Source organism: Macaca nemestrina, chromosome 3, assembly GCF_043159975.1.
Source record: "Macaca nemestrina isolate mMacNem1 chromosome 3, mMacNem.hap1, whole genome shotgun sequence".
Lineage (NCBI taxonomy): Eukaryota > Metazoa > Chordata > Mammalia > Primates > Cercopithecidae > Macaca > Macaca nemestrina.
The window spans coordinates 29,291,038-29,363,126 of record NC_092127.1 but is presented as its reverse complement, the minus strand read 5'-3'; the positions used below and the strand labels follow the sequence as shown (position 1 = coordinate 29,363,126).

Genomic DNA, 72,089 nt, shown 5'->3' with positions numbered 1-72,089 from the left:
AAAATACAGTTAGAAGAAAACAGTTCTAGTGTTGGATGGCACAGTAGAGTGACTATGGTTAATAAAATATACTGTATGTTTCAGAATAGCTAGAAGAGAAAATTTGAAATGTTCCCAAAAATAGAAATGACAAAATTTTGAGGTGATGGATATCCTAAATACTGTAATTTGATTATTACACATTGTCTGCTTGTATCAAAAGTTCACATGTATCCCATAAATTGCTATAAATATTATGCATCAATAAAAATTAGAAAGAGGTTAGTAACCCTACTATGATAGCAAATATATATAAAAATACAGAAAAAGCAGGAAGTGTGAAAAATGTTTCTTGATAAAAAAGAATAATTGTGTTAATATTATCTTAACTACATTACTCAACTTTTAATACTTATGCTTCATTAAATCTCTGAAAAATCAATATCTTAATTTATCAAGTATTTATTGCTCTAATACTATGTAACACACTCTGATAGGCAATATTACTAGAAAGATAACTTTAAAAATTCTTCTCTTGAGAAGCTTATAATCTAAAGAGTTAAAGAAATAGATTATTGTAACCTAATGTCATAATTCTATGATACGTTCTTATGTAGCATGCCTTATGAAAATATAAGAAAAGTGAGTCTTCCATTCAGTTAGGAATTAGGAAATTCAGTGTTATTATATCAATTAAAATTGGAACAAGTGTATTATATTTCAGAATCTATATACAGGGTAGATGTAAGTCACATTTAGAGAGTGTGAAAGAGAGAAACATTAAAATTCAGATGTCCCAATATTTTTTTCCTTTGAGATACATTTTAATCCAACTTCTGAAGTGTTGAAGAAAATAGGTCTCTATTAACAGGGAAGTGGAAAAACCAAAACTTCCTGATATAGTCACCTCCATCCCTCCCGTCATCACCATTTCTCCATCTTCAGGCTAAGACATCTACAAAAGGCATTTAGAATACGCCTTAGCTCCTTCGTGTTCAACTGCTACTGCAATACATGACTCTACATAGCAACAACTGGTACCAGAAATCGTGCACTCAGAATATGAAACATAAAGTTGGTCCAGTTGGGACCAAAAATTATTATCCAATGATTAGGGAAAGAGCATGTTCTGTAGTAGACCGCAGGTTAACAATCATACATAGTCCAACATAGGGGTAAATAAACCTTAGAAAAATTCATTAAGTTTTATTATCTCACAGGAAAATGTCATTTATTTCCTATTGTTTCCTAGATCACAGATAATTCTATGCTCTTTTTTTTTTTTTTTTTTTTTTTTTTTTTTTTTTTTTTGTCTGCTAGGCCTCTATTTTCAAAGCCCTAGTGAAGAAAAAAAATGATTAGGTTGGTATTCTATTTGATACTCTTAAATCCATCTATGAACTTTAATTTTTTCTTAAAATTCACATGTTGGGCTTAATTACAAGGTTTTTATTTTATTTATTTATTTATTTATTTATTGAGACGGAGTCTCGCTCTGTCGCCCAGGCTGGAGTGCAGTGGCGCGATCTCGGCTCACTGCAAGCTCCGCCTCCCGGGTTCACGCCATTCTCCTGCCTCGGCCTCCAGAGTAGCTGGGACTACAGGAGCCCACGACCATGCCCGGCTAATTTTTTGTACTTTCAGTAGAGACGGGGTTTCACCGTGTTAGCCAGGATGGTCTCGATCTCCTGACCTCGTGATCCGCCCGCCTCAGCCTCCCAAAGTGCTGGGATTACAGGCGTGAGCCACTGCGCCCGGCCTAATTACAAGGTTTTTAATAAAAAATCCAAATCACAAAACTTTAGAATGCGAATTTAAACAAATAATTATACTCTCATGTGAGGAAAAAAGATTTCTCAACACATCTGAGTATCTAATGACGAAATAAATGCCTGTTTATAAATAAAATATTTATTTTGAAGAAAAATTTCTAAGGGCATTTTTATTCAGGAAAGTAAAATGTTACAAATTAATTTATCAAATAATGGGCCTCATATATGAGATGAGAAACACTTCTCCCAATTGTATTATGGAGCAGCATTTTGAATGTTCACTAGGAATATTTATTTTATTATATTTTGTTGTATTTTTATTAACAGTCTTTATAACCAAGGCTAATGTTTCTTTCATTTAGCTACTCCAACAGTTCCATTTCTAATTTGAAATTTGAAATTACGTAAAAGCATAATTTTGGAATTTTAAAAAAGTCTGTGAAAAACCAGAACAGGCGTTTATTTAGTGTACATTCTTGGGAAAATATTCAAATATTTGTATTGCCACACGGCAGTTCTGAACACAGAAGCATAGAGTAACTACCCACCTTCTTCCCCCACCCCTGCCAAATTATCTTTGCTAAAACAGATGAATTCTAGCTCTATTTTTGTTTTGGGGAAACACTCCAAGTAGTCTGTAGAACATGTTTCACAGGCTTTAGCGCACCTGAACCAGGTCTTCAAACATGGGAACACAGCCAGGAACAAGCCTCAGAGGAAAACTGATGAGAGACTGTGCTGTTGGTTTATGGAAAACGGAGCTTAGTGCCAGAAGTTGATGTTTCCTTTTTATAGGTATACATTAGAAACCTAAATTTATGAGAGAAAATGCTGGCTTACAGAGAGAAAAGAGATCACATTTATTCCAATATTTAGGTCTCACTGTTTCTTCTTCAGCATTGCTGTTTTCTTATTTCAAGTTGTGCTCATTGAAAATCTGCAGCAGATCAGAATTTCTTCTTTTAATAAATGGCAAATACATCAATTATCATTCACTCTTCTTATCTGCTTGCTTTCGAAACACACAGTAATATAGAGAATGTTAATATATCATATTCTGATGTTAGAAAAGCACTAATTCAGACTTGAAGATAAAAAATTTTGATAAATTGTTATTGTAGTGTCTACCAGTAATAGGATAAGTAAAACTCAGAAAACTGAATGAATATAAGCTTGTTTTCATTTTGCATAATAGCACTGTCTTATTTATCATAACACTTATAAATGTACACACATATTTATTATGGAAATACTGAAAATGTAAAACATATACAAATAAAAATTAAACTGAGATGGCATTTCATATGGAGTTAATCACCATTATCCATTCATTGTATTCATTTTTAGAACTTTTCCTATGTTTCTGTGTAGAACTCTGAGGCTATATGTGTTTATTTTGTGTGATTGTGGCATGTAAGAATTCTCTATGCCTTATCAGCTTATAGATACAAACAAAATTTACAAATGGCAATAACCATAATTTGATGAATTTTTTTCTCACTTGCTACTGCTGTAACTCCAAGTCTTCTCAGTTATTTCTTTTCATGTTGTCTAACAACATCTTCAGAAGTATTTCTCATGTGGTTGACAATATGTCTAGAGAAATTCTTTCATACACTACTGGATATATCTGTGTATTAGGTTTTCTTCACCTACTCAGCTTGCTATTATTCATTAGTATAGCTCAATTAGTTCCAATTGTTCATATTAAATCTTCTTTACAGGCATTGGCTGCATGCTGTTGTCAATGTTTCCATTTTCCATTCAAGTTTTCAAGGGTATGGCTTCTGTTTTGACTGAGTATTGAATTGCTTTCACGTCATTCTGTCTTTGATATGAAGGTGAGATGAGTGGCCTTCTCACATTGCATCACACATTTCATCTGGCACCAAAGAAGTGTTATTTTTTTTTTTTTCAGTCTCACAGAATCTCTTCCAAAAAGCAGGTTTTTTGGATTTCCTCTTTTGTCAGTATAATCTGGTCTTGGATGTCAGTGGCTTGCCAATTTATCCATTAATTTTGCCACAGTGTACATTGATATACATACCTTTGCCTTCATTGAAACCTCCAGTGCATTTCCACCATGCAAGTGGAATTGGGGTATTCACATATATGCCTAACGTATCAAGAAATGTCTGCATTCCAGTGGTGGGCGCAGATTATGCCTGTCCTGATTATCTACCAGATTGTACCGTGTAAGTCTATACAATCCTAGGAAATAATAAACCCTTTCATCAAAATGTTTTGAAAGAACCTATTGCAAGAGTCTTCCTATCATTGCAATATTTTAACAATTTGAGATTTGTTTATTAGTTTACCTCAGAATATTTGCCTCATACTTATTTTAACTTTATAAGAATTAAAATTTATTGATACGTGTTTATAACTTTTTAAAATTTTATTTTATGGCAATGCACTCTTAAACTGAAGTTTATTAAATGCTTATTTTTTTGATTGCATATTTTGTATTTCTCTCTCTTATCCATATGCTCATCTGTACTTTTATTTGCTGTCTGTTGTAAAGTGGAAATACAGCTTAGTATTCTTTCTCTACATTAAAATTGAAATGGAGAATTCTTGTAAAGATACTGTGATAGAAATTAGGAACTCAGAAGTCAATTTCAAAAGATTTTCTTCAATGAACTTGAAGCTTCTTGAGCAAAACACAGATAAAATATAAATTTACATGAATAGTTAATGGATGCCAAATGTCATAATTTCTGTTATTACTATTTTAAATAGTTAATATTTACTGAGGGCTTCCTGTGAAAATTTATTATATCTTTTATTAATCAGACCTAAAGGCTAGAAGAAAGACACAAGTATGCCATAGTTTTCCAGCTTGAGAAACTGGCTATATAATATAGCACAATTAAGGAATTCTATATGATGGACTGTTACAGGGAGAAAAAAATTATGAGTTCAATTTTGGAAAGATTGGTTAATATGTCTGTAAGACTTCTAAGAAGAGGTGTCCTGGAGAAGTGTCTTGGAGATCTTAGAAAAGGCAGTGCCACTGGAATGACAAGTCAGAATTCAGATTAAATTGAATTGAGGAGTGAGATAAAAATTAGGAATAAGAGCAGCAAGTACAAACAAAGGTTCATAAAAAATTAAAGTGTGAAATAAACGAAAGCTATAGTATGACCTGGATAAAAACAGAGAGTCAAAGAAGTGTCTCTTTTGTGTGTGTGTTGAGAAAGAATTTAACATATAACAGCAATGAAAGGAAGAGTACAGTGTAAAAGGACACGTGTATCCAGGGCCTCTGAAGGAATACATAAACAGGCAGCTGAGACGAAGAAGAGGATGTGATAAAGGCAGAAGATAAGAGTCATTCATCCATTGAAATAATGAAGACAGAGGTCCAGATAAATACACATTTATTAATTTGCTGGTACAAAATTGAAGACCTTTTAACAAGATGACTTACTCTCTTTAATGTGGCTCTGAGTTTATCTGCTAAGGAGCTTGAAGAAAAGTCACGAAGGTTGAAAATAGTGATTGAGAAGAATTAGAGAGTAAATTCACAAGGGAAATGGTAATATTGCTGATCAAACCCAAGAAGGCACTATGCTTAGTGAGTAGAAATTTACGTTGGTGCTACTCTTCTAGGCCATGTGATTACTTCTGGCATGACAGCTAGTTTGGATAGGCAGGAGAAAGACACTTCATTTCAATCAAAGTTGAAGTCTTTAGGGAAGGCGAAATGAAATAGCTGGGGGTTTAAAACTTTGTCAAGAGAATATCAAAAATGATGTCAAGGGGTGTGGGTGATAGATAGGAGAGCTTAGCCTGGACCCTGGAATAGCTTTTAACATTTATTTTTTAAAAATACACAAGTTACAGTTTATGAAGAAAAGATTTTTAAAAAGACTTGGCAAATTGAAATAGTTAAAAAACACAAGAGAGTTGCAAAGATAATCTTGTTCAAGATATCCACCGATGAACAAAGTCAGCCAAAATGTCCAGACTCTTAGGAGAAACTGGAAGTGTTTCCCTTTTCTTTAAAAGTTTGTTAAAAACCAGAACAGGCATTTATTTAGTGTACATTCTTGTACACTAAGGCTTGTGGATAGTTAACTTTGTTGTGAGTACTGCTCATCTTTTATAACATGCTCTAACCTTTCTTTTGAGAGAATCTTAAAATAGGGAGCAGCGAAAATAGTGCTTTAATTACACTATCTCTTCTTTGCATCTTATCTCATGTTTGATTATATTCTGTGGAAAATCAGCTGCACTATAAGAAGTATTTGGAATCTTCCCTTACCACACTTCTCTGAAATACACATACACACACACACACACACATACATGTACACTATATATACATATATATACACACACATATATACAGATATATACTACATATACATATATATGTATATATAGCGGAACAATAATTTACCTCCACATTATAGCAGAAAATTCTGACTTTAATGCTTATCACATTTGTATCAACCACCATAAAAATAATGTTGGCATTATTAACAAAGTACCAATAAAATAACTCATATGGTGAAGTGTGTGTATGTATGGGGGTGAGATTACTTATGTAAATTCACACAGATGACAGAAGTGGGTGTCCTTAGTTCAGCAATGTACAATTCCAGTAGCAGACTAAGTATGATGGTTGTGAGTTAAATAGCTGGAGACACCCAAAATGTAAATTTTGAGAGAGCAATAGCAGATGATTTACATGTGAATAAAGAAATGACTAAATACTTTAAACTTTCAAGCCCTGCAAGAATGTTACACACTGTGATTTTTTTCTGACCCTGGCACTGTAGGAAGAAATGTTACTCTTGCCTTGTCAGATGTAGTGTGAATAGTTGGGAGGCGGAGCATCCGTCTTGGTTAAGTGCTGTCCAATTACTGTCGGTGATTCCCACTGCTCGCCAGAAAGTGTTGCGTTAATTGTGTTCATTTTAGCAATGCTAAAAATACATTTCTTGTGCTATAAAAATGCAGACATTTTTTTCCATCAGTAATTTTGGATAATAATGTTTATCGCAAATGCAAGATGAGGGTAGAAAATTTGCTAAAAGCCAAGAATCTATAACCAAATTTTGCCTGCCTAATACCCCATATAAATAAACATAGAACAAGTTGCAAAATAGTGACAAAATTGTTTTAATTGAATTAAGACATTTTATTTTATAGTGTTTCAAAAAATAAATAACTGACAACATAAAGATTATTGCAGGAGGACAATGTCTTCTTTAAAAAAAAATAGCAGCAAATATATTTTTGCCTGATGTCTGTGGGGGAAAAAATCAACTTCCCATATCCTAGTAAACAGGAAAATAATTCAAGGTAAAGCAAAAAGTAGTGCAAATGAAAACCAAAACAAGAATGTATTGTGAGATGAGAACTTTGTACGGTTTTATGAGATATAAAACAGACTGAATAAAACAAATGAAACATCACACCTGTCTGGTACACTGTCTAAAGAAACAAAAGAACAGTAGAGAAAAATGTCACCAAATGTCAAAACTAGAACTCCTACAAAATAAAGCAGAACGTTTTCCTAGAGATAAAGACTGCTACGCAAACCTAACAGAACTCTATAAATCAAATTCACGAAAAAGGGAGACCTCAATAGACTAGAATGTCAACATTAATAAAAACAGTCAAATAGAACTACCACATTAGAGTAGTAATGCAAAAAGGAAGAGAAGTGAAACTATTATTTCCAGTTGTCAGGCTTTGCAGCAATATGTTTGTGTGAGTTCTAGAAGGTGATAGTGGTGAAGAATAGTACAAGGAGGAAAAGGGGAGATATTAGGAAAGTAAGTGGTGCATCAAGAGGAATAGAAAAGGAATCACTGATCTGCAGGTGTTGCAATTTTGTTTTTAACATAAGCATAATGTTAACAGCTACTAGAGATGGAGCCTGATAATATGCTAGCAACTCTGCTTGCTGCTTATAAGACTATTTTATCCTCACAATAACTGTTATAGGAATGTATTGCTATTTTCTTTTAGAGATGAGAGTAGTGAATCAAAAGGCATATATTAATTGATCAGCATCACATGGTAACTGAGTACCTGGAGTATGATTCAAGCCAATGCACATTATTTTGAAATGTAATGTGTTCATTCATTCTCTTGTATTGTACCTATTCTGCTTTCCATGTTAAATGCTTAGCAGATAAATCCACATTGCAATTGTGAAAATATGAGTGTGATACTGGGATTCTTATCAGATAATTAACTATAGAAGGTTAAAACTTTCCAACTGGACAGTTTTACCCCAATTGGAACCTATTTGGGTCTCTGAAGCATAACTGACAATTTAGTCATAAATAATTTGACCTCTGGGTGAGGCTGTAAAATATTAGCCAGTGAAACTTTAGAAAATATTTACCAAACATTAGGGTTTTGTTTCAGCTCAGCTGCTGCTAAGCTATTATCCTGACAATAATTAGTGAAAGGTTCAATAGCTTAAGGCTGGTTCATAATGAAACCATGTCATCTGCACAGAGAGGGATGATTATCTTCTAATTTGTGGAGTTAGAAAGGACTGCATTCAAATTATCTAAATCAGTAGCTAAGTTATCCAACTTATTTTCTGCCTCACACGGATCATATGTACAACATGGTCTCATGGGTGACATCACTCATTACATAAAATAATTCTAAAATGAGAAAGAAGTAGAAGGGCATATCTCCCTAAGGTAATCGTGCTTAGTTCAAGCTGTTCATTATAGTTGCTTGCAAACTTAATAAAAACACAGTTTCAGATTTATGTTCCTACAATTTTGATTCTGCACAGCTGAGAGGGACCTGGGCATGTCTATGTTTGCAAAACGACTTGATTTTGAGGCATAGACAGGATGGAAAACTATTAGTAAAGGGGCATATAGAATCTTATGTGTGTTAGATTCCAAGATGCTGTTGAAATAAACAAACAAATATTCAACAACAACAAAACCCCAAAGAGAATCCGGATATACTACCTGAACTGTGTTTCTAGAATGGAATCAATCAAAATGCTGATTGTTGAGCACATTTATAGACTGAATTCAAGATTTGTGCACGAATGTGCACATTTTTTACCTATATCTTTTTGAAATAGCAGAAAAATATAAAATGTAAATAATTCCACAAAAGTCTTGAAATACACACTTGAAATCCTGCTAAGCAAAAGAGAAGACCTTTGAGTGAATTTCCCCAAAAGAAGTCTGGCGAGTGGCAGGAAGGACTACAATCTCAGAAATTGGGAGCAGGGCATGGTGATTCAGAAAAGAATTTAGTGAGTGATATGTATGGAACAGTTGTACCAGGCCCTCTCAGAAAGAGGCTGATTGCAGCTTATGTTCCCTCACTAAAGCCAAGACTATTTTTACACTGTGAAAGCCCATAACTATTCTAATGAAGTGGAACATCTGTAATGGTTGTGCTGCGCCATGCAAGTGTTTGAGAGGCAATGCCTGGAAAGTGCCCAGATATCTTCCGGTTGATACAAAGAACAAAGGAGCTTGAATAGACAAAATGCAAGCTGCTCACATTCACAGCTTCTCAGGCCAAAAATCTGGATATCAGATTTGATCTATCATGTTTTTTTACCCTCTACTCAATTTATCAGACAGTTTTGTTAGGTCTAAATGCAAACTTTACATCACATTTATATACTTCTTTCAATTTCCACGGCTACCATTCATTCCATTCTGTACCAGCATCATCTTCACTTTCCTTACTGTAGTACCTTCCTAGCTGGCCTCTCCGTTTGCACTCTTCTTTCATCCAAATCTAATCTCCACACAGCTCCTATAATGATGTTTTCAAAACACAAATCAGGCCATACTCTTCATTAGCTTAAAGCCCTGCCATAGTTCCTGAATCTTAAAACCACATTTCTTGCAGTGGGCTGAGACATTGCCTTTCAGTCCTTCCCATTTCTCCTAGCTCCTGTCCTCCCTTGCAGGGGAGCATTCTTGAATTTTGTCCTTTTCTATTGTTCCTAGGTATATGACTTTTATTATAAATGTGAATAAATGTAAATTGGTATGAAAATATATACACCTGTAAGTAAATATAATAATGTACACAATACTGTTGATGTTCCTTTGCTTGAGAGAAAAGGGTTCTCTTTTTAAAAATTATGGATGAATATTGCAGGATTACTTAGACCACAGTAAGTTATTATGGAATGAAACACTTTATTTTTTTTCCTTTTATTTTTCTAGTCTCCACGTTTTATTGATTATGGTCTCTAGAGGAAAAGCAATATTGAAAACAAAAACAATTTTCTCAACTTGTTCTAAAATATCTATCACTGAAATAAAGGTTAGCAAAGAAAAAAGAAAACAAAATGTAATGCCTTAATTAGAAATGTAAAAGTACTAACTCGAGAAATGTCACAACATTTCCAATGAGTATAGTTATCTGGTATTTTAAATTAGCTCAAACAAATATATTTTTTCTCATATTGAAAAAATATTTATGAGAAATACATATCTGCTGTGAATTATGTTTTGACAAAACAATATAATTATTTGTGTTTGGCTCTTCTAAAATTTAAAATTCAGGTGATAGGTACTCTATAGATGGACATTATAGTTCTAGACATACCTGAACAACTGCCATATGCAACGGCAAAAGTAAATACATATATATACTTTCTGAGGCATACCAAAGGCATCATAGAAATTGTGTTCAAGACTGAAGGAAACAAATGATTACTTTATATACCAGGCAGACAAGAAGTTGACACATACAAAGTAAAATAAATTGTCTAATATAACCATCTTTACCAAATTTACTTTAGTTGAAATCTGAATAAAGAATGGCATAAAACATTAAATAAAGGGAGGCTTCCTTAAAAATAGCCAAGTGGCTATATACAAATGAAGTTAAAGACTGAAAAAGGGCCGGGCGCGGTGGCTCATGCCTGTAATCCCAGCACTTTGGGAGGCCGAGGTGGGTGGATCACGAGGTCAGGAGTTCAAGATCGTCCTGGCCGAGATGGTGAAACCCCGCCTCTACTAAAAATACAAAAACTTAGCCAGGCAAGGTGGTGGGTGCCTGTAATCCCAGCTACTCAGAAGGCTGAGGCAGAGAATTGCTTGAACCTGGGAGGCAGAGGTTGCAGTGAGCCAAGATCGTGCCACTGCACTCCAGCCTGGGCAACAGAGCGAGACTCCATCTCAAAAAAGAAAGACTGAAAAAGGTCAAATGGTCAACCTAATTTTATTGTTTTTCTTCAAGTTATTATATTGAAAACAGATATCTCAAATATTTGGAAGAGTATTTGAAAATTATCATTATTGCCAGAAAAGTGCCACATTTACTAGTGGGACTTAGCCATTTTATTACTCTGTAGTAACTAAATTGTTAACACCCCTGAAATTCAATATATTTGACTAGTCTGACTTAAACATTAGAATAGAAAATCGTTTTTTTCCTTTGGATGTGGCAATTATAGAATACTTAGTTGGTATATCAGCTAAGAAGAAAGGCTAATTAACAAACTAAGCATAAATTAATACTTATGTTGTATTCATTGAATGTAGTTTGGTTGTGAAAATAGTCACCCTGAAGAACAATGATAGATGATATTTTTAGCCAAGGTGTACCTGATTTGGGAAGCTTTCATGAGTAGGTCAAAATTACTACTTTGTGAAGAATCAGGCAGGTTAAAAAGTGTGTCGTGGAGGAATATATGTGTGTGTGTGTGTATATATATATATAAAAATTAAGAGTGTATATATGTGTGTATATATATGTATATGTGTGTGTGTGTGTATATATGTGTGTGCGTATATATGTGTGTATATACATACACACATACCAAATAGAAACTACGGGTTTTGACTATGACAGAATAGCCTGTAACAAACTCAACACTCACTGAAAATAGCTGTCCAAATTGAACTAAATGCATGAAACCTCTACTTAAAGGCACTGGATGGGATAGGTCAATACAGCCGGGATTGGAAAGAATAAAATTTCTGGGAAAAGGCAGGCACTAGGAGGAGAGCTACATATGCACCATGCTTTGTTTTTCCCTGAGGACATTTGTCAGTTCACAGAGGTATAGGGAATAGAACCCTAAGATTAGGAAAGGAGTAATACTAGGTTAAAGATACAGGGATTTGTCTTTAGAGTGCCAAAGCTCATGAGATTTGAGAAGCAAAATCTCAGGGATGAAGAAACGCCATGGAACTGAGCTCTGTGTATTACCCTGGAAGCTCCATAGGGGAGACAGAATCAAATGGAAGGATCTATTTTCTTGAGAGTAATTTTGAGACTCTGTGTCAAGAAGGAGAGCTAGCACCTGACATAATTCAGTGAGGTGAGTTGTTTGATACAGCTAGAGCTGTGTTGGGAAACACTACATGTGGCATATATTACGGGGTACATTGAGTTTACTGCATCTGTGCACAGGACAACAACATTCTGGTAACCTAAGAGCTAAGCACCTTTGGCATGCATATTAACTTTGATCAATGGACAATTTCGGCATGTTAGAGGTAAGCTTTCTTCAAGTAGCTACAATAAAAGGGGCCATCACAACATGGAACCTGAGTAGTAGAAGACAAAGAGCCCCACAAAATCCCCATGCTGCCAGATCTCCAATTATATGCATGTACACATTTGGAGATCCCCAGTTATTACTGGGGAAGCTACTTTGAAAGAAGCTACTTTGTGTGATGTGAGTTTATGTACGGATGTATACAAATAGCTAGGTTGGAATTCATCCTATTTTGTTTTTATTATTCATTATTTAAAAATTATTAGTAAAAGTTACTGATTTCAACTCTGGTCATATGATAACACACAGGCATTCTGACCAGATTACAAACATGAAAACTTAAAAACCTCAGATTTCTTCAGAAGTAAAAATAATATAATAAAATAGTCAAACAAATGCAGGCAATGCCTATTGCTATTGTTCCCACTGAAATTTCCACTAATTTTAAACAAGGAGACATGTGGTTGTGACCAAAACCAATAATGGTCATCTGTAATACAAGCAGCATAAGAAAAAACTGACCTGGTTTGATTCCTCATGGGCAACTATAACACAAAATCAAAACATAAATAGATCTGGAAATAATGACAACAAAAATTACTTCTAATCATAAAATTGTGGAGAAATTCAGATGCCTAAAATTATAGAAAGCACTGGACATGCATACATTTTCCCAGTGAAAATGTCATTAGTTTCATCACCAAATTCTTTGATTGATCCTTGCCACCAAAAGACTAAGAATAATTGATAAAAATGCAATAGTCCTCAACTGGGATTCAGGAAACAAACCTTCTGATATGAGCAAATCAATTAACCTATATGGTCCTTTGCTCTCAAGTAAAGAACAAGGAAATTGAGCCATATGGTCTCTATGGAAATTTTTATCTTGGATAGTCTGATTTTCTTTATGTTGTTTAAGGATGATTGATTATTCTTGGCAACATCTTCACTCAGAATAGGAAAATGACAAAGTCCTTGTTCTACTAAACAGCACTGGCTTCTTTGTAGCTTCATTGATTTCTCAAAGAATGGATTAATAGCTAACCTTGTGGAATGAAGATTTAGCATGACTTCTGGTGGTTAGGTATGCTTTTTCAGTCATCTATTCTTTTTTTTCCTGTGTTTGTGACCTTCCAGGTAATATCTTGAACATTTTGTAAAGATACTGGCTCTTTCAAAGCTTTTGGGTACCATTGCACTATTCTAGAGGTCTACTAAATAGAGTAACCTTTCATTAACTGGCATGGTTGAGAATTAGCTTGATCCACATGAGTGAAATTAGTTCCGAGTGCACACACTTTAAGTTTGATGGTGTGAGTTTATGCAATCGAGCTCTGATTCCCTGGTTTAGGGTTGTCTTCTGGATAATGAAGTTTGGTTTAAAGTGTTCTAAACTAACTAGTATCATTGTTTGGAACATTTTACTTGCCTTAAATGAACAAACAAGGCATAATTTCAAAAGTGACTTTGACTGAAGAAACATAGACAGAATGTCACTTAATACAAACAAAAGAGCTTCATGATTTTGAGAAGATTTGCCTTTCGGAGACCTAGATGCTCATTACTATTATTAGTTCAGCAGAAATCCCATGTATAAGAATCCAGATATGGGGAATTTGTTTCCTTTAAGAAATTTTTTTCCCTTTAAAATAATATAAAAGAGCAATTTGGTCTAGGTCCAGAAAGTAATATGGGAATTACCCTTGAATAGCTGGTAGTAGGCAGCATAACTTTACAATCTGTTCGCTTTAAATTTCGCATGTAATTGCAGCAGTGGGAGTTGGAACACAGGTTTAAGGCATAATGAAATTACCATGGAGAGGGGCCACCTAACTAACAAAAGTCCAGCTAGAAGTGATAGTTACACTTCTACCATCCAAAAAGCATGTAAATAATGGCTCTTAAAAAGAGAATTTAACCATACATTTTATACAGATTTGTATCTTAATGTAAAGGGATGGCATAAAGTAGAACTTTCAGTAGTATTACCTGCTGAAACAAATTCTTTCATTTTTTCATATGCATATAAACTCTAGCCCATTTTTAAAACTATGAAACTATTATCTATCTAGGAAATCTACCTGAGATAGAATCATTTTTAAACTGAGCTGATAATCTCATTATGTTAGAAAGATTATATAACAGAAAATCAACATTCAAAAATTGAATTTATAGTAAATTATCACTGATATCTTTAACAAGAACTGCATCTGTACTAAATGAATCTATAGTAGAAACTTTTAAATTTAACTTTACTAAAATTTTATGAGAATATGTCAAAATATCACATATTCAAACCATACTTCAAAACTGTTATAAAAATATATAAATGCATTTTTGAATGTGCAGGAATTCTTGTATTTTCAGATACAACTCTATCTGATGTATGATTTTTGTATAAAACCTTTAACCTTTACGCAGAAATGAGAAGATTTCTTAGAAATTTTTAAATTCCCATGTTTCCTTCTATACTAATGCATTTTTCAGTAGATAAAATTTACAATAGAAATAGAATATCAGTTGACTATAATAGTTCAAGGTAGAGTTAGTTAGATTATTATAGATTGGTGTTTTCACAGAAAATTTAGTGGAGAAAAGAGTGAAGCTCACCTTAAGGGAAGGAGTTCATTAGAACCGAGCACTGTGTCCTGAGATAGAGAGGCTGGTTACCACATAAGCGGGAACTGGCCTCGCATATGCAGGAGCAACAGGGACTTAGGGTGGACAAAACAAGGATTGACATAGAAAGGATTAGTGGCAAACAGTGAACAGACTCTGCCAGTCAATAGAGAAAGAAAATTATTTAGACTTAATGTAGAAGAAAATAGGAAGTCATTGTGTCTACTTTTTAATGCTGGATGGGGACATGATGCCGCTATTATTTCAGGAAAATTAATCTTGGACTAATATTTTTAGACTATATCTGAAAAAGAAAAATATCACCAGATAATACTAAAAAAAAAATGTAATAATTCTGTTGTAAAAATACAAACACCTGGTCTCCATACAGATGACATAAAATAGTGGCAAATGTTAGTCTTCAGACCTGGTCAGAGGCAATAGGGAGGTGCATTGTAGAGAATTTGAAAAGAAACTAAGTGAAAATGTGTCTGTTTCTAAACAATGTCCGTGATAAAATATTATTTTCCTGTAAAACTAAAATCTTACTTTTTGGTCTGAGTACTAACCAATTGCTGTTGTTACTGATGGATTTATTCATATATATGAAATATTTAAATTAACATATTTTATTTACATTTCCTTAATAAGCATTATTTCTGCAAGAATGTTAATTCAAAGAACTTCCAGTTATAAAGTCATCTCCCACTACTTGGGGCCTCAGCTACAAGAGCTTATTTTACGAGACAATAAGAATTTGGAACCCTTTGAGCTTGCTTCAGGTAGAGTTTGTATTGCAAATTCCTCCACTGAAAAGCAGCAAGTTTGAAATATGCAGAGGGGTTTCAGTAATTTTAAAGATGATGAAACATGATTTGAATTATTTTATTTTTATAATATTTACTTAAATTGTATTATTAATTTGTATATTTAGAGAAATGATTATGAGATTCAGTAAGACACAATTTTCAGTTTCCTTTCTGACCATTGGTTTTCTTTTTCTTTTCTTTTTTTTTTGAGACAGAGTTTTGTTCTTGTTGCCCAGGCTTAAGTGCTGTGGCATGATCTTAGCTCACTTCAACCTCTGCCTCCTGGGTTCAAGCAATTCTTTTGCCTCAACCTCCTGAGTAGCTGGGATTAAAGGCACCCTCCACCATGCCCAGCTAATTTGTGTGTTTTTAGTAGAGACAGAGTTTCACCATGTTGGCCAGGCTGGCATTGAACTCCTGACCTCAGGTGATCCACCCACCTTGGCCTCTCAAAGTGTTGGGAGTACAGGCATGAGCCACCTCACCCAGCTGTTTCATCACTGGTTTTCTTTCCAGATTATTACTGGAAATAATTTTTTGAATAGAAGAAGGTGTTAGAAAATAATTCATTTCTGATATGATCTATACCAGGCAACCACTAAAATAAATAGTAGACACATTTGTAGGTTATTTATGAGATAAATGGAGCAGAATCATCAAACGACTTTCACGTGTTTTGTTTATAGATTGGGAATATAAAACATAATAAGTAATTTGGAATTAGAAATCCATTAACTATTTATGAGAAAAGGAATAGGTATAAAGGATAGTGAGTTTCAGTTTTTGCACACTGATTTGATGTGGTTGTATTAGTCTGTTCTCACACTGCTAATAAAAACATACTTGAGACTGGGTAATTTACAAAGGAAAGAGGTTTGATTGATTCACAGTTCCACATGGCTGGGGAAGCCTCACAATCATGGTGGAAGGTGAAGAAGGAGAAAAAGAATGTCACATGGCAGCAGACAAGAGGGCATGTGCACATGTCCAGGGAAACTCCAATTTATAAAACAATCAGATATCATGAGACCCATTCACTATCACAAGAAAAGCATGGGAAAAAACCGCCCCCATGATTTAATTACCTCCCACCAGGTCCCTCCCACTATATATTGGGGTTATTACAATCCAAGATGAGATTTGGGTGGGGACACAGAGCCAAAATGTATCATTCCACTGTTGTCCCATCCCAAATCTCATGTCCTCACATTTCAAAAATCAATCATGCTTTCCCAACAGTGCCCCAAAGTCTTAACTCATTTCTGCATTAACTCAAAAGTCCAAAGTCTCATCTGAGACAAGGCAAATCCCTTCCGCCTATGAGCCTGTAAAATCAAAAATAAGTTAGTGCTTCCTAGATACAATGTGGGTACAGTCATTGGGTAAATACACCCATTCCAAATGGGAGAAATTGGCCAAAATAAAGGGGCTACAGGCCCCATGCAAGGCCAAAATCCAGCAGGGCAGACAAATCTTAAAGCTCCAAAATGATCTCCTTTGACTCCATGTCTCATTTCCAGGTCATGATTATGCAAGAGGTAAGTTCCCATTGCCTCAGGAAGTTCTGTCCCTGTGACTTTGCAGATACAGCTCCCCTCCTAGCTGCTTTCATGGGCTGGTATTTTCTGTAGGTTTGCCAGCTGCATGGTGCAAGCTGTTGGTAGATCTCCCATTCTGGGTCTGAAGGATGGTGACCCTCTTCTCACAGCTCCACCAGGCAGTGTCCCAGTGGGGACTCTGTGTGGGGGCTCCCACTCCACATTTCCCTTCCACACTGCCCTAGCACTTTCTCCATGAGGGTTCCACCCCTGCAGCACAAGTCTGCCTGGACATCCAGGCATTTCTGTGCATTGTCTAAAATCTAGACGGAGGTTCCCAAACCTAAATTCTTGACTTCTGTGCACCCACAGGCTCAACATCACATGGAAGCTGCCAAGCCTTAGGGTTTGTAACCTCTGAAGCCATGGGCTGAGCTGTAACTTGCCACTTTTAGCCATGGCTGGAAGGCTAGGACTCAGCGCACCCAGTCCCTAGGCTGCACAGAGCCAGGAAGCCCTGGACCCAGCCCATGAATTCATTTTTTATTCCTAGGCCTCTGAGCCTTTGATGGGACGGCCTGCCAGGAAAGTCTCTGACATGCCCTGGAGCCATTTTCCTCATTGTCTTGGCAATTAGCATTTGGCTCCTCATTACTTATGCAACTTTCTGCCGCAAGCTTGAATTTCTCCTCAGAAAATGGGCTTTTCTTTTCTACTGCATTGTCAGGCTGCAAATTTTCTGAACTTTTATGCTCTGCTGCCCTTTTCAAAATAAGTTCTCATTTCAAACCATATCTTTGTGAATATATAAAGTTGAATACTTTTAACAGCATCCAAATCACCTCTTGAACACTTTGCTGCTTAGAAATTTCTTCCGCCAGATACCCTAAATCATCTCAAGTTAAAAGTTCCACAGAACTCTAGGGCAGGGGCAAAATGCCACCAGTCTCTTTGCTAAAATAAGGCAAGAGTCACCTTTGCTCCAATTCCCGACAAGTTTCTCATCTCCATCTGAGATGAGCAGAATTTGGTCAAAGCCATTCAACAAGTCTGTAGGAAGTTTCAAACTTTCCTACATTTTCATGTCTTCTTCTGAGCTCTGAAAACTGTTCCAAACTCTGCTGTTCCCCAGTTTCAAGTCACTTCCAATTTTCAGGTGTCTTCACAGCAGCACCACACTCTACTGGTACCAATTTACTCTATTAGTCTAATACTGCTAATAAAGACATACCTGACACTAGGTAATTTGTAAAAAAAGAGATGTACTTGACTCACAGTTCCATGTGGCTAGGGAGGCATCACAGTCATGGTGGAAGGTGAATGAGAAGCTAAGTCACGTCTTGCATAGCACTAGGCAAGAGAGAGCATATGCAGGGGAGCCCCACTTTATAAAAAACTGTCAGATCTCATGAGAATTATCTACTCTCATGAGAACAGCAGAGGAAAAACCTGCTTTTATGATTCAATAACCTCCCAACCAGTTCCTCCCACATCTCATGGGGATTATTACAATTTAAAATGAGATTTTGGTGGGGACACAGAGCCAAACTCTATCAGTAGTGTTGGCTACTTTAAGCTGAGCTAGAGTTTCACATATCCATACGTATGAACTTTTGCAGGTATGAATCTGTGTATACATATATATTATAGCATATATATGTATACATATATATTATTGTTGGTAAAATGTTGATTTTTCTTTAAATATTGTGAGTCCCTGGTACCTAACTCAGAACATGGTACATAGCAGATACCCAAAGGCACTGGAAGATTGAGCACATGTGCATGTGTTCCTCAGTTCAGACCTGAGAACAGATGGACTGTTAGGGACAGAAATGTGTATTTTGAAATCAGATTGCTCCTTTCTCATGATAGTTGACCAAGAGTGCCTTAACTGATTGACCAAACTTTAGACAGGTTTCTTCTTTTCTCTAAGCTCTCACCATCCCTTCCCTTAGATCATTTACTTTAGAAATTTTTTTATTGAAAATTATTTATCTGTCTTTTTGAGATGTTAATCTTTTGTGAAAGACTTGTCAGTTTTATATCCCAATACTATCTATTCCAAGGACTTGGATGTCATTCTTTTGAAAGGTAAGCATTAAGGAAAATAGCATCCCTTTCTCGCAGTCATGGGAGGATAGAAGTCTAATTTAGGTGGTTTTCTTTAAAAAAGTTATAAAACTACCACCTGTCATGAAAATAAGAGGAAGTTTACTTTTATTTGGATAAGGGTAATTAGCAACACAGATGGTCTTTGATCCTCCCAACTCCAGCTCTTAAAATCTCTGTAGCTATTTCTTTTGAAGGAACTTAGTTCAGACTCTGTTGTTTCTTCTTCCTTATTGCAATAGCCTTGAATAAATGTTTCCTTACCTTTTAATTTTGCCCACTGTAATTTGCACTTTGACAGTCTTCACATGTATTCTCGCTTCTTTTTTTTCTGCTATCCTCCACATTCTCTCCGTGGTTAGACTCATCCTAGTACTCATCTTCAGCTTGGATTTTACTTCCTTAAGGATATTCTCTGGCTATCTCACTAAAGACTTTCCCAATTAGTACCTATCTTATTACCTGGTTTCCTTTCTCTATTTATATAAAGATATAGTGCTAGTTTTTTATGCAGTTAAGTTTGTGTGTGTGTGTGTGTGTGTGTGTGTGTGAGAGAGAGAGAGAGAGAGAGAGACAGCATGTGTGTTTGTGTGTACATCACTGACACTATTTAAGAACACATAGTACAAACAGCACATCTTTGAGTGTTGATGCTTGGTTACTTGGTTCACTTAGACTATCTCTGTTATGTGATGACTTTTATAAAATTTTTATAAAAGGAAAACTCATGATCATTGCTGCTTCTCAGAAAGAAAATATGTCTTTTCTAGATATATATTCGGTATACACATACTATTTCTCTGTACTGAATATCTCACTATAGAGCATGGCTTGATATTGACGGAAGAATGAAAAAATTTCTGAGGAGGATAAAATACAAAAGCCTCTCATTGAATTCTCCCACATTTATTTTCAGTATTTACTTACATCATATGCACATTGACTCTACAGATACTGTTCTATAACAACACCTATAACAATAAGAGTCTTAGAGATGACCAGACTGAGCTACATAAACATTAATCTATATGTATGGTAACTAGAATCAGAACCAAGATTTTTCTGAGTTTCAGACAGAACTATCATGCAAATGTGGCTTCATTATCAGGCAAATATTGTGAATTATAATACTCATCTACCATTCAACCTCTTGCCTTCCCTTTAGCTTTTCTATTCCGTCAGTAGCTCAAGTAAAAAACAAAACATGTCTCTTTTCAATTTCCCTTTCAGTCAATTCTGTTGAACTGAGAAGAGAGGGGAAAAAAACAACAACAAAAATGATAGGTCTCCTTAGAATGAACATGGCACCTGTCTAATTGTAAGATATTGAAAAATAAGAAAATCTTTAAACAGACATCTGCCCCATCTGCCCTTGTCAACCATCTTCAGTCTTTTCTGTTGTGCTGAGAATAAAGTAAAACTTCATGAATGTGACCTTAATGGATTTGGAATTTGTAAGATTAAGGCATAAGCGCAGCTACTTTAAATTGTTGCATGATTTGAAGTATATAGGATCTTATATGAATATGAATAAATAGAATGTAGTTAATGATTTACATTTTAAAATAAAGGACTTTTTTGTATATCATTATTGTTACTTTTGGTCAATAATATTGTTATTTTAGGTTAAAAGAGAGACATATTTAAACAACCTATTAAATGAAGGGCTCTTTTAATAAAATATATGTCTAATACTAAATATATATTTTATCCCATGTTTAGTATTTTTGTATATTTAATTACATATTCATGTACTATAGCTTAGTGGAGTATTTTCCACTAATAAATATAAATTATATATTTATATTGTATAAATTAAATATTCAAATCTTTAAGGTTTTTCTATGTGTACTTTACCAATTTTTTGGTCATATTTTTGCTTGCAATAACTTAAAATATGTAGTAAAAAGCAAATACATGAATAAACAAATAGTTTCAAAATGAAAGTGAGTAAAAAATTACACTCAAATTCATTTCTCTAATCCTTATATATTAAGAACAAAATATTATTATCACCAATGTTAGTTGAGTTTCTCTAATCTCAAGTCCATTTAACACCAAATAAATTCACATTTATTACAAAGAGTTTCTGTTATCAACTTTTTAAAAAAATACAGGCAATTCTTTGCAGCTTGAGAACATAATTGGAGGGCACAACTTAGAAAAGACAGAATCATTACTCTCAAGAAATTTACTGTGAAATTACAAGTATTAATCAAAAGCCCAGACTATCCTATCATTTGTTTGAATGATCCAACTAAGATACACAATAATTAGGTCTGTTACACAAACAGAATATTACATTATTCTACTTTGACAATAGGAATTTTATTACTTCATGCGATACAACTACAGTATAAATGTTCTTCTTCATTATAGAACAGTACTTCTTTTTAATCTTATTGCAAACATGTCTTAATGTTCATCTTATCTGATCTTGTTTCTTCCATTTGCATTTGTTCACACCAGAAACTTGAGTCTCACAAGTCTTCTACTTCTTTATTACTTCTCTACTTTTAATTTTTTTTCAAATATTTTTCTCCTCATTGCAGTCTCTTTAGTCTAAAATAGTGTAATCTCTTACAAAGCCTTCTGCCAAATCCTCCTATCTTGCCTCTCTATACCTATTTTTTCCATTCTACTTTCTTAACCAAATTAGAGTGTGTATGTATATATTTGAAGGATAAATGAATCAACAAATGTGGTATATATATGCAGTGAAATATTATTCAACTTTAAATAGGAATAAAATTCTGTTACATGCTATAATATGGATGCATCTGAAAGACATTGTGCTAAGTAGAATAAACCAGAAGCAAAAGGACAAATATTGTATGATTTCACTTACATAAGATACCTAGAATAGTTTAATTTATAGAAAAAAAAGTAGAATAATGGTTACCACGAGCTGGAAGGAGAAGAGAATGAGGAATTATTGTTTAATGGATATAGAGTTTGAGTTTGGGTTGATGAAAAAGTTATAGAAATGAATGGTGGTGATAGTGGCACAAATATGAATGTATTTAATGCCACTGAATGGTACACTCAAAGTGGTTAAAATACTAAATTGTTTGTTATGTGTATTTAACAAAAAAGTGATGTAAATGTAATTTTAATAGAAAGACATTCTTCTTGTCATCTCAATAAATATCTATGCCTATTTTTATGTTTGCTCATAGCAACCTTGGAAATTTTTATGCTCTCCTCCTCACCTGCATGAATCCCACATAAAAAATCCTGACTTTCATCATAATTGTCCAACATCCAATTTTCCATGACACACTTCCATGATGCAAGGTATTCCAAAATATGTGCATTAAATGTTGGTTAATATTTTCAAAGTCATGCTTACATATCTAAGGTATTATATAATACTATTTAACCCAGGATACAAATAATATCAGCCACAGTACACATTTAAGACTGAATTTCTTTCAGTAATTCTTTCTATCTCTAAATTATTTTAATTGGCAAATCATAATTATATTTATGGAATACAATATGATGTTTTGATATATGTATATGATGTTGAGTGATTAAATCAAGCTAATTAACCTATTCATTACCTCACTTGATATCTTGGTGGTGATACATTTGAAGGTTACTCTCTTAGTTATTTTGAAATAAACATTATGAACTATTATTGAGTATTGCTGTGCAATAGATCTCAAAAGTACACAATCGAATACCATTCTGCCTTTAAAAATAACAAAATTCTATCGTCTGGGACAACATGATGAATTTAAAAGACATTATGCCAAGTGAAATAAGCCTCATACAGAAAAACAGATACTGCATGATCTCACTTACATGAAAATCTAAAAAAAAAAAATTGAATTCATAGAAATAGAAAGTAGAACCATCTTTCTGAGCAAACTATTGCAAGGACAGAAAACCAAACACCGCATGTTCTCACTTATAGGTGGGAATTGAACAATGAGAACACTTGAACACAGGGTGGGGAACATCACACACCGGGGCCTGTTGTGGGGTGGGGGAGAGAGGAGGGATAGCATTAGGAGATACACCTAATGTAAATGAGTTAACGGGTGCAGCATACCAACATGGCACATTTATACCGATGTAACAAACCTTCAAGTTGTGCACATGTACCCTAGAAATTAAAGTAAATCAAAAAAAAAGAAAGTAGAATGATGGTTACCAGCAGATGGGAGTGGGGGGAGCAAGGGAATGAGGAGTTATTGGTCAAAGAGTAAAAAGTGTTGCCTGGACAGTAGAAGTAAGTTATGAGATATATTTCCAATAATTCTTGAATATCTTAGGAGATTTTAAAATTTTCAGGGGAAAATAAGATATGAGAAAAGAACATAAATTTAAATAGGAATGGATGTTGACATTGTCCTAACTGTGGGACATATTGAATCAAGCAAATTGTATGTACCAGAGGACTAGAACAGGAAAACAAAAACTTCATTTAAAAACAAAAGCTTAAGGACATTAGCCTGGTATACAGAAGAGAAGTAACTTCTTGCTTCCCCGGTTTTTCCTTCATTTGTCCTGTGAATCTGTTTGTTTTTACTGTGTAACAAACTGCCTCAACAGTTAGTGACTTGAAACAACAATCATTCACTTAGCTTCCAATTCTGTGAGTCAACAATTTGGGTTTGACTTCCGTGGTAATTCTTCTCAGTGAGTCTCAGCTGGATCCATTCATGCATCTATAGTTAGTGATTGGTGTAGCTGGGGGATGTCTGGTGTTTATAACCTCAGATGTGATAGCTTTCCTTTACTTCACGTGGTCAGTTATCCTCCAGCAGGTTTTGTATTTGCCCACAAGGTGGTGGCAAAATTTAAGCATACTGAGATTCTTGAGACCCAGGTTATCGCTGGCACAAGACCATTTCCATCACATCTTACTGTGGGAAAAAATGTTTTAAAGAATCGCATAGAGAGATAGCCTCTACATTTTAATGGAAAGAGCTTCCAAGTCTCATTGGAAGAAAGATGGTAAAGCATGTGGACATTTTTGCAATTTGTCATATTCTGTAAGAAGTATTAAAGTTTGATTTATGTGAAGCTAAATAAGATGTGGTCTTTGCATTCCAGAAGCCCTATAATATGATTAGAAAATGGTATATGTCTTAGAAACTGGGGTGACAAAGATGCAATAAGAATGTATATAAAACAAAATATTGTCACAGCATTAAAGGCTATCTTCTGGAGTACATATAATTTTATCTAGGGCCTTGACTTATGAGGATTGCTGTAGAAATGCTGTACTGATCTGAAATAATTTCTACTATTTTGTCAATTCTAAAACATACTCAGAGAGTGGCTTCATTGCTGAAAAGAATGGTCTACAGTCATAGCTTTGTGACAATAACAATAATAAAAAAGTATGAGTATTAGTCCATTCTCACACTGCTAATAAAGACATACTCAAGACTTGGTAATTTATAAAGGAAAGAGGTTTAAATGACTCACAGTTCAGCATGACTAGGGAGGCCTCTGGAAACTTATAATCATGGTGCAAGGGGAGACAAACATGTCCTTCTTCACATGGCAGCAGGAAGAAGAAGAATGAGTGCCCAGTGAAGCGGGGAGTCCCTTATAAAACCATCAGATCTTGTAAGAACTAACTAACTCACTCTGATGAGAACAGGATGGGGGAAACCACCCCTAATGATTCAATGATCTCCACCTGGTCCCTCCCACAACACTTGGGGATTATAGGAACTAAAATTCAAGATGGGATTTTGGTGGGGACACAGCCAAACCATATCAGTATGTTTCTAAAAAATGATTAAAGCTGTTTCAAAATTACACCTGCACAATTATTCACTTCTATACATATTGTGAACATAAAAAATTTCAAGGTGAGAAAGCAGTTCATTGAATTAAAGAAAAAACGGGAAAGGTTAAATGAGCTCCTGTTTTGCCATTGAATATGTTGTGTGGGGAAAAGATTATGCTGAATAGCTATCATTAGACTTTAACAGAATGAATAAGCAATAGAAATGACTTCTGAAATATTTTGAATACTCCTCATAGTTTAAAATTGCAGCTTCAAAATTAAGAATGAATTAATGACATAAACTGTAATATTCTTGTAGCAGGTGTTGAGATTTTCCCTGGGTGAAAATTTGAAAAAAAAAAAAAATGTCTTTGGAATACCAAGTTCCTTATCACATACCTTGCTTAACTTCAAGAATGCAATGGCTGTTACTGAGAAATTCTTATTTCAATCAAAACCTGCAGTTTAAAATAGTCTATTATTGGTTAGCAATTTGTTACTCCATAGCTTTGTTATGTGTTTGCTTCCTTGTTTAGTTTCTGAAGATATATAATAAAATATATCTTGCTTGCAAAATAAACTTTAGATATAAAATAAATTATTAGGGAGTTGTAGTCTTTTCACTGAGGAATAAGATGGCACAGCTGAGGGATCCATGGATTTTTCAATTCATGTTGTAGAGTTAAATAATCTTCAAAATTGGAAATATATTATTGAGAGTTCATAAAGTTTTTAAGGGCTAGGTGCATGCAGCCAGCTAGTTTTGAAGGAACTAATTTCCACAGTCTTAACCTCAATATGTTTTTTCTTAATTGAGAAACTCCCTCAGAATTTCTTGGGCTCAAAATATCCTCTATCTAATTATATCAAAACAGGAGTATTAGTCAATGTTTGCCAACTTATGTGGTAACAAAAGACAACTCCCAAATTTAGCTACCTTACAACAAAACTGTATTTGGTACTCAAGTCGCACATTGGTTGCTGGATAGCTGTGGTTCAGTTCCAGGCTACATGTCAGTTTCAAATCTTCTAAGAAAAGTCTCTTCTTATTTTTGAGATGCAGGCTAAAGAGCAGTAACCTATTTGGGACCTAAGAGCGGGAGAAAGTAAGCAAGTTAGTGGAATTGTACTAAATGTTTCTCAAAGTACCAGTGTGGTCCTGTCACCTACAGTAATATTTCCTTGGCCAAAAAGGAAATATTTTTAAGCCTTAAAATAAGGAAAATAGGTAGGCTTGTATATAAATACCATGATTCACGTGCAAACAGGAAAGGATGTCTCATCCTCTCATTGGAGACAAGAATAGAATATGAAACACGTCAAACTCCAATTTTACCATGGTTCATGCCCCAGAACATAAAAACCTCTCAGGAACAAAATAAGCAAGTATTTTAGAGTATGATATTTGCATGTGGAAGCATCCTTAATTAATTAATGAAGCCATTTAGATTCCACAGGACTGTCAGTTTTCTCTGTCTTATTCCTTTTCCTATTCTTATTCTTCTTATTGGCTCATATTGAAATATTACGAATTTGAAACAAAAAATATAGTTGAGGTATTGAGCCTGATTTTTAAAAAATAATAACTAGAATATTTTTCAGATACAGACATTTTTATAAGATTTGTACATAAAAACTTTCAAATTCATTGTGAGATATGCAATAAGATCATTCAACCTTATTTTCATAAATCATATTGTGGTATGGGTCACAATATATAAATTGTATTGTGCACAGTTATAACTAAATCTTCATCTTATTTCATCTTATAAAATATTTAGTATGTCTAAATCATAGTAACATAAAGCTAAATATACTTCAACTTACGTTAAAAATTTCAAATATCCGCTCAATAATATGTAAGGTGGTATATAATTTAAAATTATTGCAAGGAGGTGTGCCATTAAACGATCATCTCCATTTCCATGCCCTCTCTTTTATACCTTCTTTTGTAATGCAGAAACCGAGGTACCACACCTGCATTTCTTCTTGGTTGAGATCTGCCAAAAAGAAATGCAAGAAAATGACTGCAAGGCAGGAAGCTGTAAAAGATACTTGCTTCTTGTTTTGTGCCACCTTAGCAATTGTTTTTCCCTTCCCAGCAGTGATTGGTTTTAGTCTCCAGATTCCAAATATATTGATACAGATGCACTTACCACAGACTGCGGGTTTAATGAGTTAGCTCAACCACCTGAAACTGCCTATAGCACTTTACTTGTTTAATTGTTTTAAACTTGAATTTACAATAATGGAAATAGTATAAGAGATTCAAAGGCTTAGGAAGAAAGAATTATTGAAGTTCATTTATCATGTATGACCTGCAGGCCATCCTCCATTACATCACTAATAGGGTCTAGAAAATACTACACTCACTCGAAGACATTGATAAATACATTAGTAAAGGGAACACCAGAATACGTGAAAAGCTCTGAAGTGGCAGTACTCTGTAGTCTGAGTATGACTAGGGAATGCTGCCATTAAGATGGTTTCTTTAATTTAGTAGGGATGATATAATTTCAGAGCAGTGATGTTTAAGTTTTAGAATTTAACCATTATAGACAAGGTATCACATTTCCACAGTGTGCAGCAAGCACACAATAGTGTCAGAATATTTTGATATACTGGGATTTTTGCTAGTGGTGAATTGCTTATGCTGTCCCTAGAAACAAAACAGATAGCCTACTCAAATATTTCTTGATTTCTGTAACAGGGAAAACTGAAGGCCCAGTGGCCAGACACTCAACTCGAGCCATCAAAGGAGTTGTCAAATGTCAAAGGAGAGTCATAATCCCTCACCATGTCTCAGTTCATAGATTTGAGCTTTTTTTCTTGAAGAAGAAATCAAATCCCCTTAATATTCAGGTTCCATTACATGATGCAGTCTTTTCTTTGGACAACTGATTATGCGTGCTGTTGTGTTTGTTTGTTTGTTTGTTTTCCTCACCAAATGCATGGGTACAGGAAACCAGAAATGGAAGGTGAATTGGCAGCTTTCACTGTTATTCCTCATGAGTCACTCAAAAATTTTTAATAAGTCACTCAAATTTTCTAACCTTGAAAATTCGAACTGGAGTCTTAGCTCCAAAGGAAATGATTTATAGTTTCATAAAATTTAATATTTAGATAAATGCCTGGCTTTATTGTGATCTCATGCTATTATTTTTATAAGAAGATACAATATTATTATATTGATTGTGGTTACTACCAAGGGGAAAGGGGTTTCCACTATACAATGGTGACATGGAAGACATTTTCAGACACTGGTGACTTTCTGGTGTGTGTCCTTTTCCCCCCATGTCTAATAGTAATAGTTTAAGGAAAATCACAATGATCAAAAAGGCTGGACCACTGAGCACACTGACTCTTACGAGTGAAATTTTAGCTTACTCAAACAAGTAAAAATTTCAACCACTGAGACTATGGCTGAGAATAAAATGTTCATGGAATGGAAATAATAAAGTCTTAACTGCACATTCATGGATAGTTACAGAATTGAAGCACTTACACATATTGTCTTCTTAATTAAATGTGTATATGTGTGCATTTATTTTTCCTTTCTTCTTATTTCTTCTCATTGTTTTACATAAAGATTATTAATGGTGATTAACTTAGCAATTTAGTCATTAGCTTAAGGAATATTAGAATTGAGCAGGAATTCAATTTGAGGAGTAATTAACATCACCCAAAATTGGGCAACATGGTTGTTGAAATGTTGTGATCCCTTTTTGGGGAAGAGAGTAAAACTATTTCTAGTTATATAAATGTTTACTTTTTGATATGGAGGTTTACATATGTATGGAGCATATGTATGGATGCTGATTAGGAACAGGAGTGGACTGTGAGGCTAAGTTTAAATCCACATTTCTTTTTTGACTGCTGACTCCCTGTTAGTTTCTACCAATAGGAAACCCAAGATAAATACTAGAAAGCAGGAGAGAGAGGAAGAGACACAGTCCTTTCCATTTCTTCCATTATCACTCCAACAACTGCTTTTCACATTAGCAGAGGCAACAGGTTTCAGTTTTCAGCTTCTTCCAATATTCCCAGATCCAGCCTCATCATCCTCCCTAGAGATACCAATGAAAGCTGGGTAGTAGGTTGCATTCAGAGATTTTAATCCCAGCTCTTTAGGGCGCCTCATTTTGGACTAGTGACAAAGTGTTGGTAGATGAACACTAGCCTGTACATCATACACTGAGTAGCACCAACCCCTAGTACTCATGAACATGATCTCCTTTGGCAACATTTCATACTTGCAGGAACAAGGATATCTTACTTCTTGCTCCCTTCTTATTCCTTTTCTTTTAATCAGATTTGTGGTTACAGCTGTCCCACCCATCCCAGGTGAAACAAGCTTAACAACCACATAACACATCTTTGGTAGTCAGTCTCTAAAATGGTTCATAATTGTGTAACTGTATCAAAATTGGTCTGTGTAGGTTAGGGAATGTGGTAAAAGCGATGACGTGTCACTTCTGAAAACTCATCGTGGTTTCTTTCTCAGTCTCTTTTAGATTATGCACTCTGGGGAAAGCCAGTTGCTATCCTATGAGCTGCTCTTTGGAGACTTTCAATGGGCAAGGCTTTGAGACTTTCAGTCAACATTGAGCAAGGAACTGTGACTTGCTGCCAAAAGTCTTGTGAATGAGCCATTTTGTCAGGTTATCCATCTGCCCCACTCAAGTCTTCAGATAACTGCAACCCCAGCCAGCACCATGACTGCAACCTCTTGAGATACCCTTAGCTAGTACTAGCTAGCTAAGCTGGATTCTTGACCAGCAGAAACTATGGAATATAATAAATTTTTGCTTTCTTAAGAATGCTAAGTACTGGGGTAAATTGTTACACAGGAATAAATAGATTGTATGTCTTCTATCTGTTAAATTGAATTTTAGTTTTCAAAATGTGCCCAGTAAGCAAAATAGCATGACATTGTATAGAGTTTAAGAATGTAAAGTAATTGCATTTACTTTGAATTTGCCTCCTCTCTCTCTCCCTCTCTCTGTCTCTCTCACTCTCCTCTTAGGAGGAGGTTTTAGAGTAGTAGATCCAAAGAAAAGGGACTCTCTAAAGTTATTAATTACCATGATATGTTATTAAAAATATTAGGTAAATATTATGTCCAGCTTTCTGAAATTAATAGGAAGAGTTTGTTTCTATTTAAGCAATAAAAGAGGCTGAATTTTAAAAAGTGAACGTATTTTGAATTATAAAAAGCCATCTAGGAGCATCTGGTGCTATGGGTTCTCATATCTTCTATTCTTTAGATTTATACTTTTCTGCTTTTCTAGTCTATAACTTCCTACAAATATTCTCAATGTTAATGTTATGTTGCTTCCTTAATTCTAAATGAATCTCTTCCATTTCCTTAAATTATAAATTTTCTTCCAGTTACTTAAATGCATATTCAAAAGTTGTCTGACTTGTATGTATTAGGCCATTCTTGCATCACTACAAAGAAATACTGATACTGGAATTTATTTTTTTTTAAAGAGGTTCAGTTGGCTTACAGCCATCCAGGCTGCACAGGAAGAACAGCGCCAGCACCTGTTGCTGGAGAGGCTCCAGGAAGCTTCCAATCATGGTGGAAGGTGAAGGGTGAGCAGGCATCTCACATGGAAGGAGCAGGAACAAGGGAGGGGGAGGTACCACACTCTTCTACGCAACCAGATGTCCTCTCAACTCAGAGTGAGAGCTCACTTTTTACCAAAGGGATGACCCACTCCGTTCATGAAGGATCCACCCTCATGACCCAGACACCTCCCACCACGTCCTAACGTCAACACTGGGGATTACATTTTAACATGAGATTTGGCAGCACACATATCTAAACTTTATCACTTTACTTGCTTCTTTTTTTTTTTTTCAATAGAATTTTCTTCATTATGAGGAACCACAACAATTCTCTTCTCTCAGCTGAAGTTTCTTAGTTAACAATCCAAAGTTTTCACATTTGTGTCTTTGATTTTCTAGTCTTTTCTGAAATTGTTACCAGCTTTGGGCCGTAAGCTTTAACACTGTACTAAGATTTTCCACAAAAAGATTTTAAAAAGTACTTTCATATATATATCATAAATATCAAATACATATTCTATATGCTTACATATAATATATAAATATATACTATATATGCTTTATATAATATAAATATATACTATGTATGTTTTATATATAATATATAAATATATACCATGTATGTTTTATATATAATATATAAATATATACTATATATGTATATGTATATAATAATCAGAAGAAATTGAACAAGAATAACTTTTTACCTTGGTTGCCATTATTACAAGTACTAAGACATGCTCTGTGCCTCTGTACCTGCTACTTCCAGAGTGCCCGTTCATAGAGATGGCATAACTTCTTATGCATAATATGTGTTGTAGAAGAAAAAGTTCATTTATTTGAATTTGTTTCCCCCTTTTACTATGTTTCCCATTTTGGAGAATAGTTATGTGTCAATATTATCATTAATCAGTAATTTTACTCACCTATTTGACAGTTATTTACTAGGTTAAATTCCCATATCACCTACAATATGGGCAACACTGCTGTGAATGCAAAAAAAAAAAAAAAAAAAAAAAAAGGGGGGGGCAACACTGTTGTGAATGAACAAAAAAAAAAGCTCCTCTTAAAAGAGGCTTGCATTTCAAATTAAAGGAATAAGGTATGCATCTAAGTAACTATGGGTATTACCATTATTTTATTCTTCAGTATAATATATTTTGATAAATTATGGCCCTAAAGTTACTAGATGTATTCAATAAAATCATTTATTGTTAATGACAAATAGGTAACCACGTGAACAATTTGGTAAGACATTTAAGTTAATTTCTCTGAAACATATCCAGAGTTTTAACTTTCAACACTATAAACGTGTAGTAATAAATTAGTTTGAGAAAGAAGAAGAATTTGATACTCTTCTCTGGAACACTTGGTTTTTTAAGTTCTCTCAGTCTCTTTCCCCCCTTCCCTTTGTCTTTCTCTGTCTGTCTCCTTGTCCGTCTTTTTTTACTGTCTGTATTTGAGGATTTTCTCTGTCTAAACATTCTAAAATATTGAGGTTGAAAATTCTTTGGTTCTTCTGCTAATCCTGCAGTTCATTTTTATGAGTTTACTTAAATGTATATACACACATTTGTTATAATATTTATATATTATATATTTGTATATTATATATAAAGATACATATCTGTATATCTTTATATATAATATATTATGTAAATATATAGTATATGTATATGTTTATATATGCATATGTATATATTATATATGTATATGTATGTGTGTGTGCGTGCATATATGTATATATGATTGGGAAGGAAAGTTTGCAGAAAGGCAGGAAATTACCTTTTTTTTTTTTTTTTGAGACGGAGTCTTGCTCTGTCACCCAGGCTGGGGTGCAGTGGCACGATCTCAGCTCACTGCAAGCTCCGCCTCCTGGATTCACGCAATTCTCCTGCCTAGGCCTCCTGAGTAGCTGGGACTACAGGCGCCTGCCACCACGCCTGGCTAATTTTTTGTATTTTCAGTAGAGACGGGGTTTCACCGTGTTAGCCAGGATAGTCTCGATTTCCTGACCTTGTGATCTGCCCACCTCAGCCTCCCAAAGTGCTGGGATTACGAGCGTGAGCCACCGCTCCCAGCCAAGTGGGTAATTTTTGAGGTGATGTTCTCTTATCTTGATTGAGGTAGTGGTTTCATGACTGTATATATTTGTTAAAAAATCACAGGATTGAACTTTACAAAATGTGTCACTGGATATGTTATACTATATATGTGTGTGTGTGTAGACACACAAATTACATATACTAATTATATATAAAGAGAGAAAGAGAAAGAGAGGAGAGACAGTGAGAGAGATATTAAAGGGAATCCGAAAGTATTAATACCTAAAAATGCCAAATTCTGGCATGCCAATCATCCTCCTCTTTCTAAAATACCTTAAGGTAGATTTATTTAAAAATGGATAATTATAAAGGAAAGGAATTACGTACTGTATTTTAGTTAGACTTGTATCTCAAGTCCTCAAAAGCAAGTAACATTAATGCTTGAATATTAATGCTTGAGCAGACTGCTATTCTGGAGCTTCAGACCAGAGAGGCCTCTGTTTTTCCTGCTTTAACAAAGCCGAACATAAAGACTGTCTGGAAGAGAAGATAACTTTATCCATGCGGGAAGAGACATCATTCAAGTTAACCAGTTAGATCCTATACAAGGAAGTAAAAGAGCAGAATGGAGTCCTACCTCCATTTTAATAACTAAAGTACACTGAATTGCTTACCCGACTAGTGAATGTGGCTGAACAGTATTGTTCCTGAGAGTGACTTCTTAGCCATTTATTTTACTTTCTGGGCTCAAACGAAGTTCCTGCCTCAGCCTCTCGAGTATCTAGGACTACAGATATGCATCCTGACATCCAGTTAATTAAAAAAAAAAATGTGTAGAGATGGGTCTCACTAAGTTTCCTAGGCTGGTCTTGAACTCCTGGCTTCAAGCAATCTTCCCACTTCAGCCTCCCAAAGTGCTAGGATTACAGGCCACCATGCCAAGACAATCATTTCTTTTTTTGTTTCTTGTTATACAGCTAATGGTGAAGTATGGTTGGTAATCAAAGATTTGTAGACTTAAGGCCGTGGGTTAGAATGAAAAAAAAAAAAAATTCTAGTGACTTTCTGATCTTTACTTCAGCTGTTCTTATTTGTCTGTAGAGAACTGAGTCACACAAACATCATTAAACTCTGATAGTTTCTATACACTCAATTATTTAGATATGAATTGTCACTCTTTTCAGATGATCCTCATTGGATCTCAGAAAAAATCTAGAAAAGTAGATCCTATATATTTCTCAGTTGTAAAAGTTTATTTACGGGGCAATCTGGCATATATTGCACCAGAAATGCATTGATGGGATCGTAGACTATCAGTCAGCATTCTGGGGAGTGCTATCTTTTGAAAGGTCATTCAATATAAGAGAGGTTTCTTTGTTGAAATTCTGTCTCCAACACATTAATTTTGTGAATTTGATCAAGTTACTTCATCACTTTCAACTTCAAGTTCGTCATTTGCAAACAGGAATTAATACCTATTTCTTAGGATTGTTTTGTGAATTGACAATAGTAAATGCAAAATACCTATCATAATAAACAGCATAGAATTGAATAGAAGATACCTTCATTTAACTACACTTCACCCAACTGAGTGTCTAGGAGCTCTATGCACTTTCCCCAAATAATAATTATAATAAATATATTTTAAAAAAATAATTAAATAAATATGTTTGCTAGAATGACTTTTTTTTCTAGTATGCCCTAGCACTATTGTTCCCTTTAGGGGAGCAACTTGATTATCAAGAGTCCATTGTGCTTGCTTAAAATATTTCTTTTTCTTTTATTTATTATCATTACATAGCTTAATTAATGAAAATAGGACCAAAGAAACTTATGTAAAAGAGATAGTAATTTATGTTAAAACTAAATTAAATATATTGGAAAGATTTGGTAAAGGTGAATCACTAAAAATGTCAAATTAGAGGTAGGTGAGGCATTTAAAAAAGACAAGATACTAAAATTTCATTTTTCTAGATGGCATCTACATTGATATTCCCATCTAAAGAAATTGCCCATCATATATTAAATGTGTGATTTGTGAAAGAAAGAGATGTGAAATGTCCATTGGTGTATGCCTAAGAGAGGAAATATCTCTTTTTTTACCCACTGCTTAGTTCATGGCTGAGGCACCTGTAACAAAAGCCAGATTAGCAAGAAGAAAGTATAAAACTCTGCTTAATGTAAGTTTTATGTTACACAGGAGCCTGCAGAAATGAAGATCCAAAGAAACAGAAAAACCTCTACATTTTGTGCTTGGATTTAATGAAGAATGGACCATCTTGGAGAAGTATGACCTAATATTAATAAACTGGGGGAAACTTAGCAAAGCCTGTTTGCTCAGATTTTTCTGTGTATCCCTGTGTCTTCAGAGATAATGGCAATCCTCTGGGTATAGGGAGAGAACAGCAATGAGGGTGTTATGACCTACTTCAGGTGAAGGTTAGCCAGATTTTATGGCTTGATTTAGAGGGGGGAGAGGGAAGGGGAAGGTGAGGGTGATATTCCTGCTTCTATTCTTTTTCCAAATGTGATGGTGCCCTATTTTAGGGCAGTGTGTTCTGAACCCAGTCAATATTAAAAGAGGCATCCTTGACTTTATATCAACTATTTAGAGAAAAAAGTTATATAAATATATGATTTTAATTGAAATAGACACACGTTAAAGTATGAAATTATTTCATAAACTCAACAGATTTTACTTTATTAGTCTCTAGTTGGTTTTTCTTAAACAAATATGTGGTTTCATCAGAAAACTTTAATACCTCAAGTAAACAAAATAACATAAAATGAAGGAAAATAAAATGAATCAGTAAAGGTAAATAAATACTTGGAAAAAATAGAAGTGTGTCACTAAGACATTTCATGTTAAGAAAAGGAAGTTAAAGTTTCAACACATGTCTAGGGGATAACTGAGAAGATGGAAATTGTGTTTATAATGATGTGACATCCAGGGATGGGTTCCAGGCTGAGCATTCCTCAAAGGACCTGCTGTGATTGCCAGAGGTAAAGCACTCTTTGACATATGCCAAAAGTTTAAATATTACATGCCTGGGAGAAAAGAAAAAAAAAATATGCTGCAATCATTCAAGTAAAATTCCGACTGCCTCCCTAGTTGACTTGTGTGTATTTGGAATAGATATCAAATAAATCATTTCTCTCCTTCACAGCAAGTGGGAAAGTCGATATATCCTGCTCAGATTCAAGACTAGCCCTGTGAAAAGGTGCGAGAAACTGTTCAGGTAGAGTGATTTGTGGAATATGGAATATTTTCACCTGGCCTAATAACATCTCTTAAAATATGTGTTTTTGTGTGTGTATATCGTTATCAAAATTTCCACCTTTGTCATTGAAAGTCTTTGGATTAAAGCAGGAATTTTTTTTTATTTCAAATAGAAAATTGACAAGTTTTAAAAATTTGCCAGCATCCATATTGCGCAGTGTATCTCATGAAATGCCGGCACATATTTTTGTAAGTTTGGTGGATAGAGGGGGTGCAATTTATCAGTAAGTACCAACATTTAACATAAAAAACATTATTTAGTATAATTTAGTATAAATTTTTTTTCACGGTTTTCATATTATACAAAACCCTCATAACATGTTGTGAAATGAAGTATGTAGCAATATGTTTATTGCTTACAAGTCCAAAAGAAACTGTCAACAACCTAAATGAATGTTCATCAGTAGACAAAAGGTTAAATAAATCAATGCAAAGATAAATAATGCAGGAAGGTTTTTAAAAAGTAAGATACATTCACATATGATTATTGAATAAATATTCCAAAGGTAAATTCAATGAGATAAAAGAACAGAATGAACAGTATCTTTGTTCTATATAAATATTGATATGGTTTGGCTGTGTCCCCACCAAAATCTCATCTTGAATTGTAACTCTCACAATTCCCATGTGTTCTGGAAGGGACCCGGCAGGAGGTGATTGAATTTTGGGGGTGGGTCTTTTCTGCATAGTTATCGTGATAGTGAATGAGTATCATGAGATCTGATGGTTTTAAAAATGAGGGTTTCCCTGCTCAAGTTCTCTCTTTGTCTACTGCCATCTATGTAATATGTGATTCGCTCCTCCTTGCCTTCCGCCATGATTGTGAGGCCTCCCCAGCCATGTGGAACTGTAAGTCCATTAAATCTCTTTCCTTTGTAAATTGCCCAGTCTCCGGTGTGTCTTTATCAGCAGTGTGAAAACAGACTAATACAAATATACTTGCAGGCATGCAATTATAGAAACATTAATTAGAGCTAGTTGTCTATCTATATATATTTCACATGTGCTTAGAAATTTTCAGTGAATACAAATAAACTGTTCTTAGTGAATACGGAGGGTTAAGTAGGATGATTAATTTCACACTTCATATATACCATTCTATATAATATGACTTTTATAAACCATGTGGATGTAATAGTGAACACCTCTTCCCCATTCCTGTTTTTCATAATGTTACTACCATTTAATTCTTTGTGCTACCAGAACTAATCCTATACGCCTTTTATGTTTGTTTACATCAATAACCATAAGAAGCCCAAGACTCCCAGGATACCACTCATTCCTTAGATTCCTACCCCAAATATTTCTAATAGGCCTCATCTTCCATTTCTCTCTGAAGACTAAAATATTCTGATGGTACCCTGCAATTCAGTCCACCACGAGCAAATTCTCCTTTGTCTTCTTTAATTGTTCCATCATTTGTTGCTCAACCTGAAATCTGTTTCTCCTATGAACTCTGCTTCCCCTGTAACCCCATCACAGAGTAGCCAGAAGAGGGTTCCATATCCTCCTTGTTTCTCATTTCCATTTCCAGGCACTCAGATCTAAGTCCCTTATCTTCAAACTATATCTATACTCTCCTTCCTTAGTGCCATCTTCTACTGATGATTCATTCACTCCTGTTCTTTAAGATTTTAGCACTTGTCTCACTAACATTCTCTAGCATTACTGCTTTTGTAATTAGTGGCAATTTAATTTCCATGTAAAAATTAATTTTCATATTTTAATGTATTTCATATTTTAATGTCCTTTCACTTCCTATACTCCAATAACATGTCTCCCACCTACCTCAATCATTTTCGTCCCTTTTCATTTGAAATAACCAAAATCCCTGCAGCATTTTCCTTCACTTTTTCACCTCCACCTCTTAACTTCTCAGCTCATTCCCAGTACTCTGACAATTCTTTCCTCTATTGCTGTATATAATTAACTGCTCATATAACTTGATTGTCTGTACCCACCTCAAATGGTCATTTCTCTAATGACTTATATTAGAGTCCTTGTTTTTTTTTTAAATTATAGTCACTTCCTGCTATCCTTAAACTTCCTTTCTGTTTTATAACTTCATTGTACTTACTTGCTAAAATGCCAACCCTAATAAAATCCAACTCTCCAACTAATTTTTGCCTGCACGGCCAAATATGACTGGCAAAAATGCGTACAATGAACAACAGCTTCCTGTAACAATGCTACATTTGCAACCACCCACCTTAGTGCTGCTTAGCATTCTTAAGCAATTCTCTAGTTCATTCATTTGCTCACTTGCTTTATGACTTCTCCCTTTTTATTAGACTTCCAATATCTTCCTGTATCCTTCCTCTTATCTGATGATCTTTCTTTTTATTTCCAAGAAAAAAGAAGCGATCAGCAAAGACTATTAGCTTGCCATTGTCACAGGACCTAGGGTGTCACTTCGCCTGCCTAAAACCTCTGTGGCCTGTGGTGCTTTTGCCCAAGTTTTGCTTGGGCCCACTGGGTTTGTTCTGCCCACTTGGCCTAGCAAACCGCACTAGACTTGTGCTACCAGCCTGGATCCCATGCCTGCCAAGGGAGAGTCCAGTGTGGAGCGGAGAGGGGTATATGAGCAAGAGAGCACAGCATCCAGCTACTGCACACAGCCAGGCATGTTGGCTGTGGCAGGGTGGTCAGCTACACATGCCATCACAGACGCCAGCTCCCTGAGAGGCTGTGGCTGGACCAGACATACAAGAAGCAGCTTCCACTATGGGCACTGGGGAAAATGGTGGCATCTGGAAGCTAGAAGATGCCAGGAACCACAGAGCCCCAAGGAGGGTGTCACAGTCTTGGCTTGAGGAACTCCTATTCTGGGCTCCCCGAAGGGCTGCAGCTCTTCTTTCTCTTCTCTCCTTCCTGTCACCTGCAAGGTGGAAAGTGGGAGGTATGTTTCAGTCCTGTTTGTGTTAGAGCTCTTTCAGTCCCACCATTCAGCAGATCCGGAATTCTTGTCCCACATCCAGGAAGAATGAGGTACATGGACTACTGGAGGGTGAGCAGGTGAAGAGGTGCTTTATTGAGTGACAATACGGCTCTCAGGTGACCCAGAGTGGGTGATCCCTAACCGTAGGCAGGTCATTCTGACATCTCCGCAGCTTTCAGCAGAGAGGAGACCCAGAGTGGATAGTTCTATCCACAGGCAGGTCATCCTGATGAGTATACAGCAATCAGCAGAGAGGAGACTCTTTTCTGGAGGCAAGCTGGATAGCTCTTTTCTGCAGGCAAGTCATCCCATTTGTCTGCTGGAGTCTGGCTGAGTTCAGGGTATTTATGAGCTTCAGAGGGGAGGCAGTCTGGGCTGATTGGTCCAGGGGCAGCCATGGGCAGGCCTGGATAAAACACCATAAGTTCTTTCTCTGTTCCATGAAACGGGCAGTCTGGTCCCCAGACTTCAGACCATCCCTGGCTTGAATGGGGAATTTCACCAGGGACCCACCTCTTTCTGCCCAGGAGCCTGTCTGCCTCCCCTGCAATCATGGCACCCAGGATCTTCATGACTAGGGGCACCTGCAGGCCCATGCTGAGCTGCCCTCCGCCCCTCCTTGGCCTCCCTCTCATGCTTGTCAGCATCCAAAGTCTAGAGGGGACCAAGGTGGCCAAAGGCATCCCGAGCATATGTACACATCCCGAGCATGTGTACACTCAGCTGGGTTGTGACAGTGCTCAGGCTCGGCCACAGCTTTGTTACAAAATCAGAGCAGGTGCCTGGAGCGAGGAGAGGCCAAGCAGCTGGAGGAGGCATTTCCAAGCCTCTGGGATCTTCCTGGGTCCCTGCAACTGGGTGGTTGAAGTTGTGCTTGAGGGGCAGGGCTCTCATCCCCCCAGTTTGGAAGGGGTTGGGACTCCCCTCTGTTTCCAGCTTCCACTGACTCCACAAAGGGAGCAGCACCAGTCACACCTCACCTGCTGCAGCCGTTGTCTTTGCAGCAGCCACTCCAGATGGGCCACGGCTGTCATCACTGCCACCACACAATTTAGCACAGCTTCATATGTTCCCATAAAAAAAGATGAAGGAATGATTCAGTTGCTCTTTCTAGGCATTACATTTAGATTTGTCTGGGAGAGTTCCACTTATTCTCAAGGGGGTGTTGGTTTGGATAATAACTATTTTGTCTCACCTGTTTGGGAATAAAAACAATAATTAATAATATCGGTGATTATGTTAGGATATTAAGATTTGAATTCTTCAGCTCTCACTCTTTTTTTAAATTTACTTCAATCAAGTTTTGTTTCCACCAATCTACCCAAGCAATGATTTTGACATTGTTACATTCAGTAATTAGTTCTTACGCTACATCTTACTGGACCTATCAGCATCATTTGAGAGGGTTGATCACATCCCTCTTCTTGAAACTTATTCCTTGCTCGTCACTGGGGACACCACTATTATTCTGTTTTTCTTCCACCTCATTGGCTTCTGTTTTTCAATTTCCTTGGAGAGTTCCTCCACTTCTCTCTAACAATTAAAATCGGTGTTTGCTGAGATTAGACATTTTTTTCCTTCTCTGTTTAGATGGTGTGGTAGATTGATTGTAAAATTCCTCTCTATTTATTTTTCAACCTTAAGCTATGCATGTGCAGTGTGAGGCTGTGGTTCCTGCCATCAAATGATGTAATCTATTTCCCATTCCTTTTAGTCTGGGTTTTCTCTAACAGGATGAGACAGAGGTACTACTTTGCCAGTTTTCACTCTAGGCCTCAAGGGACCTTGCATACTTCCACTTTCTCTTTGGGAACACAAAGGTCATCATGTGAACAAAGCTGGTTTAGTATATTGAACAAAGAAAAAAAACCCATAGTTTAATTATATCTGTGATCTCAAATGAGAGCCAACAATTGTCAGATATGCAAAAGAAGGCAACTTAAAATACAGAGTTCCCAGAACACCTGAGCATTGACCTATAAACAAACACAGCCAATATCAATTAAGCCTAATTTAGATGAGCAGAACTGCCGAGGTCACCTATAGATATGGGGTCTATATCTATAATATGCATGTATTTTTTAAGCCGCCAAGTTAAGTAGCAATTATTTTAATTATTTACATGTGAAGGAAGAGAGTAGTATGGCCAAATCATTCAAACTTTTAGACTCCTAGGAGAATAAGAAAAAAATATCTGCCTGCAATAAATCTTTTTTTTTTTTTTTTTTTAAAGAACCATGAGATAACTAGACAGGTTTCACTCTGCCAGTTTCTACAACTGTTTTAACCAAGAAGGTTAAGAAAGAGATAAAAAAAAGGTTTGGGGCCACTGGAGATTAAAGCTCAATAATAAGATTTAAAGGTCTTGTGAACTGAAACTGAGACATCTCATCTTTTTCAATTCAACGTTTGCCTTCTAGAGAGCCTAGTGAATTTATAAAAACAGAGTAAAATAAATTCAAAAGTTATGTCAAGAAGCAGAAAATAAAGAGAAGAATAAAAGTTATCTGAGTACTACTTTTATCAGAAAAAAAGTGACTTTATAGGAAATAGAAACAGTAATAGGTCATTGACACAATAAATAGATTTGATATCTTTTTCCCTCCCAAATTTCCTTTTTTTTAAAAAAATTCTATACCACTATACTAAAATTATTTTAATTATTTTGCATAACATATATAGAAAAAAAGATGCTGTCTCAATAACTGATGAGTTTTCTTAAAAACGAGTTTGCTTTAAACTACTTTTTATCTAGTTTTATATAAAATATAAGAATTTCTGTAATGGATCTTATTACCTAATAAATTAGCATAATACTCATATCAATAAATACTTATTTGTATAACATTAGTTAACACATAGGAGAAAACATGGCTTTAAAAGAAAAGGGCTTGAGATTTTGAAAAAGACTAGAAGACGGAGAAAAGTCTAGAGGTTGAATAATGTTGGAGCCAAGAAGTTATGCTGTGATGCAGGTAGATATTACAAAAATGGATATCTGACCCACTGACAGAGAGAGGTGCCAAAGATCAAGTTAATGTAAAGCAATGACTTAACTTTAATATTAGTAGCAAATTAGTAATCTCAAGCCTCCACTGTTAATACGAATTTCAATAACAAACACTATACTATGTTCTTGAGCACACTAAAAAAGAAGAGAGTGATAACTGGGAAGATAAAAGGAAGATAATATTTCATAGATCTCTGCCACCTCATAGGTGGGTAAATTTTCCATGGCGGTTTTAACAAACTGTGTAGATAAGATTTGTGTTTCTCTCATTAATCTCAAATAAGAAAGTCATATACAAAGTTTCTATCATTCAAAAGAATGTATGTCAAATATAGCACCGGAAGCATCTTTATTTGAACAGTCTACCTTATGAGAAGTACAAATAGTTCCCCTCTCTCTGTTTTAGTTGGCTGGATTAGTCTTCACTCTATAATACATTGTAACATTCAAGATGCATGTTTCTTTTTAAATAAGGATAACGAGATGATTTTTTTTTTTTTTTGAGACAGAAATAAAAGGCTGGAGTGCAATGGCGTGAGCTCGGCTCACTACAAACTCTGCCTCCTGGGTTCACATTCTTCTGCCTCAGCCTCCCGAGTAGCTGGGACTACAGGTGCCTGCCACCATGCCCAGCTAATTTTTTGTATTTTTAGTAGAGATGAGGCTTCACCATGTTAGCCAGGATGGTCTCGATCTCCTGACCTCGTGAGCCGCCCACTTCGGCCTCCCGTGATGATGTTTTGATAGCAAGACAAAAAAACTTGAATTAGGTAAACTATTTTCTCAATCTAGTGTGCGCTGGCTTTATAACAATATGTCAGTGAATTCTATTAACAGAATTTGGTTTGCTGATGACACAGATGTGTGATAAAACATTAACAAAGACATTTGGGAATTATTCGTGTTTTTAGTAATTTTGTAAGTTGATAGAGAGCGCTGAAAGCTGTGGTCTGCACTTTGAATATAATATTTTGCCATTCCATCTAGGAATAAACTCAGTCTTTTCTGACTGCTTTAGCACTGGTATGTTCATTTAAATTTAAGATGTTCTCAAATCAAACAAGCATCTAAACAGCAGTAAAATCCAACCATAAAAATGTGAATTCCCTGACTGACAAAACCGAAGCAACTGTGACATCTGAAGGGAACACATGTCCTTAGATCATTGATGACTTTCACTTCAAAGTGCTGATTTTTCTGTGTCACGATAAATCTATCTAAAATAAAATATTACCCAAGGATGTTTCCTTAGTTTTATTCTCTATGTTGTATTGGTTTCCTTCCTTTTTTCTTTTAATAAAATGGATCATCAAAGGACTAACTCAGGGAGAAACAAAAAAGAAAAGCACTTGAATCTAATATTTTCATGAGTTTTTAAAACAGGCTCAGACTTTGATCATTTCTCATTAGGTCAAAGAGTATTTGGTACCCCTTGAATGGAACCATATGGTAGGTTATATCAAATTTAATTCACTAGTTCATTATGGCAAAATGAAAGAAAAAAATCTACTTTTACTGTGGAATAAATGCATTTATATAAAACAAGCACAGATCATACACACACACACACACATACACATTCCAATTTAAAAGTCTCTAATCACTGCTTTTGGGTAAACTAATATTATACATTATAAGAAATTAGAAAATGAAGTATATAGTTGAATTTAACATTAAGTAAATGTGGTAGTATTCATTCTTCTATGACAATGCAGGTACATTCACATTTTAGTTTATTTACCACGGAGGTCTGTGTTATTTAATTTAGTGTTTAATTATTTCTTATAGTGTAATGGATGCTGTGAAGTGTCCATACATGGGTACAACTTGAGTTCTTAGTTCACAATATAAAGCAGAATATATTTTATTTCCCTACTGTGTCTAGGATGCATGTAAAACAAAATATTCAGGTTCAGTAGTGAAACAAGAAATCGGGATTCTTTATTATACAATTTCATACACCCATTTCATTAGAAACACATGGATATTTGTGGCCATATTTAAATCCTCCTTTAAGCTACTGATGGAGAGCAGTTTAAATATGGTATAGCAGTTTAGATGTAGTTGATCTATACCATCTCTTATTGATAATCTATTGGCCATTGGGTTGCCAGCCATGGTCTACCTTAGGTATTTTGCTTTAGTAAATAATATTCACTAATAAATATATTTACTGGGATTTTTTTTTGTCCAAGTGCATTAGAATTTTGCTTTATGGCTTTTTAAGGATTCTCCTAGTAGACTGTGTGTGTGCATCTGTGTGTCATACAGTATATATAGTAAAGTATACATATATAACATAATATATATATTTTGTGTGTATATATACATATATATGTGTATGTGTGTATGTATGTGTGTATGTATGTGTGTATGTATAGTGTGTGTTTAATTATTAGAGTTTAATATTAATATTGGTGTGTGTGTATATATATATACACACACACTATATATGTATGTCATATATATATAGTGTGTGTGTGTGTATGGCCAAGTGCTACAAGTGCCAGTAAAAGCCCATAGTTGACTTTTTTCCCTTTGTCTATTTAGATGTTGGTGATTTAGAATGACTTTAATGCTAATTGAAAAGGAACAATAATGTCATCTCTTGCTTTGTTTATTTAATTTATTTAAAGGGAACTTAGATGTTTCTTATTGTTGTGACATTTAACTTGATTTGTATTACTGTCTTTAAAACTTCTAGAGAAGTTTAAACATTATTCTTCTTTCTTCTAATCCATTTTTATTCATATCTAGGTATTATTTTTCTGTGGTGTGATCTTTTAGTATATTATTATCATTATCTTTTAACCCTCCAATTTACTAACAGAAGATGATGAACTGTAGGTGGCCTCATTTCTTCTATTAACATGCTTAAGTTAATATTTCTTCCTGCCTTACATTTTCTACCACACTAAGAGAAATAAAAACATACAAACAGATTATATGTATTTTATAGACAGTTGTCAAAAATATTGGGAACAATTAGAAATAAAACAATGATCAAGAACAAACTTAGGATCCAAAACTCAAACAAGTGTTGGAAAAACTGTAGAGAAATTGGAAGACCCCTTATATGTTGTTTTGCATCATGTGAAATGGTGTGACTACTCTGAAAAACAGTTCGGCAATTCCTTAAAATGTTAAACATAGACTTACCGTATGACATAGCTATTTCACTCTTAAAGGAATACCTAAGACCGAGTAATTGATAAAGAAAAGAGACTTATTTTGGCTCATAGTTCTGCAGACTGTATAAGCATGAAAGCAGCGTCGGCTCGGCTTCTGTTGAGGGCCTCAGGAAGCTTACAATCATGGCAGAAGGTGAAAAAGGAGCAGGCACCTCACGTGGCAATAGACTGAGCAAGAAGTAGACAGGAGGGGGTGTCAGGCTCCTTTAAACAATCAGCTTTCAGGTAAACCAACAGAGCAAGAGCTCACTCATCACCAAGAAGATGGTGCTAAGCCACTCATGAAGGATCTGCCCCCTTGATGGGACATCTGTCACCAGGCCCCAACTCCAACATTGAGATTGGAAGTAAACAAATATCCAAACTATATCATACATGAATGCTCACAGAATTATTCATAATACCAAAACTGGAAGAAACCCAAATGTCCATCAATTGATAAGTAGTTAAACAAAATGTAGTATCTCTATGCCATGTTAAAAGAAATGAAGTGCTAATACGTGATACAACATGAATAAACCTAAAAATATTATAAATTAAGAGAGTCACAAAGGAGCACTTGTTTTATGATTTCATTTATGTGAATGGTCTAAAATAGGCAAATCTATAGATGACAAGTATATTAATGCTTGGCTATGGCTGGGAGATAAGGATGTGGAAGGTATTTGGGAGTGAATGCTAAAGTCTACGAGGTTTCTTTTTGAGGTGGTGAAAATGTTCTAAAATTAGACTATGTAGTTACACAATGTTTTGTAGTTTCCCTGTGGATGTCGGGATAAACTTCCCACCAAATATCGGTTTGTATGTCAAGACTGATGATGCAACGTGCACTGGGAAGATATGAAAAACCTTATTACTCATATTATGCGACTCTCCAGGGAGCGCAGGCCTGGCACAAGCCAGCCCAGATCACAGAAAGTGAAAAGAGTCAGGTGGCTTTGGCTGTTACAGTCGCTAGGAAGCAGGGCCACAGGGAAGGTTCTTGATCATGGGACAGGGTTTGCATGGTTTGAACTATGAACAAGCTGAGGGAGAGAGGGCGAGGAATTTCTTATGGCCTTGCCCAGGTGTGGGGCAAAAGAGGAAGGGAGAAAAGGAAAACCAATAGTGATTAAAAGCTTAAGATAAAATATCTGAAATAGAGTCTTCCTCTTTATTACACACAACCCAGTAAATGTACTAAAAACCATTGAATTATACATTTAAAATGGGTACCTTTTATAAATATGCATGTTATGGCTCATTAAAGCTATTTAAATGAAAACCCGACAAACAGAAAATGTTGGTCACAATGTGGAGCCAGCAGAAATGTCATATATTACTGATAAGAATATTTAATGATAAAACCACTTTGGAAAAAGTTTTTGACATTTACTTTAACTATCAGTTACCAGTTTAGCACGCAATTTACTTTTAAGTATTTTAATCTATGAAGAATAATTACTGTTTTTTATCAAAAGCTCATGCAAGACTTCATAGAAGTTCTACACATAATAAACAAAAAGTTCAAATAACCCATCAACAGAGGAAGATACACCTAAGTTGTGGTATGTGGGTGCAATGGAATGCCACTTGGCAGTGAAATGGAACAGAATACTGCTACCTACAACAGTGAAAGAATCTCAGAGGTATTATGCTGCTTTAAAGGAGCTAGACACAAAAGAGTTGTAAGATTAAATTTCTATTACATTCCTAAACTGGCAAAACTAATCCATAGTGAAAAAAATGTAATTGCCTCTCTTATAGGGATGGGCCCATTAGGGCCACAAGAGAAGTGTTCTGGGTTAAGAAAAATGTTCTATAGCTTGCTAGGTCTTTGGGTTAAATCAGTGTATTTATTTGTCAAAATTATATGGCTTAGATATGTGAAATTTAATGTACATCGCTTTTACCTCAAAAGAGACTATAAAATACTAGTAATTAAGTTGGGGAGCTTGGAGTTGGAGTAGATATTGATGAATCAAAAATTATAGAGGCCGGGCGCGGTGGCTCAAGCCTGTAATCCCAGCACTTTGGGAGGCCCAGACAGGAGGATCACGAGGTCAGGATATTGAGACCATCCTGGTTAACACGGTGAAACCCCGTCTCTACTAAAAAATATTAAAAAATTAGCCAGGCGAGGTGGTGGGCACCTGTAGTCCCAGCTATCAGGAGGCTGAGGCAGGAGAATGGTGTGAACCCGGGAGGCGGAGCTTGCAGTGAGCTGAGATCCAGTCACTGCACTCCAGCCTGGGCGACAGAGCGAGACTCTGTTTCAAAAAAAACAAAACAAAACAAAAAACAAAAAAAAATACCGCCAAAATTATAGAGTAATGATTTGTTGAAACTAGGTGATTCATTCATGAGGTTTTATTGTAATATTTGATTTACTTTGTACAGGTTTGACATTTTTCATAAAAGTATTTTTAAGAGTTTCATAGGCAGAGATGGTGACAATTCCTGAGAAATCATAAAAAGTGATATGGTAGAGCACTGCTGTTTGGCTAAGAATGTTTAACTATAGTGAATTTGAGGCTTTCTCATTGTGGTAGGAAGCTACATACAAGTTTAAGCATTTGATGGGGAAAGCTTATTGAGATAACGTTATAATAATAGGTATCTAAAAATGATTGATGCATTTGAAAAGACCTACAGCATTCTCCTAAATTTATGATGTATGGTCATGGCATATTTTAGTTTATGCCTCAACATATCTTTGTACATTTTAGATCTATTTAATGTGTTTTGCTACTTCTAATTGCATACACTTGTGAAATACTTAAGATTTCAGTTTTTATTTCTTAAGACTATATTTATGAACTGTCATAGATTTAAAATATCAAACGTTTTACTCATGAATATATACATAGAGTTGTGCCTTTAGGCATTGGCAAAAATATGACCCATGAAATCTGTTTTGCTCAATTCTTTTTGAAATTCTAGGTTAGGTGCATTATTCAGGATTACAGCATAACTGCATTGCATATTTAAGGCTTGTTCTGAATTTCTAATTCCCAGGTCAATTCTATACTAAAATGTATTACCTTGTTTTCCTGTTAAAAGTTACCAACAATATTTGAAATGTCAATATCATGCCTCACAGGAAGATGTTAAGGAATGATTACTTTAGAAAACTTAAACCTTTCATAAATTCAGATGTTTTAATATTTGATTCTGTATATTTTACTCAAAAGTTACATAAATATGTTTTTGACTACAGTATAGATGTAAATATGTGCTCTACAATTTAAACCTGGTATTTTATGCAACTGCATGTATGATATTATTCTTATTGTTACTACCATTTTATCTTATTTTTGAAAGATTAGTGATCAAATGAGGAGTGTTAGATGAGAAGACCTCATTTACTTAGACTTGGGTATAACCTTCAGTTCTTCCTCAGATAATCCATCAAAATAATCAACGCAGATTTACAAAGCTTTTCATTCCAAGCAGATTGGTATATAGAATCAAAATAGTGCCAGACCTTAAAGTCATAACACATGGACTCTAGGTAGTACAGTTGAATCACTAACTTGTGACAATGTTTAGTCAAGAAAATTTGCAAACAGGCATTCAGAATTCAGTTATACAAATGAGAGAATAGGATTATATTTTTTAAAGGTAAAAAGCAAGGATGAGAGTAAGTATCTTAGTAAATGTCAAGACAATAACTGGAACAGAGAAAAAATTTTAAGAAAACATATGTTCTCATTTTTACTTATCCACAACTTCTCACTTTATTCTAACTTTCCACCCCTCATTCTCAAAGGTCCTGCTCCACCAGTCTGACAGGGTTAAAGTATTTATAAGTTTTAGGTCATCTTTGTGTTTGGATATGGTGAATGAAATAAGCTTGTGAATCAAGCAAACCTTACAAACTGTTAAAGAATAGAATTAAGCCCCAGTCAAAACTGTCAATCCTATAATTGACTTCTTTTCTTTAAAATACTTTTCTTTGTATTGAATAAAGATGCAGAAGTGCAGGTCACCATGCCAAATTCAAAAGGAAACCCAGAGTTTTGCATGTTCCTTGCAAGACTTCCCCGCCTGCCCCAAAACTCATACAATCACCACGAAAATTGTATGGTCCAGCATCAGGATAATCCTACCACATCCTCATTTCTTTTTCTATCAGTCTAAGGCAGAAGCCCAAGAATCCCTGACCCTTCTCCACCGGGCTTTGTACATCTCCTTTCATGACTTCCTATGACCTCTTTTCAAATCTCAAAATTATTCCGATTTTATTGTCTACAACTCACAGTCAATCATCAGAACAATCTCACACAATTGTTAATCCCACATTATCCTGTCAATCTATGTCCTTGTTTGGCAAATCTCTACACTGCTCAAATCCAATGTTTACGTATCCTGCCTCTGCACTGTCTGCATGGTTGAAACACACTTCCATCAGCATACAAATAGTCTGAAATTTATGCTAGGAGAAATAGTACAAAACCCACTGTACACATTGCATCCTTCCTAGGTATTAATTTGTAATTCTTTTCCCTTAACACCACCAAATGTTCTTGAAAGAGTTGTCTGAGCTCATTTTTTCTAACTCTTCTGCAACTTTTTCTTACTGAGCTCTCATAGTCAGGTTTCTCTCCATTCACTTCTCAGCTCTTGTCAAGGCCACTGCGTGGTGCTAAATCCAGTGGTGAATTATTACTTCATGTAGATTTATCAGCAGACATTGAAAAAGTCAATCCTTCCCTTTTTCTTAAAACATTTCTTTACATGGCTTTTGGGAAACTACTCTCTCAGTTTTCTGACCACAACGGCTGCTCCTTCTTATATATTATTATTGTTTTGCTGACTTTGCTTCATCACTCTGATGTTTCTGAACTCAGGCCACAGATGTTCTCGCCTCTCTCTTTATTCACACCTTTGAAGTTTCTATCCAGTTCTTTAATTTAAATATCCTCTTTTTACAATGACTCACATGTTACAGCCACTTCTCCCTTGAACTTTAGCTTTACTTGCCTACTTGACACCTCTATTTTGATATTCACTAGGTATCGTTAACTTAAGAAATGCTCCTGAAACAATTTTTATTTCCTACCTCCAAATATGTTCCCTCTACATTCTTTTTTTTTTTTTTTTTTTTGAGACATAGTCTCACTCTGTCTCCCAGGCTGGAGTGCAATGGTATGATCTCAGCTCACTGCAACTCCGCCTCCTGGGTTCAAGTGATTCTCCTGCCTCAGCCTCCCAAGTAGCTGGGATGACAGGCATGTGCCACCATGCCTGGCTAATTTTTGTGTTTTTAGTAGAGACGAGGTTTCTCTATGTTGGCCAGGCTGGTCTGGAACTCTTGACCTCGTGATCTGCCTACCTCAGCCTCCCAAAGTGATGCTCCCTCTACATTCTTACCTACCTCAGCAAAAGAATACTTCATCCTTCCAGTTACGTAGGACAAGAAATTGGAAGTCATCCAAGACTCCTCTTTCTCTCATATCCCACACTCCATCTGTCTATTGTTGATGTTACCTTTAAAATATCTCCCAGGTCTGAAGCTTCCTTATCCATATTCCTCTATCATTTTGACCCAAACCACCATCATCTCTTGTTAGGATTAAAACATTCACTTCCTAATTGACACCCCCTCATACACATGCTTCTTTCTTCTCTCTACTAAAAGTCACTCTTACCACAACAGCAAGATTGAACCTGTGAGAACCAAAGCAAATTATATCACCTCTGTGTTTAATTCTCTCCAGTGGCATCTCATTTCATTTAAAGTAAAAGCCAGTGTCCTTAAACCTTTTCCTTTTAGCCCCGAAATACTTGCTAATGGCACCTGGGGTTGCAGCGTTTACCCTGAGATAACTTTGTCATGAAATATCGAGCTTTTATTATTATTTCTCCATCACTTTAGTATATTGACTTTGGAAACAAAAGACATCATTCTGTTTATAGAATTCTGTTTTGAGCAGTGGTGTTTGCATTTACAAAATAGTAATTCTGGATCACCGAAAATGTTAAATCCCAGAAAATGTTAACATTGTTCTCAAACAGTTGTTGGCCAAAGATTCATTTGATGAACCCGATTTTTCCGATATAGAAGATTCTGATTATTCCAACAATTCTGATGTTAGTTCTGTTTAGAATTAACTCCAAAACAGTTTTTGTATTTTATTTTCACATTGAAAATCAGTCAAATTTGCTTCAACCTCAGAGTCTTTTTATGTAGAATTAAATGAGTGCCTGCAGTGAGCTGCACTTTTTTTCCTAAACAGGAAAAGGGTTAAAATGTCTTACAAGTTATATATATACACACACATACACACACATACATACACACATATATACATACATACACATATATACATATATGTGTGTGTGTATATATATATATATATATGAGAAAGAAAAAGAGAGAGAGAGAAAGAGAGAGAGAGAGAGAGAGAGAGAGAGACTCGCTCTGTCACCCGGGCTGGAATGCAGTGGCACAGTCTTGGCTGACTGCAACCTTTGTCTCCCGGGTTCAAGTGATTCTGGTGCCTCAGCCTCCTGAGTAGCTGGGATTACAGGCATGTCCCACCACTCTCGGCTTACTTTTTGTATTTTTAGTAGAGACTGGGTTTCGCTATGTTGGCCTGGCTGTTCTTACACTCCAGGCCTCAAGTTATCTGCCCACCTAAGTCTCACAAAGTACTGACAGGTGTGAGTCACTGCTCTAGACCTAGAAATTCTATATTATATGGACCCTCACTACTTCTTTGACCTCACTTTGTTTATCCTTCATCACTACTCACTGGATTGTACCCACACTGACTTCTTTGAATTTACATGAGCCTCATTAGCATTTTTCTACCTCCTTTGCATTTGCGCTCTATGAGAAATACTACTTTCTGTCCTTCTGTTTTCTATGTTTCTGTTCAAACAACACTTTAACATTGATTTTTTTCTCTTAAATTCTGTATAATACAGCAAGCCATCCCTTTATTTCCTATTCACATTTCTTACCTTTATTTTCTCCATAATAGTTACCACTAAGTGATATGTGTGTTTAATTATTTGTTTTTGTATTTTTGTCTTGTCTCAGATGTAAGCCAATTAAAGGAAGAAGCTTTATTTTATTCATTACTAAATTCGTTGCACTTCCAAAGGTGCATGACCTGTAGTAATATGCAGTAATTATTTGTACCATAAATGTGCAATGCATTAGGTCAGGGCTATAATGTGTGAGTAATACAAATTGATGACAGAGAAAAATGCAGGGGATGAAAAATAGGGGTAAAGGGAGAAGTAAGAGACTGTCAAGACATACAGGGCACACTTAAAATATAATGATGAAGTGCAAGTGAAAATTCAGAATCAGAAAACCTAGTTTCAGATTGCAGTTTTGCCACTTGGAGGATATATGCCTTTGGACAAATGACTTAAATTAGTTGTACCTCAATTCCCATGATTGATAAATAGGAATAGTAGCTATCTCATTACCTTATCAATATTAAATGCAATAATACTTAAACATGTTTAGCCACATGGTGGCATATAGTAAGTAAACATTCAGTGGTGGTTGAAAAACACAATAACATCAAAATAAATCAGAAATCAAATTGCCTAAAACTTCCATATTTCAAAAATATTTTTAGGATTAGCCCTATCCTTTGAAAGAGAAGGATTTTTTTTGTCTTATTTCTCCCATAATTTGCAGAATTATAGTACTATGATTGCTCACCTTATGAATAAAATAAAATTTAAGAACAAAATAATATGATTATAGAGAGAACAGAGGCATGTGTGTGTGTGTGTGTGTGTGTGTGAGAAACAGAGCTTTGTACCAATCACAGCTATTTCACTTAATGTCCTAGAGCCCCAATTTTCTTATTAACCTAAAATAATAATAATAAGACTGCATTACAAGGCTCTTATGAGGTGTTTTAGTTTTCTATTGCTGTGTAACAAATTACCTCACGCTTATCGTTTAAAAGCAATAGAGGTTTATCATCTCACAGTTTCTGTGGGTCAGAAGTCTGGGCGTTGTGTAGGAGTTCTCTGTTATTTTCTCAAAAATCTGAAATGAAGGTGTTGACTAGGGCTGCAGTTTTCATTTGAACCTCTTCTTTCTCTTCCAATCCCATTCAGGTTGTTGGCAGAATCCAGTTTCTTGCAGTTGTAAGCCTGAAGTGTCTCTCTTCTTACTGGACTGTCACCTGGGGTTCACTCTCAGTTCCTAGAACTTACCCTCAAGATCTAGTCATGGGCCCCCTGTATGATCATTTTAGAACATGCCTGTTTGTTTTCACCTGATTCAGCATGAGAGTGTTTGTTGCTGTTTCTTTTAAGCTCCACTGAATAAGTCATGACCACCCAGGATGATCTCCCTTTTGATTAACTCAGTCAACTGATTAGGGACCTTAATGACATCTGCAAAATCCCTTTTACCCTATAAGGTAACATAATCACAGGGCTGGTACCTACTGTTTTCATAGGTCCCATTTACCCTCAAGGAGAGGGAATTCTATCAGGACATGAGTCACCGGGGGGGTTATCTTAGAACTGTCTACCGTATGAAAATGAAAAGATTTGTCATATATGAAGCCTTTCCCCCATGACTTATTAACTGTGGTGGTCAACGAGACAACTTTGTTATTATTTTCCTAGTTTCAGATTCTAAATACATAATATGTTAATATTTTGGGGACTGGCTTGTACTTTTACAATATTTATACTTTAGAAAAATTACTGATTACAGAGATCACACAAAAGTATTCTCACTTCTTAGAGAGGACACTGATAAAATGTGTGAAATTCTTGTTCTGCTTTACCTCCATTTTAACTCACTATTTCTTCACTTGAGCAATTTGCTCGTCACATTCCCTAGGGGACTGAGAAAATTGTACTTGTACGATGTTGCAAAAGGAAACTTCCATGGCCTTCAAGTACAAGCTACATTATTTATTATCACATCAATGTTCTGGCAGGGTTGCTTGTAAGTAGATATACTGATTTAATCTGAAGATCAGTCAGGTGAGCTCAGTTTTGCCTTGGGCTATCAGATAAGGAATGCATCTTACTTTTGCAGTGTTTTAGAAGCCAAGCTCATTGAAGAAAATATTCAGATTTACAGCAATTTTCAACCAATATTACTCTGCTTCTTTGGCCAATATAATTGAACAAAAACCTAACTTTTAATTGAAATTATTCTCATCTACATTAGCTGTGAAATTTCTTCGATAAAGATGAAAGTTACTAACTCAAAATCTAAGCTAGTTGCTAACTTTATGAATATGAAAATCTTGTAATATATAACTTCTCTTTTCAGGTACTCGTTTCTTTTTTCTTGTATCAGCACTTCGTTGAACATTGTTAACAACATATTAATACTATATGATAAAATCTGAAAACTTTATAAAAGCACTTAAAGATAGACTATCATAATGTGCATAAACTAGTATTAAATTAAAGTATTTCTAATGTAAAATATAGTAAATTTAACAAAACAGGATCATTTAGAAATATTACAAAGTAAACATACCAATCTCTGCGAATGGCACATACCATTAGGATAAAAAAGAATGCTGTGTTCTTATTAGGGTAAAAAAGAATGCATTTGGTCAAGGGACTAGCCTCAAAAATCTAAGTAATGACTTACCTGAAGCTCTGTGCACCATCCTAACCCCATCCCCACATACTTTCATTCTTCACTCTTATGGCCACATACCTACTACATCTAGGGAAAGCTATTTCTCAAACTATGGCACCAAGATAATTCTTAAGGAAAAAAAAAAATTCAGCCTTTATTTGCTCACTAGATTTAGTTTCAGAGGAACTTTGCTGTCGCTCCTGCTGCTGTTAGTTTTCATACCATTCTCTACCCTAAATTCAGGAATAAGTTTATTCTTGTATGTAATTTCCACCCCTTCCCTTAAGAACTAGAGGTATTCACCAGACCCCAACATTGAATATCTGTTCCATGAATGTTTGTGCCCCCATTTTAGTGTGTTTCATGAAACACCCTCTTTTGAGACCTTCATATGCTGAACAAAAGCAGGACTATCACCATATTTTCAAATACTATAGTTCTTTACATTATGTGCAAATATATTTGATGGTTGCTTTTGTATATTTAATTTTCTAGTTGTGGCTCTACTTAAACATATTTTCCTGCCATCTGAAGCCAATGTTATAGTAACCTAATCTCAAAACTAAATACTTAAGTGATAGCAATCAATTTATAAAATACCTATAGATTTTTATGACATTTTTAAAAACTTTGGAAGAAACATGAGAATGTGACAGTGAGTCATTTCTTTTATATCATTTCAAGACTGCTTCTTTGCTTCTTCAAGGCTGCATAATGAGGCGTTTCTTCACAATTACTCATATTTTTCAATCTTACTTCATGACATATCGAAAAATATCCGTAAATATTTTTTTTTTTAATTGCAATTATCAGCAATAGTCTCCATGTAAAATTTAAACCAAAAATACAAACTACTTGAAAAGATAGGACCTTTAAAACATACTTTTCTTCTTTCAGTTATAATTTTTCTTTTCTGGGCCTTTTTTTTTTAAAAAAAGTCTACTCTCTCAATTTTATTGAACAATAATACTCATATAAAAACAGAAAATAAATCAAAACTGTGGAGTGAACATGCTTTGTAATATGCATCTAGAATATTTTAAAAGTAAAACAAAACTAAACAAAAATTACTTGAAATCTAAAAGTCCGCCATGACCCTTTGTTCATTTTCTCCTCAATGGCCAAAGACAGTCACAGCCTATTTCTAATACCATAAATTAATTTGGTTTATTTTTTAACTTTATGCAGGTGAAATTATGCAGTACATGCTCTTATTTGTGGCTTCTTTCGATCAATAAATGTTTGTGATATATAGTTGTACTTTGTTCATACTTATTGCTTTGTAATAACATTCTTCTTTATTAATACACTACAAAATACATATTCATTCTAATATTCATAGAAATTTTATTTGTTTTTGTTCATTTTTGTTTATTAAAAGGAGTGTTGCTCTGAACAGCTTGTATATGTCTTTTCTTGTGTGGTGGGAATTGGGGTCCTTTGTTTTTGTTTGTTTTCAAATGAATATACAATTGATCCAGGGCAAATGTTAAACTACAGTACCCCCACTATATTCAATCAGGTGGCAGCATATACAGGGATTATTTCTGGGCTATTTCTTCTAGAACTTGATCTATTTTTCTATCCTTGTGCAAACAGCACACTGTCCGATTTATATCATTGAATATACAAGGCTCGATATAATAAGATTAATCTTTCAGTCACATTCTTCTTCAAGATTACCTTTATTTCCATGTGTTAGATAATAGAAAAGTCTTGTTGATTTCTAAAGAAATAAAATTTTCTAATCTTTTGGTTGAAATTGCTTTGAATAGGTGGATCAACTTGGAAATAATTGACATCTTTACAATATTAGGTTTGCAATTCATGGACACAGCGTATTCCTCCATTTATTTGGTTTTTATTTATTTGTATAATAGATTTTATGTTTTAGTGTGGAGATTATACACATGCTTTAAAATTCTAGTTTCTAGATTTTTATGTGTCTGATATTATTTAAAATGACCTATTTTTTTTTCTGTGTGTAATAGCAGTTTTTTTCTGTTTAAGCTTTTAAATGTATAGTAATAAAAAAATTGATTAAATTTAACTGCATTGCATGCAAAAAAAAATGTTCTTTCGCTCTTATAGGAATCCATCCGTCTCCCCACACCTTCTTCTCTACCTTCCAGTCTCTTCTTTTCGTAGTTTATTTTGTTCTTTTTAATCCCTGTGTCATTTAGTTTTATTTATTTGTTTATTCTTGTTGTATTAGTTAGAACCTCTAGTAAAGAATTGGATAGAAGTGATAACTGAGGGTTTCATTGTGCTATTTCTGATGTCAGGGGGAAAAACTTCATACAATTCATTATTTACCATAATTTCACTCTAAGAGTTTACAGATATTATTTGTAAAATTCAAGGATGTGCACATCCTTCTGCTCTATAATATTTATACTTTTATGTAATTTTCTTTAGTGTGAGCTAGGCTTAGTGATTCATTTCTAGTTAATAGAATAAGGCAGATGCAATGGTGTATGATTTGGATACCAGATAATAAAAGGTCACTTTTACTCTCGTACTGCTTGCTCTAGGGGAGGCCAGCTGCCATGGTATGAGACATCCTACAGAGAGATCCATATGGTGAGGAACTGAGGCCTCCAGCCAACAGCCAGTGAGGAACTGAGGCCTGCCAAAACCCATGTGAATGAGCTTGGAAGAGGATTTTCCAGCCTTAGTCAAGCCTTGAGATGACTGCAGTCCTGGCCAAAAGCGTGACTACAACTTCACAGAGACACTAAGCCAAACAACCCAGCAAAGCTGCTTCCAGATTCCTGACCCTTAGAAACTATGTGAGATAGTGAATTTTTTATTGTAATAAGTCGCTAAATGGGGAAGAAATTTATCAGTCAGCAATAGATAACAAATGCAAAGATATGATCTTCTTTTCATAGTTTTCTAAGTTAATTTCATCAAAAGTTACTTTTAATTTCTTGTTTTTTCCTATTTTCCCATTTTATCATTTCATTTAATCTCTCTTTTAGAATGAGTCTATAATTTTAACTGACGGTTCACCTTGTCTGTCGTGATGACATTTCACTTTCATCTATATGTATTTACTCCATGGATATCAATTTGGTCCCTCAAGCTAGGTAGCTTATCTCTTGAGGACCAGTACCTTCTAGTGTACATCCATAGTCCCTGGAGTTCTAAGGAATATAATAAATATTTGATGACATGCTATGAATAAACATGAGAAAATCTGAATGATTAAATGTAAATATGAATTTACTAATTCAAAAAGTGAATAGAATTGTCATCTCTTTGAGCTCTATTACTAAAAGTTTTTAACTCTAGATTTTCATATGAAAAAGGAAATATTCTTTTAAAGGCAACAAGCTCATTTCATCATCCTGCAATCAGTACATTTAAACATACTATTTTTTAAAAGTTTAATATAGAGCTATTTAATGCATCTAAAATCTAAAATCTATTTTTATGTTATAAAATAAAAATTCTGGATATTAATAATATTATTTAAATGTCAACTTCCCAATTAAGGAAATAATGAACATTACTGGCTGGCTTTGCTACTGAAACTATGAGTAATGCTATTTTAAAGCTACTTTCTGAACAACATTTATAGGGCAAATATACATAAAGGATAATATAGCTACGATAAATCAATAAGAAAAAACAAATGATGAACAACTCAATATGAGAATAAGCAAAGAATATAAACAAATCTTTCAAAAAAGAGGAAGTTAAAGCTTCACAGAAGCATCTAAAGATGATGTCCAACTTCACTAACAAGAAGGGAAAAATTGAAATGAAAATTAAAGTTGTAATACAGCGGTATTCTTATGAGAAAGAATGTAGAATTTCTGTAATACATTGTGCTTTCAAAGGCATATAGAAGTACTCATGCAATGTGAGGAGGGTAATTTAACACTATCTATCAACGTTAAAAATTGCTTACATCTTTTGATGCAGCATTTTCCCTATGAACATATATACAAAGGTATTCTTCACAACATTGGAATAGCCCCAGATTAAAAACAACCTACACATCCATAAATTAGGGCCTAATTAATTAAATTATTGAATAACCACAAAAAAGTGATATGGAGCCATTTTAAAACACAAAGCCACTTTAGAGGTAATAATAATAAACAATATTCAAAATACTTCTTTAAAAAGAAAAAAGCTAAATGAAATAATGAATCATTTGGATAATGTCATAGAGTCTCTAAAAATGGCCACCATTAATCTAACAATCCCCTCATTTTTGTGCATGCATGACACTTCTCCCATCAAGAGAGTGGAATCTATTTCCCTTCCTGTGAATCCGCGCTAGTTTTGTGATTCACTTTCACTCAAAGAATGTGAAGGAATTGATCCTATAAGCTTAGTCCCTAAGAAATCTGGTAGCTTCTACTTTTTATCAGCAGCTAGCTGCCATCATGGGAAGAAACTCACCAAGCTACTCTACTAAACAATGAGGGGCCATGGAGAGAAAAGCTCTGAAGGGTGACAGGCCGTCACAGATCAATGTGGACATGTGACTTCAGTACATACCATGTGGAACAGAATAGTGTTCTGTCACTTCAACCCATAGAATTGTGAGAAATAATAAACTGTTGTTAATTTTAAATCAAGTTTTGAGGTGATTAGATAATGGAAATACAAATTTATATCTGGAAATTTAGTTCCACAATGTTGGAAACATAAAATTACAGCATTGGTTTTGGGACTGAAAGGTGAAAAAAGACTTAAAGTACAATGAGTGAATTACCATTGCAAACGTACTCATTGAACAGGCAGATCTGACTGACAATTTCAGGCAGAATGCCTTGACTTTTCTTAATAGTGAATCATAAGATATTGCAAAAAAATGAAATGAAGAATTAACTCTCTTTTTTTCAAGAAGATCTTCAATAACTTGCTGGTTGGAAAGTAAAACTGTTTTGTTGTTGTCATTGTTGGTTTTTTTGTTTTTTTGTTTTTTGTTTTTTTTTGAGACGGAGTCTTGCTCTGTTGCCCAGGCTGGAGTGCAGTGGCATGATCTTGGCTCACTGTAGCCTCTGCCTCCCGGGTTCGAGCAATTCTCCCACCTCTGCCTCCTGAGTAGCTGGGATTACATGTGAGTGCCAGCATGCCTGACTAATTTTTGCATTTTTTGTAGAGACGGGGTTTCACCATGTTGGCCAGGCTGGTCTCAAACTCCTGACCTCAGGTGATCTGCCTGCTTCCGTCTCTCAAAGTGCTGGGATTACAGGCGTGAGTCACCGCACCTGACCTAAAAGCAAGAAAGAAATTTCTGGATCATAGATCAAATTTATTATCATTTATAGCAATAACTGTACTGGTTCCTAATGCCCTATTCTTCCCTTTGGAGTAATACAGTGAGAGCAAATGGAACCTACACGTACAGAGGAGGGTCCACACTATAGAAGAAATCTGAAGTTATTAATTTCAAAGTATAAACTGGAGTTACTGCACAGTAGTTCTTCCCTTTCTGAAAGAAGGAGATAGTCCTTACCTTGCCATTATGAAGGAATCCTCTCTGGGAGAGTAGGGAAGGTTCCTAAGTGTTCATAACACGTTCGGATGCATGTAAGTAAATGACTGTTGGGAAGAAAAATCTGCGAATTGGAGGTCTACAATTTGCAAGTTATGCTTAATATTCAAACACTCATTAACCCTGGTTGCCAGTGATTTTTGCTCAGAAAGTCCTGACCATAAAGGAACAGGAAAATCTTTGTTTTTCATGGTACAGCTTATGTAAAATTTACTATTTATATGCCATTACATCAGCAATTCTGATAACTCTTACCAACAGGAGTGAGAAACAATCTGTTTGGTTTTGCTATATAGCACTTATCAATGCTATTTCTAGCAGAATTCAGAGCAGCAGGATGAGACAACTGTAGCGTTGAACTCAGCCATGCCCCACAGGTGTCTTGTATTTAGCCAGCCAAATAAATACCATCAAGTCTCAGAGTCTGCCTTAGAAAGCCAGGTGGCTTGACTTGTCCACCTGGCCCAAGGCAATAATCCAGGTACAGCAGGGTATATTAATTATATGCACAGACTTCACCTTGGCCTGCAAAGGAGAAAGTGTAAGTAATTCCATATCCATAACAAACCTGGCCAGTGAGCTGAGGCTGACTTGAATGCCTTCCAGGATGGCGGCAATGTCACACTGCCCACAGAATACGCATCTGAGGTGTTTCCTTTTATACTTGAATGTTTCTGATGATTATCCCCAAGTAAAAATCTCAACTGGTTCTGAAGACTAGAACAGCTGCTGTTATACATTATAGGGTTTCAGCCTAGCTGAAGATTCCTGAAGACAAACTTGAATTTGGGGAAACCATTGTGAATTAAATGTCCTTAAACAGCCAGTTATTTTACTTTTGCTTTGGAGTGGAACGTTTCCCACCCCAGGAATACCTGCCACTTTTTCATCAAAGGCAAGATAACCACTAGGACTGAAGAGCTGCATTCTTTAATATTCTGAGTTCATTTGACAAGGAAGGACTTTCATTTGTTTTGTTTTTCATTGCTTCCGCCTTGTCATTCAGAGAGTCCACCTAAAAATGGATATTCAGTCTGAGCATTACCAGGCTTCTATGAGTCAGGCATTTAATTTCAACAAGAGCTCAGTAACAAGTTTTTCAAAGGCATAGCTGGTGGCCAGATCCAACACTCCAAAAAGATGCCTCTAGCTGGAGGCTGTTTTCCTCTGTATTCTGTCTCCCTTTACAGACTGCTTTCCTTTTTGGTGGCAAGAGGTCAGAAAAACAGCAGTTTTTCCTCTGACTGCTGACCTGGAAAGTTAGAGGCATCTGTATTATGTGCGAACATACCTGCCGTTAGCAAACAACCAGGGAGTTCACCCAATAACACACTTCTCTATCTGCAGCTTTTCCCAATTGGGATGATCCACTCAGAGATTATAACCTGGGGAATTACAAGCATGTGAGAAATTATATCGATTTTGACCATATTTTCACACAAGAATAAACAAAACAACATAAAATATTTTTGACACAAAATTTTAAAATCCTCATGTGTTTTCTTAAACACACATTTACTCACATCCCTGACTGTTAACTCACTTTTAGCCCATTTAGCATTTCAAAGATTAAAATCACAGTGAACTGCTGCTATCTCCCATTGGAAATCTGGGAATCTGGGAATGCAATGGGCATGTTGCTGTCTGGGTCATGTGATGTGATAGGAATTGCTGGGGAATGCAACTTTTTTCTCTCTCTCTCTGTTTCCTCTCTCTCTCCCCCCCCCCCCCCCCGCCTTTCCCAGGAACCCAGGATTCCTGTTTTTCCCTGTATATTTCCTACTGTCTGGGGAGTGCTCAGGGTTCAAGGAGTTCTTTCCGCTCCCTCACCTGCCACCATGGGTCTATCATACATTTATTGGTACTTTGGCCGTCCACAATGCCAGCACCCTTTCTCCCATGGGACTAGGTACTTAGGTGTCTGCAACCAAAAGAGCTGCAACTGTTTACATATCTGGCCTCCATGACATTGTCCATCATAATCAGAAAGCCTGTGGCACTGCTGCTCCCTTGGGAACAGGTTGACTTCAGCCTCATCCTGAATCTGTAAGGCAATTGCGATCAAGGTAGAAGGGGAGGGATAAATTAATGGAACCAGAGAAGGTGTGCCAATAAGCATATCAGGTTTGCATTCAGGTTTGGGAGGCAAAGAGGCAGTTCCAACAAAGCCTTACTCAACCTTGAGAAGTAACTCAATGTCTCCTCTCACACACAAGCTTAATATGGTTGGCCCACCCAAGGCCCAGCTTTCAGGATTGTTGAACACTTTCTTCTCGTTTTTGGAGGAGAGAAGACCACAATCTTGTAGTGTTCTCGGCCCTAACTCAGTTTGTGATCTCCCAAACTCTTTCCCTTCCCTTCCAGAGGAGAGACCAAAAAACAAAACACCATCTGAAGTGCTTGTTGCATCCCTACCTCCTGTGCTGGACTGACCACTATCTTTCCAATCCTTCTGTAACAGGCCAAAAATTCCAGCAATAGTGTGATCCATGTATCCACTACCAATTTTCATCTCCATCTGTCTGTGAAGCCTCTTCTGCTTCCATAAAATTATGTTTCTCACATAATCCCATGCTAAACAAGTACTAAAATTTATGTCTAATACCTATGAAAATTTTATTCTGAAAATAAACACATACACACACAGAAAGATCAATTTTTTATGATTAATGAAATACTAGCTAAAATGTATTTCATAATTCATTATTTTAATATAATTATATGCAATCTTGGTGAAGATAAGCAAAAGTATATCACTTTCTAGTCATATAATGCAATTATACGACTAGAAATTATATACTAGTCATATAATGCAATTATATTTCTAGTCATGTAATGCAATTATACAAAGATAAGTATATCACTTTATAGGCATATAATGCAATTATATTAAATGTCCATATAAATGGAATGAAGTCCTAAATGTAACTGTTAGGTAATATATTCGAGATCATTTGACTGTTACAAAATGCAAGATCTAAAATAGAATACATTGTATTAACCTATTTTTGTTATAAAACCCAAAATATCTGCATATATACATAGAAAATGTTTTATAGAATGTTAAAAAAAAATTAAAAGTGATTTTTTTTCTGGGTATTGAGGGAACCCCACCCCCAATATTTAACGTGGGTTATTTTCTATTTCCCTAAGCATCTTGGCTGGTTTGAGAAATAAAGGAAAAGAGTACAAGAGAGAGAAATTTTAAAGCTGGGTGTCCTGGGGAGACATCACACGTGGGCAGGTTCTGTGATGCTCCCCGAGCCGTAAAACCAGCAAGGTTTTACTAGAGATTTTCAAAAGGGGAGAGAGTGTATGAATAGGGTGTGAGTCACAGAAATCACATGCTTCACAAGGTAATAGAATATCACAAAGCAAGTGGAGGCAGGGCGAGATCACAGGACCACAGGATAGGGCGAAATTAAAATTGCTAATGAAGTTTTGGGCACACATTGTCATTGATTACATCTTATCAGGAGACAGGGTTTGAGAGCAGACAACCTTTCTGACCAAAATTTATTAGGTGGGAATTTCCTCATCCTAATTTGCCTGGGAGCGCTACAGGAGACTGGGGCTTATTTCATCCCTTGGACTTTGACCGTAAAAGATGGCCACCCCCAGGGGGCCATTTATAGACCTACCCTCAGGGCGCATTCTCTTTCTCAGGGATGTTCCTTGCTGAGAAAAAGAATTCAGCGATATTTCTCCTATTTGCCTTTGAAAGAAGAGAAATATGGCTCTGTTCTGTCCGGCTCACCAGCAGTCAGAGTCCAAAGTCTTATTTCTCTTGTTCCCTGAATATGGCTGTTATCCTGTTCTTTTTTCAAGGTGCCCAGATTTCATATTGTTCGAACACACATGCTCTACAAACAATTTGTGCAGTTAACGCAATCATCCCAGGATCCTGAGGTGACATACATCCTCCTCAGTTTACGAAGATGATGGGATTAAGAGATTAAAGTAAAGACAGGCATAGGAAATCACAAGGGTATTGATTGGGGAAGTGATAAGTGTCCATGAAATCTTCACAATTTACATTTAGAGATTGAGGAAAAGACAGATGTAAGAAATTATAAAAGTATTAATTTGGGGAACTAATAAATGTCCATGAAATCTTCACAATTTATGTTCTTCTGCCGCTACTTCAGCTGGTCCCTCCATTCGGGGTCCCTGACTTCCCACAACATCTGGGTACAGGGAAGAGGGCAAAAGGAAAGTAAGTAGCCTTAATAGTTTCACTTTTATACTTCTCTACTACTTGCCACTTTAAATAAGTATAATTTATGCTTATACTGAGAATAACAAAGGAAATAATCTTGGAGGAATTTTTTTTTCTCTTTGGATGAGTAGTCTGTGCTTTATCTTCTAACATTCCTATAATTATGAGACTTTATAATAAAAAATTTAATAAACTAAGTAAAGGAAAGTAAAGATTATTTGGTCAAGGGGTTTTTCCTTTGGCTACATTGTTTCATAATATTTATTAATATTTATCATAGTCCTGAGGCTAGCTACATAAAGTGTGTTCTACATTCTCACTATAGTGGAGTAAGTACCAGCTTGATTGTGATGTTGCAATATGAGCTCCAGCCAACTCTTTTTCTTGTAGCAGAGTGTCCTAAAGGAAGACTCTTACTGACAACACTTTCTTCTGTTTGGATCCTATCACATGTATTGATACTAATCATTGTACCCAAAGGGATGTGGAAAACTTCATTCACTCAACAAATATTATTGCCGACTTTCATTTTGCAAACCCCTAAAATAAAACAATGAAGAAGGTTGCTATTCATAGTATTAGTGTAGCAGGCTGAATTATGACACTCCAAAGATGTCCATGTCCTATTCCCCAGAACCTGTGAGTATGCTAAGTTATATGGTAACAGACACTTTGCAGATGTAATTTAGTAAAGGATCTTGAAATGGAGAAATTATCCTGGATTATATGGGTAGGCTCAATGTAATCTCAAGGGTCCTCATAAGAGAAAGATGAGAGGATCAGAATCACAGGGACAAGATGTAAAGATGAAACCAGGTTGAGTGACGCACCTTGAAGGTAGAGGAAGGGCCCTGAAATAAGGAATGATGGCAGCCTCTAGAAGCTGAAAAAGGCAAGGAAGCAACTTCTCCCCTTAAGCCTCCAGAAGGAACACAGTCCTATGGTGCTTTGCTTCTGACCTCCAGAAGTGGGAGAATAAATCTGTACTGTTTTAAGAAATCAGATTTGTGGTAATTTGTTACAGCAGCATTAGGAAACTAATACAATTTAGAAGGAGTCATATTTGTTAAGAAACAAATAATACACTGTGATCTGTTTGAAATCATGATCATATTGAATTTGATGGTAGGCTTGTCATTAAGTTTCTCAAAAATTATATTTTATTTATACAGCATTTTGGGTATAAATTGTATAATCTTCTCTCCAAGAGGCCACTCTAAAACTAAAGTCAAAGAGCAGAAAATACTCTACTCAAATCTACCTATCTAACCTATCTATCTATCTATTTATCTATCTTTCTATCTACCTGTCTGTCTACCTATCTATCATCTATCTATCTGTGGATATCTATAGCTATATGGATATAGATATATATAATGGTGTGTAATCTATAGCATCAGTTCTATTAGCAGTAGAAATTGCACATCCTCGATGGAATTTAGCATTTCAGCATGACTAAGATGCTCCACAATATATTATAGGTTAGAATTGGATGTTTTACTCATGCAGTCTACTATGAGTGGAATGGAGGTGATCAAATATGTCTTTACTCCCACTAATTAAAAAACCCATTGGAGTAATGGTCTCTTAAATCCTCCCTGTGGTCTGAAGAAAGTCTAGAAAGAAAGACACATAGTCTTTTTCTCATGTATCTAAGTAAATATGGGTCTATTCTTTTAAAGTCTCATTGCAATGGTTTTAATCACCATCGGTTTATTCCCCAGGCCTTTGCAACCAGGATTTCAAGAATGATATAAACATTAAGCTCCATTTGAGCATAGAATGGGGTGTGTTAGCAGTGTTAAGACCTGAGATGAGACAGCCCTAAAGGATGTACAGCAGCACATCAGGCTTTCTTTAGATTTGTTATGTTTTGGCTACAACTTGGACAGTTTTATTAACTTTTTTTATTAACTTGACCATCACGTTCTTTATATGAGCTCTTCATCAGAGTCTCTTAAATCTCTCATGCAAACAGAGCCTGGAAGGCTCTCTACTTGTCCATGGAATATGTGTTGCTGTGTCTACTTATCAGTGAATAGAGCTTCCTTTGTAACTCGGGAAACTTTGCAACTTCTTGGAAGAAGCCCCCAGATATATTTGCTCAGCGAACCTAAGATTAGAAAATAAAAGTTAATAATTTAGGATGACCACACACTCTCAATTTATTACATTTTCTACTATTCCTTGTTGTCAGACATCCAGCTGCTTCATGCTTGTATGTAACCTGCCTGGATCACAGAAGCATATGATTTGGCAACCTCTGTGCTACCCCTTCTGTCAATTATGTGCAGCTCTTCTCCCAATTATATGGTTAAAGCATCTTGGGAGCAAGCAGGTTGTCATTTATGTTTTGTATCCATTTCTTTACAGCTTCTCCCTCCCTGGTTGCTTTAAGTAATGTTCAGTAAGCATTTGTTCAATGATTGATGTCAATATTGATTTCTCCCATATCTCTGAGATGCCCTGGCTACAGAAAAAAAGTGAAAATCAATGGATGTGAAAGAGAAGGATCCTGTCAAGTTCTTTCCAGATGGTGGATTTTAGATTCACAGATAGCATTTTTTTTAATCTTGCAATTTTTCTTGAAATAGCCTCTGATCTTCTCCCATGCAGAAAAGTGTACTTTTTTTTAAGGCTAATTCCTCTATTAAAAGGTTACATAGATTCTTCCCTTGTTAACCATAAAAAGAATTAGTTTTACTATGCTGTAAAAAATGGTTATATGATGTATAATAAATTTATAATAAATTTTGTTAATAAGTCAGAAGGGTTATTTTATTTTTGACTCAGTTATACAAAGTTACCAAAAAAGTTATTATTAATTATAAAAGTCCATATCATAGAATACATGATATATTAGAAAATACGCTAAGCATACATGAATAGACAAACAAATATATAACATACCATAATTACCATGTGATTTTAGTACTGATCATTCTTCTGGACCCATGTACAAATGAAACAGTAGCATTTGTATCTAATTATATTTTCTCACCTTGATTATGCTACAAAGTTTTCAAAGTTATTTAAAATTGTTTTTATTGTTTAGGATTTTAAAGCAGTGGTCTCCGATACCCAGACCAGGGACTGATATGAGTCCCTGGACTGTTAGGAACCTGGCCGCATAACAGGAGGTGGGCAGCGGGCAAGCGAGCATTACTCCCTGAGCTCTGACTCCTGCCAAATCATCAGCAGCGTTCGATTCTCAGAGGAGCCTGAACCCTATTGTGAACTGCACATGCCAGGAATCTAGGTTGCTCCCCGACACCCGCACTGGCCCCATGCAGTCTGTGGAAAAATCGTCTTCAGCAAAACTGGTCCCTGGTGCCAAAAATTTGTGGGACCACTGTACTAAATTATTGTGTTTATTTTTACTTGTAGTATTGACTTGGATGGAAGGTGTGGCTAAGCTCTAAAGCTGCCTCTAATTCAGAACCACAGAATTAGATAGACAACCCATCCATACAATCAGTACCTGGGGACTCCAAAATTGGGTATTATTTTTGTGACACTAGGAATGCTTATAAATGCCTGTCGGATGAAATAACTGTGAAATATATGTGTGTATATATATATATTTCATAACTGTGTTATATTTGGTATATATGTGTCACAACACTCTTTGTAGCTTTACTTGACCATTGATGTTAAATCAATTGATTTGTTAAATATAAAATAATCAAGTAAAGCATCAATTAATGAACGTGATATTAGTGTCAATTAATTCATTAAATGTAAAAGAGTCAATAAGCTATGAAGAGTGTTATCTATAATTCAAAATTCTTTTGCATTATTATTGATTATTATGAGCTTTCCTATTGCAAAGCAACTAACCATGTACTCATGTACTTGAGTTCTTGTCTTGGGGATTGCATTAGATTTTATGCATGTTTGTTACATATCTTAGCATATTTTAATTTTGCCTGTGTATATTTCTTCTTCAAATTGTCATGAGCTGTTAAAAATTATCTCCTTCATCTCAGAATCATCACAAAGCAGAACCCAGAGATAAGTATTTCTAAACTTTAAAGTCTACCGCAGTTAAGAACTACTGATAATTCAACCCTCTCATTGTTTTCATTTCATAGTGTTATTTACTGTTTTGAAAATGTCATATCATTAAGGGAAATGTATGGAAAATTATTTGTATAGCTCGTGGCCTGAATGTATGAATTCTTTTCATTTTTTATATTTATCATGAGCTCCTAGAAATCAAAGACCATTAATTATTTACCTGGATCTCCAGCTCCCAACAATATAATGTTGTAAAATAAAATACATGAATGTAAGCATTTACCTGCACTTTATTCTTTGATTGACTTGACTCTTTTTGTTTGAGTTACAGTGACTTCATAGAGTCTAGGCTGTGTAAAATGAAATCTCGGATTGTGAACATTGCAGTCCCTATTTAAAATCTGACTTGCAACATTTTTCCATTAGTCCTATTAAAGAAATCATCCCCAATTCCTGATTTTTTTTTTTGCCACATAGAAGGATTTCCATTTTCTCTGTCATCTCACTCCACATGACAACTTCCTCCAGAAAAATGGAATCATTTTTGTGTTATTTTGAGTTTAGTACAGACAACTGGGCACTTCAGTTATTTCGTTCTGTGAAGCTTCCTGCCTGCAGAGAGCAGGTCTTTAGTACAGACAACTGGGCACTTCAGTTATTTCGTTCTGTGAAGCTTCCTGCCTGCAGAGAGCAGGTCTTCAGATTTGCTCCCAAACAAAAAAAGACTTAGATGTCAAACCTCTGTCTAATTGGGAGATACTTGGGGATTCTCAGTAAGACTGTGTCTGGGTGTATTGTTCACCTTATTCTGCACTTCACTATTACAAGCCCATAATTAATCTCATACCCAGTCAGTATTAAATGTGCTATTATTTTGATCTCACTTTAGTTATGATCTCACTTTAGTTATGCTCTTTAGTACATCAAATTTTATAAGGAGAGACCCTCAGCTGGGGAGTATTATGAAGTTTGGGGAAGATAAGTTTAGTTTAGGGGTGAAGTATTAGTAACTTGTGTATTGATCAAGGAACTTTGAAACTTAAGGGGACAATTGCATGGATCAAATAATTTCAGGATGATTGAAGCTCTAGTGATGTCACGGAAGGAATATTAAGCATTTATGTCATTGAACTAAAAAATGAAATAAAGATTTCTTATCATAATTGGAGTAGTACTGGTTGCTGTTTTGCCTGTAAGGTTTGCAGTGACCTCTATGGTGCCATGTAGCAGGTTTGGCGGTTGCACAGTTGGCTTCTAACTGCTGCAATTTTAAGGTTTAGACTTTAAGCCAGTGAGCCACATGGGATTTTGATGTTGGCAGTTACCTACACCTTCTGGCTGTTTTTTACATAAGCCAGTATTCATTTGTATACAGAGAAGGTTGCGTTAGGATAGAGTCGAATGGCAAGAAGGTCACAAAACTGGCTTAGGGCCTTATGGTTCAGGCTGCTGCAGCTTGACCTTAAATTGAACAAGTATTTCCTTGTAGGTGAGGGTGAGTTTGGAATAGAGTATTTTTTATACACACTGGCAGAAATTAAAATAAGTAAAATATTGTCTGCTTTCCTTTATTAGCCATATCTGTATGATGAGGATATCAAACATCAAGACACCGGACTTCTGCCTGAGCATCAGAGCACTGTTGAATTTCTAGAATAGCTGGGCTCCAAGTCTATGTAGGCAGAGTTAGATGGGCTATGACATACTGTGTTCAGGAACTACAGTGAATACTGCAGAAAGTTACTTTGGGTTTCTGTAGCTTGTTCACAGGTCCAAGATTCAACTTTATGGCATGTCCTATAATTAATTAGGCTTTGCATTGACTATTGTATTATCTATGACCATGGCTTTTGAGTTTCAAGACCCAAATTAAAAGGTGTTTCGAGTAGCACATGGCAGAGTGTTGATTCTAAGACTCTGGGGCATAAGTTTCAGAAAGACCAATCAAAGATTCAGTTCAGAAAACCTCTGAGAATATTTCTAAAGCTAAAACAAATGTTGTGATTACCCAACACTTGGGTGCCAGAAACACAGGGCTCAAATGGAAAATGCAACTTAAGAATTTTCAATATACGTAGAGGAAAATGAAATATACCTCATTTAAAGCCCAGTAACTAAAACTGTCTCCAGGTTAAACTTCTAAACCTTGATAGAAAGCAGAAATGGCTCAAATGCACTCTGTGAATGCTAACCCACACTGCTACACACACACACACACACGCACGCACACACACACATTCTCAAATATGAACACGGATTCTAAATAAGTAGTATCAGCTGATAGCCCACTAAAATACTAAAATCAAATTTTCTTGTATCTATCTTCCTTAATTCAAATATCCCTGATTCTTTACTATAATCACTAAGCATTGCATCCTTGTAACACATGTTCATATCAGTTAAAGATGGTTTAGGTAGCAGCTACACAAAAAGGATAAAAAGTCTACTCAAATATTGATAATCTTTCTAGATGACACATAATTTATAAATAAAACAGTTTGGACTTTATTTTTTAACTTCATATCAGTATGGGAGTAGTTTGATTTTAAACTTAAGTTCATTTGGGCTTTAATTGTCAAGATAATTTAATTTGTGACTTTAATTCCTCCATGATAATTTGGTAATGAGAGGCAGTTAATTCAAATAAAGTAGGATAACACTTTTTGATGCATTGTATTAGAGTATGCTTGTAAAGTCTGATCTCTTTAAAGGATTTTTAATAGACTATATGGAACAATACATCTAGAAAAAGAAATCAGAGTGGGAAGTAGAGGAAGAAATACAATTTCAGCCTTGGGTACAGAATAATCATGCAACTAACTTAATTCATGCACTATTCTAACCCATTTTAGGCCCCTGTGCTTTCCAAAACCATTTGTAAAATAGTAGTGCTTTATTTTTAATCTCTTCCTTCTCTGTTCCCATAGACTGAATCATCCCTCTTGATCATAGTCTTAATGGTTGAACACGGTGGCTTAATAAAACAAACAGCATCGGCCTTTTGAGAGGATACTTATCCTTCATTTCTCATGATACATTCCAAAATTAATAGAAAACTTAATAATAGAGTGATCCATGAATAAAAACTTTTGGAATTTTTGTCCTTTCTGGTACTGAGTTATTTGTGAGGATGGTAACAAATTTCACAGCAAATATGGCTTATATTCTCTCTTATATGGGATCTGTCTGCAGAGAACATGTGATCTGGGTCATTCTTGGACTTAGATTAAACTTAACAATAAAAAAGCCCTGCTCTTTGGAGACAGCCCTTCAGTTGTCTAGTGCTGCTAATCCCTGGGTTGCAAAGTCTGTAACTCTAATGTTTAGCATTTGCAAACCCATTTTTGCTACACACCTAGGCCGTGTTTTAAAACAGTTCTGTCAAAACAACAACAAAAAACCTCACTAGCATTTTACTCTCCATCTGCCTGAGTCCTTCAGCCTGACTCCTGATTAACTTTCCTTTGTTTCAGAATTTTGTTAGAAAAAAGAATTCTAGAGAATTATTACCATTAATTGAATTGATTCTAAGTGTCAGTTTTTGACCATTATTTAGGGTAAAATATAAAGAACATACATAAATAAGAGAAATAAGAGATATACTGTGAAGAAAACTAGAAAATCATTTTAAAGTGTATTATCTATGACTT

At 35.4% G+C, this 72,089-nt stretch overlaps 1 long non-coding RNA gene across 1 annotated transcript; it reads right to left on the bottom strand.

The window, feature by feature from the left end:
- Window positions 1-21,286: 21,286 nt before the first annotated feature.
- Window positions 21,287-60,408, bottom strand: LOC139362293 (uncharacterized). Its single transcript, XR_011620863.1, has 3 exons — window positions 60,162-60,408; window positions 38,173-40,096; window positions 21,287-24,186 (listed from the first exon to the last, which is right to left on the bottom strand). It is a non-coding gene; the product is annotated as an uncharacterized lncRNA (long non-coding RNA).
- Window positions 60,409-72,089: the final 11,681 nt, after the last annotated feature.